Source organism: Pezoporus occidentalis, unplaced genomic scaffold (genome assembly GCF_034315485.1).
Source record: "Pezoporus occidentalis ecotype Australia unplaced genomic scaffold, CSIRO_AGI_Poc_V1 ctg108, whole genome shotgun sequence".
In the NCBI taxonomy this organism is placed as follows: Eukaryota; Metazoa; Chordata; class Aves; order Psittaciformes; family Psittacidae; genus Pezoporus; species Pezoporus occidentalis.
Window position 1 is genome coordinate 2,413,809 of NW_026912865.1, and position 72,089 is coordinate 2,485,897.

The window sequence follows — 72,089 nt, forward strand, 5'->3', positions numbered from 1 at the left end:
ATGCATGATGGCCATATACAGATATATAGACAGATATACCTACATACATTTTCTCTCTGACACTTGCATATACCATATACAAATGAATATCACATGCTCATGGTGTGTAGGTAAATAGTAGAGGGATAAAGAGCATCAGGACCATACTTTGATCCAAATTTTTAAAAATATAAGTAGAACGTGTAGTTAAATCTATGCATAGTCTTCATAAATCTTAATAACACGTGTGCATACAGATAAGTAATTGATTTTTAGATGCAGTTAATCTACTCATGTAAATGTGTGTGTGTGTACTTATGCAGGTGGGGGGGGGGGGAGGAATGTACACAAGCATATGAGCTTTGTACCGCTAAATTAGTCTTCAGAGAGAACACAATTTATTTTCACAAGTTAGCCAGTTTGGATTAATTCCACAGCATAACTGGCAAGGAAAAAATAACCCCAAACCCTAAACTTTCTGAACCTTGTGCCTGTGAATCTGACAATACAAAGTACTGAGAACTTGTGCCCACGGGAAGCTTTTCACATCTGAGACTTTTTGTAAGGTGGGAACTGTCATTACCCTGTTGGGGTCCCAATGTAAGAGAGGGGTTCTGAAGTGGTATGTTCATGCTCATTGGTGGTAACAGAAGGAGCAAGTTTATTGACAGCTTGTCAAAAAGTAGAATGTAATTGGAATGGGGGCTATGCTCCTTTTTAATAAACAAGTTGCATGGATAGTGTTCTTGACTTTAAAAATATATTCAGCTTTGGTTACAGGTCAGAAAGGTAATAAACCAAAGAGATTAGGGTTGTATAATCATGACCTGTGGTGTCTCAGAGTCTAACACTACACCCTTGCAGACAACAGCTTTGGGGGGGTTCCTGTATGCAGCTGTTTTTTTGGCATAGTTTGGGGGACATTTAAATCATAAAATTTACACAGGCAAACTCTGTTTGCATTCAGTTAATTCTTGATGGAATGAGCATGTGGGTTTTCTTCATTTCCACTGTGTTATTTAAGCATTCCAGTAAAAGTGCACCAAAATGTTTCCAAAATATTATTTGCAGCTGCTGTTGCTACTGTGCATCGTCCTGCATGCTCTGTGCCTGCGTAAAGAGGCTACCGCTGTAAGGTATGGTCTTGCTACACAGAAAGATCAGTGTTAAAGTGAAGGCGGAGAAGAGAGAGGTTGTTATTTGCAGACCAAAATCATCAGTGCATAGGATTTTGAAACCCTTAAAAAATAATTCTCTTTCCCCAACTCAAGCAAAATTTGCACTGCCTTGGAAATATCCTTAATATCTTCATTACAGAAAACAAATCTGTGCAGATTAAACACTCTAAGTCTGACCATTTGAGAGGTAAGACAATCATTATAATTATAAATGCTTCTGTTGTCATGTGTGATCAAGTGGATTCGTTGTTGTAGCTTAAATATATTAACTTTAACCCTTTTTAATTACGGATTTAGCACAAAGCTGACGGAGTCCCTCCTAGAATCCCACATTCACCCTGGGCCTCTCTTTATGCTCAAAATATGTAGACAAATAGAGAGGAATTCCAAGGAGGATAGAAAACATGACTGGAAGGATTTGTTTATGAGGAAAGATTAGAAGAATGAAATGGGGAGCTTTAGTTAAATGGGATTAAAAGCAACTAATCCAACAGCATTTGTGGTTTCAGCGGATGAAAACTCATCTTTACTATTAAACTATGCTTCATTCTCCAAACTTGCATGTCAGACCTCTGATTACTCCTTTACTTATTTAAAAATAACTTATACTACCAACAATTCTGATTTTTCATCATTTTAAGAAAAGAACCTGCTTTTGTTCAGCAGAGCAAAGTGATAACAAAAGGATGGGTTGTAACTGGCTACAAACATACAGATTGTTCAGACAAGGAATGGCATTTCTTAACTTGGTAAATATTGATTCTGATTATCAGCAGAGAGAAATTTAAAGGGAACGATAACTGGCCAAAACCCCAGATTTTCTTTCACGGCACCTACAGGTAATAGAAGAGTTTTCTAAAAGGAGGGCTAAGGCACAGGCTACCAGTCTGGATTAAGATCTGGGGCAAGGTTTAACATTGAAAACAACCTGACAAGCCTGAGTTGCTGGGCTCTCAAATTAAATAATTCTTGCACTTGGTATTTCTTCTTTTTGCTCGTTTGTTCTTTTTTTCTTTTCTTTTTTCTTTTTTTTTTGTTTGTTTAAATATCCATTGCCTTCACAGATGTGATTTTTTTATGATCATTACATACAGATGTGATTTGTTATGATCATTACATACAGATGTGATTTGTTATGATCATTACATACAGATGTGATTCGTTATGATCATTAGAAACTATCTTGAGAAAAATTTCTTTGTGAGTTTTTCCAGGGACTTTCTAGACATTCAGGAAGAGGCAGCATGTGTCCTGAAAAGTTTTTATACTAATTTAAATTAACTCAAAGTGAACAGCTTTATGCAAGCACAAACCAAAATCAATGCATTGATGAATTGGGCCCTACGTCTTGGACCTTTCTGAGACCTAAATAGCAAACCACAGAATCTCAAATACAAGGAAGATGCAGCCTGGTGTGAACTGGCTGATTTGTTTACTTCGCAGGACAAATGTATCTCCACAAGAAAAGTTTTCTTAAGAAATGGAGGATAAACAATTCTTTCAGATTGCAGTTTCTGCTTACAGCTCATGACAAGAAAAATGTTCTTTTCTCCTCAAAGATTTGTGTGGCATTGGGATTCCTTAGCATAAAAGAAATACTCCCTAATAGTAAGATATAAAGGAGAGTAAAACAAAACAAAAACAATAAAACACAAAACAGAATCAAAGCCTAAGATTCAGCATACATCAATTATAAAAATTACTTTTATAGTCTGTGTTGTGTATAAACAAATGTCTAGATTTTGTTTATCTGTATTGTTTAGAACTCCTATCAAGCCCTGTCGGTGCCAGCTGGGATCAACCAATTCAGTACATTTGGATGTCGCTTCTAATTCCAACCTGGTATTCTTGAGTTTGTAAATGTTAATGCAGCATTTCTTGACAAATGATCAAAGAAATCCTACCAGATCCAAGCTGGGCTGCAAATTTGTCCTTCCCTCCTTCCTGAAACCCTCCAGTCCTACAACACACATGGTATTATCTCAGATTTTAATTTTCTCTGCCCAAGCAGTATTCCCAGGAGAGTGGAAGAAACTATTCTATGGGCTAGATATGCTCACCAGGTTGCCATCCTTGAAACAAAATAAATTTTCAGAGATACTGATTTTGTCCAAGCAGGCATACCAATGGCTGAATAAGGTGTTAATTGCCATTAATGGGGGATTTAATGTTAGGTAGGAAGAATGACACCAGATGAAAATATGATTGTCTAATAGTAATGTTAGAAGTCATTCAGTTCTTGCAAGTTGAAGAGGATATTTGTCTCATAAAGAAATCTTTCTTTCTTTAACAAGCTGTCAATTTAGAATTACAGTTAGAATTAAATTCTTAGTTACTCTGAATTGTATCTTTTGCACAGTATGTGTGAAGGTGGCAAGGAAGTAACTTTGTCCATGCTGCACCTTAGGACGCTGTGCAGTTTTATTCCTGCTCTGGGATGACTCTCCTAAAGGCAACACATGGGAGGATAATTTGTGACCCATCTCCTCCAAAGGAGTTTCAAGCTCTCCCCTTTACCAGACCTTTTTTTTCTCTTCAGAACATAAACTTGCTGCACACCTGAATCTGACTCCTTGCCAGCAGCACGTAAGGCATCTCTCACAGCACCAGCAGGACTGGGTGGGCTCTTATCCCTTGTTCACTTCTGTATAAGGGATGCCCAAACCTTATGTCCTTTTTACATCCACTGGCAACATCCAGCTCTCTCTTGGAGTGCTGTTGGTATGGTCCCCAGGTAGGGGGACGGTGCCTGGCCAGGCCCCCCTTGCTCAGAGGAGGGAGCACTGCTCAGGCTGTGCCATTGTGTGCAACACAGGTTAGAGCAGCTGCACTTTGGGTGAACTTTTCTCTTGCTAAATGATGGCTAGGGAAGGGATTCTTCTTGCCTCACCGTGGCAAATGTTCTGCCATCACCCTGAACATGACCCGGATATTTCCATGTTCTCAAGATACCTTCAATGATAAGGGTTTTTTTAACGTTGCCAATTTGTGGCATTTGTTCTACGCAACGTATAACTGCCGAATATTTATGTGATTAACATCTGAATACAAGCATACTTTAGCAGTGCAAGGATGTGATTAGTCTCACCAGAATATGATTTTTTTAATGGATGTGGCTCCTACTTTCCAACAAAGATTTAATAGCTGAGTCCTGCCGGGAAGTCTCCATTTACTGAACTTTTATAGCTTTAAAATTATCCTAGGGTACATTTCCTAGCACACAGCGTGGCACAACACAGAATTTAAATGAAATGCCGTGTTCAGAATGAATGAACAAAGTGTGTAGTGTCAATCACTACCCTCATCCTTCCCTTTTATTTATTTTTTTTTAGACAAAATCATGTTAATGGCTGGTACTGATAATGGGCATGGATCTCATGCTTGGGAACAGCATTTGTCGTCTTCAGCTTGAAGACCTGGAACAGGAGGCTGAGTCTTCAAGCACACCTTAGTGTAGGTCCTCAGCCTTCTCCACCTCTCTGGACTCTGCTGGCATCTCCAGCATGCAGGGGAAAGGCATGGAAGCAGACCAGCTCCCACAGCTGTTTTTCATCTCCTCAGTCTCAGCACATGCAGGGGAACAGGAGCAGTGGCAATGGCACAGGCCTTTCCCTTTCTTTTCACCACGTGTATCCGCAGTGCCTGCTGAGGTCCAGCTCAGTATGGGCAGCTCTGACCCCTACCAGGTGTCCCAAAGGACCCAGGCTCGCAGTGAACGAGCTCTGCTAAAAGCTCCTGGGCTGCAGGAGCTAGCCATTGGGACTTCCCATGAACTTCTCCCAGGCTGTTTTTTAGCCAAATGTACTTTTTCCCTCTTTGCATCGTTGCCTTCAAGAGCAGAAAGTGGCTCCTGAAGCATCGACCAGCAGGCAGATGCCAATTTGCATGTCAGTGCATTTGCAGGTAAAGAAATATAAATAAAACAAAGAACAATCTCAAATTCCAAGACCCTGCCACCTTCTGCGATTTCTTCACACAGTTAAGTAAACTACAAAGAATAAAAAAGTTGGTTGTTTTTGTGGGGAGAAAACCCAAACAAACCAGAACATACCTAATGTTTCATCACTAACGACGCTGAGGCTGGTCAATGGTCAGCTGAATTGCCTTCCATGCACAACTGAGGGCTCAGACAATGAATCTGATATAAGTAGCTGGGTGTGCAATAACTGCAGAATCAGCATCTTGTTTTGAAAGGACTCCTGCAAATCCTGCAGGAACATTTCAGTACTAGATGGTGTTGCTATGGGCACCAGAAGGAAGCTTAATATAAGAGAAACTGTCTTAGGAATTCAGGGGGGATGGGTGTAAACAGAATACATACATAGGAACCAGAATGTCCCTGGCAGTAAAAAGCAAAAGGCATTTTGGGGTTTTTAATGTTCTGCTAATAACATCTTAGGGTAGGTGTCTCCAGAAGGAAAATACAAGCTGGTACTTTTTTTTCAAGTTGCCTAAAGTGAAAGATCAGAAAATAAGTGATCAAGTTCTATAAGGTATATCTGCATCCTGCGTAGCAAAAGCATAATGAAACCTGAATGCTCCAGAGAGATATTTTTCTGTAAAAAACAGATGTCAATAAAAGGAATTAAAAATGAGGGAAATAGAAGAACTGCAGTTCCCTTTAGTATTCAGGAAAAAAAAGGGTCTCACTTTGCCTTTGAGTAAGTTCAAAATGTAGGTAAAAATCAGATTGGCAAGGGAGAGCTGGATGATTTAATTCATGGCTAGATTTCTCCCATTCTGGCTGTCCCTCTGCCAGTATAGACTACCTAAGTGGATGAAAGGAAAGAAAAAGTAACCAGTGTAGAATAACTGCATATTGTATATCTCAAGACTGACAAAGAGAATGCAAAATTAAATTCTTGATGTGAAAAGGATGGGACAATGAGCCCCTCTCCCCAAGATACCTTCAGAGAGGATTCCATTTCAGTGCTTTCTTTCGTACTTGCTTGCATTATTTTTCATTGACATGTCCCAAAGAAAACCTGAAAGCCTTTTATTATCTCTTATTTTCTTTTTCTTTTTAGTAGGTGATATAAGTTCTTTTTTTATATATATTATTTTCCTGTCAATGTTGAATCAGTTCCCATTTTTCTAGTTTGTTTCTGACACCTAGCTGTGATCAACAATGCTTCCCACTGAATCACTTCTTTCATCTATTCAGTTTCTGTTATTTCCCTTATCTCCTCTCCCCCCTTCACCAGCTTACCTCTCATTAACCCTCAGGGTTCCAAACATATTGTATGTCTCCCAAAGATATATATTTTTATTCAGACACAAGTAATTTTTGCTTGCGAGCCTCAGTTTCCATAATTCCCTAATAGAATAGCTGTGTGTAGTACATACTCTTTACAGCATTTTGAACAATAAACCCAGACATTAATTTATACTTGTGCATTGTATGCTCCTCCACTTCACCTTTTCCCCCTCTGAACTGATAGTCACACAAAACTCATTCTTCTCTAATGTAGGAAATGAAATATAGTTCAATCCACATGTAAAAATCTGCCTGGCTAGCAATTTTGTTTGACCAACAAAACTATAATTTTCTAAAAGTCACTTTAACCTATATATTTAAAATCATGTTTTAACTTTTAAAGGTAGTGGTACTGATACATTAAGGGTCATTTCTACTAGTATATAATATACAGAGGTTTCCAGGAAATAAGCTCTCCCTTATGTATATTAAACTAATGTATTTATAGATCATTTTCAGATGTACAACTGCCTTCACTATTCTGAGGAAGAAAAATATGCAAAACCCAAGAGATTTATCTCCTGGGTTTTAGCTATAACTTTCGTGATTGAAACTGGTGAAAGCAGCTGGAAATATATCCAGCTATTCATGTAGACTTCTCTCTCTGCTATCCCTCCAATTAACTGCATAACCCAGCTCCAATTCTAAAGTTCTTTCCCAGCTAAAATTCATAAAAAGATATTAAAGATGCTAAACTGTGTGAAAGGATTCATCTGTCTCACCTTAAAAACTAACAGCTGTATGACTTGATGTTTATAAAACAAAAATTATTATTTTTTTTAATTTGGGCAACATTTCCCCTGGTTTTATTATGTAAATAATCATTATCCCTTGACTGTATAAAGTATCTTTTACCAAAAAAAACAGCCCATTAGAAAAATGAATATGTATTTTATATTTTTTAAATTAAATGTTTATACTGATTTATGGTAAACCTTCTCAAAAGTTCACTAAGATTCTAATGCAATTCAGTGCAGTCTTTTGAGCAAAAGCAAATTACACCCAAGAACATTCTTATAGACATTAAAAATAATTGGCGACACTAAAAGTTTCAAGTTTGTGCCAAGAGCAAAATAAATATTTAAGTTACATTTTGTGAAGTGTCCTTGCTAATTTAATCCTCAGAGATATTCAGCCCTGTATAACTTCGTCTCTCCTTCTTCTTATATTTATTACTGCAAAAGATTTGTTTTCTGTTACAGGGAAACTCACTGCTGCATCAAAGGTTTAATTGAGCTTTTAAAGTATCATGATTGTCACTATAAAATCATGCATCCACAGTAAGCACGTTTATAGAGAACTTACAGCTTTAGATTTCACTTAGAGAAAAAGCCTTATACTTTCCTGCAGGTTCTGAATGCAGATTTACTATAAAATAAGTGAATAATAATACCAGGTTATTTTGGAAAGTGTTCTTTCATGCAATCACTGCATTTAACACAATCCCAAAATGGCAGCCCAACAGGTGGTCCTTTCACAGCCTTCAGCCCAAACAATCGGAACAAAAAGGACACCAAGAATCGAATGTTCTTCAGGATTTAAAAAGCTGTTCACTTCCCTTTGTTCATTTTCAGATTTAGCCATGTTCATTATTGTTGAGCCACAAATGCAGGACATTCTTTTTTGACATTTTGCCATAAATAGACACTGACTGAGGCTGACTAGCCAGCTAGCTGCTTTGTCACATGCAAGCGGAAACTACTTCACAAAGCGAATGCATTCCTGGTGCCTCAATGGCCCCGGCAAGCACCGGTTGTGACATGCTGCAAATCTGGCAAAGTCTAGGTTAACAAAAGTATGGGTGACAAAGGCTGAAGTTTCTCTTCCTATATTTTCCTCCACAGTAAGTATTTAATTCTGGCCTAATGAATTTGCCTGGAAGAGTGGGTGTCACATTGACAGGCTCTTGAATGTCTGAAAATATACTTCTGCATTGTGGGCTCTCTTTGGAGGGAACTGTTAGTTACCCGGTAATGATGGACTTCAGGGGCGAAATCTAAGATGAAATACTTGTTTCTCAGTATTTTAAAAGTTGTGAAAGTCCCTCGTTACAGTGAGCTCAGCCTCAACATACGTAACAAAAGATGGGCCCCATCCTATGAGTCTTTAATGATGCAAGGAGTCTTTACAGCTGCCTTCACTGCGCCACGAGGAATTACTTGCACAAGTAATAGGCACAGAGGCACAGATCAAGATTTTTTCCCTTGTGCATATGAATAAACATGAAAAACACATGTTTTTAGAAAAGGCAAGGCTATAATGGTATCTATCCGCTCAAATATAGTAAGTGAATTTATCTTCAAAATTTCTAATTTACCAAGTCAAATCCTCTCCTACTGCTGTGTAATCTAAATGTCCTACACTCAGCTTGGCTTGTTTTGCTTCTTTTCTTTTTTCTTTGGTTTGGTTTTGGTTTTGTGTTGGTTTTGTTTGTTTGTTTTGGGTTTGTTTGGGTTGGTTTTTTTTGTTGTTGTTGTTTTTCTGTTTTTGACATATGCAGCCGAATTTAAAACTTCCAGGCCCTCCCATTGCTATTACCTTGGGGATTTTCCAAAGCCCATGTGAGTCCAGGGCTTCTGACACCTGCTGGATTGTGGATGAAGCCCTGGTGTACGGGTTCAGGGTTTGAAACTAGACCCTTATTAACCTGTTAGATTGAAATTAGACCCTGTTAACCTCTTACTTTCATCATTCAGTCTTTGGTGGAAACCGTGAGTTGCTTCAAACTGTCTTTTGAAAAGATATGTTGCACATATAAATGAAAGACAAATATGTATTAATCTTCAAACATCTACATTCAGAATCACTTATAACAGTGACAAAGATATTTGGACACTGCTGGCTACAATTCCAGCACACACACAAGGAAACACATGTCCCTCAGGTCCTACCACTGCAAAAGGCAACAGTGCAATCTACAAGAAAATAACCTTTAAGTACAGCACAGTCTTGCCTATGTCAGTAAGGCAGCAGCTATGCTGATCAGTGAATTTTTTCCTCTTCAGTTCAAAAACTTAAAATCAGTAATGAAAAAACTCAGTGTTGAATAGCTTATTGAATGAAGCCGGTGTTCAGTGTTGTCATCCAGATGTTTGTTTTGTGGTTTACATGAGCCTGTTGTATGTGGAGGAACCAGTTTACAAACGAAAAGGCAAAAGCCACGACCCGCTTTTGAGACCCTGAAGATACTTGGGCAAATTCCTTCACTGCGGGTCTCCCCTTCCAGGATCCTAAACCCACTGGGGGATTTTCCTTGTAAACCTTCACAGGGGGCTGTGAGTCCTCACAGGGGGCTGTGGGTCCTCACAGAGGGCTGTGAGGAGGCTCCTGCAGGTTTTTTTAGTAGCAGAAGTAAAATTGTTTAATACATGAATGTAAAATCCATACCCTCAGGGTTTTCAGTAAAACGGTTAGGCAACAACCAGCCAAAATAAATGATATGGGATGAATATGTGTGTAACAGGATTTTAGCTTATTTCAAACAGAATGTACACATAGGCCAGAAAAGTCAGCTTGTAAAAAAAAAGAGTACAATGATACAAAAGTGGGATTTGAAACTCTTTCTAATTTTATCATTATTTTCAGTTTTATTCTGGCCTTACTATCATTTTAAAATTCCCTAACAAGTGTTTTATATCAAAAAAATCCTTCATAAAGGAAAATACTTACACAAAAACATCTGCATATATTTTTGCAAACCCAAGTACAAGTTTCAAGTTAAAACTCTGGGGAAAAAAAGCAGTTCTGTTTGTGTGGCAGTGCTGATTTGAGGGAAGAAAAGTAGGAGTTACAGGACATAGAGAAACTTCACTAGAATAAATCAAACAGCACTGAAAGTCAATTAAGGTGGAGGTAGAAGCAGGGAAGCATCCAGCTTTACCTCTCTCCAGACAGCAATAAGTCTCTTGCAAATTTAGCTGTCAGAAATGATTGCTTTGTTTTCGACAAGTGGCATTACTTCCTCTTATACTGGAATTAAAATTGATTGAAATTGATTCATGACTTTTCAATATTTCCCACACCCCTCCATTCCTTTCAATTTGAAGACATTATTTCAGTGAAATAAACACAGATAGAAACAGCATATGTATGGTTTTGGGGGTTGCTTTTTGTTTTTTCTTTGAGAGCTCTAAGTATTAAGATGACAGAATGGTATAACTAGTGGGTTTTGACTTGGTAGTAATTCATTTTCCATTAAAGAAATGCTTCCAGAAATGCCTTCCACAAGGAACAAGGCTTTTAAAAATAATTTTTTACTGGGGAAAAATAAAAGGAACAAAACGACTACAGGTTCAGATCAGAACAGAAGCTCTGCTGTGATGCTGGGAAGGGTTTCCCATGTGAAGTCTTGCTCCTGCTGTCAGACCCACCTGGATGAAGGGCAGGAAGCAGGCGGTGACACCCAGCGGTGGAGCTGGCCTGGGAGCAGGGCCAAGGGGCGCGAGGAACTGAGCCAAACAGGGACCCATGGGGTAAAACAGCCCAGCAAAAGAGCATTGATGGTTCAAATTGCTTGTGACGACATTTCATAGAATCGTAGAATCATAGAATAGTTACAGTTGGAAAGGACCTTAAGATCATCTAGTTCCAATCCCCCTGCCATGGGCAGGGACACCTTACGCTAAATCATATCGCCCAAGGCCTCGTCCAACCTGGTCTTGAACACTGCCAGGGATGGAGCATTCACAACTTCCCTGGGCAACCCATTCCAGTGCCTCACCACCCTAACAGGAAAGAATTTCCTCCTTATATCCAACCTAAACTTCCCCTGTTTAAGTTTGAACCCGTTACCCCTTGTCCTATCACTACAGTCCCTAATGAAGAGTCCCTCTCCAGCATCCTTATAGGCCCCCTTCAGATACTGGAAGGCTGCTATGGTGAAAATGCCTGCAGCGTAGCTCTGCCTGAACTTCTTTGGCTTCAGCAGGTGTGAAACTGTCTTTGGATTTAGCTGCAGGACCAGTTTACCGAAAGTCTTGCAGCAGAAGAATACAATATAGTTCCGTAGCATTACTGAAACAATATCATATTAGAAAGTCCGCTTATTCTTGTCCCAGATACAGTATGCCATAGCACCATTTAAAGTGCAGGACCCAAACAATTCTTGGTGTATCAGGACAGCAACCTTGTGAGACAGCCAGTCTTTATGAACCCCATTTACCTACAGGGAACTGTGGGATAAAGCATGGAAAGCCCAAACAATTTGCAAAGAGCTGCACCAGTAACTTGTGGGTGTGCCAGGCACTGTTCCAGTCCCTGCTAAATCTCAGCAAAGAACTGTAACCATGTAAACATCCTTTCTCCCAGAACACTGAAGTTTGTATTTAGTCTAATTGAATTTGGTTTTCAGTGTCTCTACCCCTTCGTATTTCATGCCTTGGCTGACTTTTGTTCAACTGCAGAAGCCCACATGAAGATACAGTGTGGGGCCTTGCTTTAAAACAGACACCTGCATTTTTGGAGAGCAAGTCTTATGAGGAATGGCTGAGGGAACTGGGGTTGCTTGGTCTGGAGAAGGCTCCTGGAAGACCTTATTGCTCAGTACAACTACTTGAAAGGAGGTTATTGTGAGGGTCTGTCTCTTCTCCCAGTAGGTGATAGAACAAGGGGTAACTGCCTCAAGCTGTGTCAGGGGAGGTTTACACTGAATATTAGGAAGAACTTTCTTCACCAGGAGGGTGATCAGGCACTGGAGCAGGCTGCACAAGGGAAATGATGGAATTAACATCCCTAAAACTGTTCAAAAAACATACAGATGCCCTTTGTGACATGGTTTAGTGGTGGACTTGGCAGTCCTGTGGTAAACTTTGGACTTGATGATCTTAAAGGTCTTTTCCAAACTAGCTGATTCTGTGATTCTATGTCACCCTTATATAGACCCATTTGGAGAAGTCCAGGGACTTCCCTTATCCCAGGGGGCTTTTTCACGCATTCCAAGCACTGAATAATGAAAAGATCACCAAAAGCACAGCAGAAAAAGAAAGGACAAGGGCAATAATCTGTGGAAGGGAGAGCAGCTAAGAAAGTTAGCAGTGATTGCATAGCTAAATTGTCAAGAGTGGGAGTGACTAAAATAAATACAAAGCATCTGGAGTCCTAGGGAATCTGCTAGGATACAGTGAGGAACATTGGATTGTGGAAGGATGGCAGGGCTTCCTTCTTGCCATGAAGGTATGCTATATTCTTGGTAATTAGTACGTGGTAAACCTGTTTTTCTGACTCTTGCTCTCATAAATCTACTACCTCAGAAGGAAGCAACAGGCAGAATTTATGATTGTCACACAGCAGTCTCTGGATGGCTGACGAACTGAAAGGATATACAAATATTTTGTAATAAATAAAATGTCTGGATTTACAAAAATGACCATAACAATCTCTCTAAAAACTAGATTGCAAAGCCAATTCCTTCCTTAGTGAATCTTCCAAGAGCCCCAAACCTCGGTTATAAGCTACAACATTGATATTAACTGAGAGAAAACCAGTTCCTGAAGCCTGCAGCCATTGCAGGCAGAATTGTGGGGCTTTGTGTCATTAGGAGTCAGAAACACCTTTTGAACTGATGTGAGATGTTCTGAGGGACTAATAGTCTGGTTTTCTTCTGCACAGACAGTTCTCCTCTATGCAGTTGGTGACCTGATACCTTTTAGACTTCTTGGTGTCTGTGTAACCTGCAACAGCAGGAGCCTGTCAGAGTCGCATAACCAGAATTGGTTCCTTCTTCTCCTGTCAAACTGCTTTTTCTTTGTTTTCATCTCCTCTGTGCTAACAACCCTTCTGTGTAGCATCCTACAAGGTCGATCTCCGACACTCTCCTTTGGCCCATCTTGTATCACACTGGTCTCTTTTCTACCTTCACAACTATCTGTGCTGGGTAAGCATCTTCTCTTCTGCAGCTCCAGCACCTAGAACAACCTTATTTTGTCTCTTGTTGACTCTCTGTCTTGTTTCAAATTGCATTTGAAATAGCTTTTCACCTTTGCTATACCTATTTTTCTCATTCCCTGCCGCTTGCTTGCCTTGTAATTGCACCACAGGCACTCAGTGAAACACTTTGGCACAGCTGAAAGAAAAGTCTTTATACACAAATGTTATTGTACTTAAGCGGAATTCACAGGCCAGAACAGTTTGTTGTTTGATACGTGTTATTGTTGTAAAACCAAAGCAGAGAAGAAACACTCTCTGTAAGTTTGGAACTGATGCTTTCCTTAACCTGTGCTGGAGGATGTATCAGTATTGTTTCTCTGTGGGTAAGAAGAAATTAGCACCAGCAACTTGTACAATACTGATTTTTAAATACTCCAAAGCATATTCATTTTGCAGTGTTCTTCCTCCTTTGCTCTTTGGGACATGTAATAATGAAGAATTGTGAGTGTTCAGTGTAAAGGAGAATCTCCTTCATCTCCACAATGTAAGAAATGTTTTTGTACATAGTTTTTACAATGTGTCAGTGAAGATTTTCTACTGCACTGAGAAATTCCTGTATTTGGCTATCTCATGTTAAGCTGTGGTAGATGATTCAAGCGTGATGTTTCTTGCTGTACCCTGTAACTAAAGTTACAGGCAGTAGAATCTCCTTAGCTGTGCTGTCTGAAGTGGCTGCCTTCCTACCACAGTAGTTTAGACTGTATTAAACAGAAGGCGCTTTCTGCCCTTCTCTCCCATTTTATGATGCTATCACTGGCTGACAACAAATTCTGAAAAATTAATGTACACATGAAAGACACAACCCATACATTTTCTTTCCTTCGCAAGTTTTGTGCAAAGTCTGTAGTTTAGGACTTGAGTTTGCTTGATACTACATCTGTTAGCCAGAGGAGCATCTGATTAGTAAAACTCCTTGCTGGTTTTCTTCAGACTTCTTAGTAGTAGCTGTTAGTTCCCTGTGTGGTGGTCAAGCAAAGTAGCTGGCATACTTAAGCAAACACCTACAGTATGATGTCTACAAAATTACTGGCGTGAAAGTGTACCTCTTGTTACTGCAATAACTCTGCATGCATCTTGCTTTCTTGCCATTATGCACGCAGGTTACATGCACAAAGCTGTAACTACATAGAGCGCAGGTGGGACTATTGGGTAATTAGGGGCACTTTCTTCACTCTGAACGATTTGGATGATTCAGGGTCTGGGGTTGATAACAATTCTTCTGTACGAAGACAACTACTGTGCAGGTTATTCAAACTACTCCCCATGTACTCAGAAGACTCAGAGATTAAATAGAGCAAGAGCTAGGTTTACAGGCCAGCATTTCACAAGGACTTGGTAATTAATCACATTTGTGGCATTACAAAAATGACCATAACAAACGCCTTAAAACTTAGGTTGTGGAGACAATTCCTTCCTTGCAGGAATTCCAAATGAGACTCTCTGGTGTAAAACACCTAGCCAGTTTCTGTTCATTTTGACAACTCAAAGGGTGGTGGGCACGTCTTCACCAAATGCAAAATTCTGTATGTATGAACTGTGTATAAAATAATGTAGTGTATGCATGTAAAGCTGTTTGAGAGGCCACATACAGAGTTACTAGAATTACTATAGAGCAGGCTACAGAGGAATAGCTTTTATTCTCTCACAAGTGTTAGTAGGGGTATGATTCTAGTTTTGAGCCAAATGAGTTTGTGACAATTGATTTAGCCTGGCTGTTGCTACAAAACTCCGTAACAGGGCACATTGTAGAACCAGTAAAATAGGTCATAATTAAGTAAGAAACTTCATTATATTTATGTATAAACAACTTATTTGTATTCATAGTGGATTGTCTCCACAAATCCATTCTTCTCTCAGAGCCAAATAGAAATTTAATGTCATTGTTATGTTTAGGTGAACATCACGCTCTTATATTCTCCTCTGTTTGGCCTTGAATAAAAATCAGAGCAACAATAATAGAAATGGTATGAAAGTAGTCATGAACAGTAGCCCATCTGTACTGGACAGAATTCTACAAATCAATTAGACGATCATAAAAAGCTAAACAGATGTGGATGAATCAACTGTGGAAATAAAATGGATTGAACTCTTAAGTTTAGTATTCATGTATAACCCTTTTTAATAACCAAGATGGGTAAATTACACTAATTAACCTTTAAAAATTTAGATGATTCCTAAATAATAGCTTCAAACAATGCCTATTATTTTCATTGTTACTTTTAAGTGTTTTGCCCATGATAAGGCAGTTTTGCTGGAAGATCTACAGAGGTAGTTGTTTGAATGTACTTTTTCCTTATTTCTCAATCATTAGATTTTCTACAACATACTCCCACCTCTCCCCCATCAGGCAGTGCTTAGAGTCAGAGGAAATCAAATCCGTATATCCTAGGAAGCAATGACAAGGAAACTTATCTCCCAAAGACCACTTGAGTTGGGTCTCACTGCTCTTGGGTGGGATAGATTATCCAATAGGACAGAAAATCCTTTTCCTAGCCATAGAAGCATGTTATCTGGACTAGGGCAATGCTTTCAACAAAGGCAATGTGCAGTCCAGCACTTTTGGACATGTTGCCTGGATCCTCAGTAACCTGCAGGTCTGTGCATAGTTTTCATCCACTTCCTGCCATGCTTTGATGTAGCAAGCAATTATGAGGAGATTATACAGGTTCATGCTATAGCACAGCTGAAATCAGGGTAGGGAGATTCCTACGGCTACAGAAGCCTGAAGTACTCAGCAAGCCTTCAGCAAGAAGGGTTAGGGGAAGCACTTGCTTTAATGGGGGAAGGCAAAAGCCATCTGTAAGGGAATCTTTCTGGAGACATTTTTTTTTCCCTTTTCAAAGCCCTTCTACCATATCTTCATTCAGGAACAGACGATTTGGCTCCATTACCCTGTAAAATGTTTTGTTTGTTCTTATTGGTGCAAATGATTTGTAAACTCATCAATCAAAAAACAATTTATTCAGTGTTTTAACTACTTCTCCTTCAAATGCATCTTTGGCATTCTGCAGTTAAAATTCCTCAGTGGTATTTTAAAGTCTTAATTAAAACAAAAGAGATAACTTACGATGTATTTTAAAAAATAAATAAATAATGCAGCACTGATCGCAATACACTGGATGGAATGGTGAACGGTTTGAGTTTCCTAAATTACTGATATTACCTGCTGGTACGAGGGCTGTTCAAAAGGGCACTTCACTTTTGGGTTTATTTATTAAAATCCAGCACTCAACTGTAAGAAATTAGCCTCCTAGAGATGAATCGCTCCCTACTCAGAGGAGCCTGAAGCAAAGAAATCGAGCATGCACACATTGCAGAACTGCACAGTAACACCAGCTCCAATGTTTTACTACATCTCTCATGCAAGGTGCAGCAATGTGAAGCATTCCTAAGAGTGGCAAATGTTCTTGGTTGAAAGTGATGCTTAGACATCTTCCTCAAACAGTTAATGCTAAATTTACAGTGCTGTACAATTATCATTTATCTTGTAACTGGAACCCCATAACTCAGATGAAGTGTGAAACACAGCCTATTGGATGCTGGCAAAACCTGGAAAGATCTCTACATTAACTTTCAGGTAAGCATAAATGAGGAGACAGAATTTCTCCCTCATTTTATCTGGGAAATTTTCTGTATTGCAGCTGGGACCCAAGTCTGTATTGACATCTTGCAGTGGAAACCAAGCTATCCTTTCAGGTCTTGGATGGCTCCAGAGACTTTAAGCATTTCTTCAAAGCATGCACCTTGAAAACATCAGGGCAGAAAAGATGCAGCTCAGGTAGGAGCCTTGGCAGCCTGGAATGCTTTGCAATTTCTTTAGCAGGACACACCATGGTCATTCTCTCTTTTCCTGCCAGGCTACAGCTCAGTAAGCTTGTTGGTGTTGGTAAGGTAGAGCAGTCATACCTGGAACAGTGGTAAACGTGTTCTGGGTTAATTAAGCAATGCCATTCCTAATCACCTGCAGCTTTAATATATGCAGATTAGACACATGTGGGGTTCACTGAATTTCATCTGAACCCTGTGATATATCATCCTGCAATGGGTTGCAGTTATGTTCAGTGCAAGAGATCCTCAACAGGGAAACCTATACAAAATTACCATTGTGTAACACAAATCCAGGTGCTCTTTATCTACTACCACACTAGGGGTTCACACTATCCTAAGAGAATTGCTTTTCTTACTCTTGTGTGACTCCAGTAACAAATCCCAGGATCCAGCTATGGCATTCGTGCATGACTGATGTTAGTAGGATTTCCACTACTGACTGGGTGAAGGAGCAGGGGTGGTGGTGCTGAGACCTCTCAAAGGTGAGATTTTTACTAAACAGCACGCTTGCTGGTTAGCCTGAACTAATGAAGAACACACTCTATCATTTTTATGGCAGTGTGTTTGCTCATGGTCAGAGATGCCCTCTTAGAAGAAAAAGAGAAGCAGATTTTCTCAAATTGCTCACAAATTAAAGAGCTCTGTATTGACAGCCAGGCAGATTGCTTTTTCCCATACAATAGTTTTTCTTGCTATGCCACATGTAAGCTGCCAGCAGTAAAGGTATTTCCACAAAAGCACTAATGTCCTTTCACAGGGAAACCTTTAATATCACTGGGATTATATATGCTGGAGGATGGTGAACTGGATCACATAAATGTCCTTCAAAAATGCTTCTGTATAGTTCTATCTATTCAGTAAATTCTTCTCTGCAGTGAACTTGCACATCTAAACCATTCCTTTGCCCAGTTCAGATGCAAAACTGGCCTTTTGCTAAGCAAGAAATGTTGCTGTAGTAAGCAGCAGCCACAGTAGTGCTTCTCATTACACAGGATTCTAGATGCCAGAAGCAGTCCAAGAGGAAAACATTTTATGAGGGAAGGTATCCTCAGTGTTATATTGTAATACTAGCTCTAGCTGAAAGTGGAGAAGAAAGATACGTTTAACAAAGACAAAGTCATCTTCTTAAGAACACTTCTGTATGTCCTTTTGGAGGAAAGGGAGTGTAGATCAGCCCAGCATCCGTAAAAACATCTTGGTCAAGGTGTTGAGACATGCCAACAAGACAGTAAAGACTTCCCCTGCTTTTGCTTCACTTGTGGTTACCTTTCAGACTTCTTCAGCTACTGCAGCCCTCATCAGCAAGCACTTGTAGTGTTTCAGGTGCAGAGGAAAACCAGCATAATAGGTAGTTCTGGAAACTGATATTGTAAGGATTATCCTACATCCCCTTTATTACGGGGGTGTGGTGCATTGGGGAGTTCACCTCTTTCTGCAGAACTAGTCCTTACAGTGAAAGTAAGTTGTAGAAGGTAAAGTGGCAGAGACAAAACGGAAGTAAGGATAAACTGGTAAGACAAGTAGCTCTGAATACCAGAACAATGTCCTGCTCCTCCTTCCCTCTATTGATAAAAGCCATATAGCAGAAGGGAAACTTCCAACAGCTTGGCAGCCCTCTGGAATCTGCAACTACTTTTAACATGCAACTCACAGCAGAGAATACATTTCCAATGAATTCTTACAGTATGGATGCATTAGCATTAAGCATACAAGAAATGAACAACCTGAAACCAAAGAATGGCAAAGGTCTAACAAGGCAAGATGAACACCTTGACATTTTTCAAGTGTATCTGTAGCATTTATTTGGGCTAATAAACTGCAATCTAGAGTACTTCTCATGTTGTCCCTTAGCTATTGTCTTGCTACAATGCATCTTCATTATGCTTTCAACACTTAGCTATTGTCTTGCTACAATGCATCTTCATTATGCTTTCAACCCTTAACTGCTATGTTGCTGTCATCTTGAGAAAAAGGAGGAGAATCCCATGGCAAGAGATCTTTCAATTCACTACAGAAAAAGCCACTTTGAAATTGCTAATGCAGTCTTTCTGTAACCATTCCCCACTGGGAATTCAGCTTGTTTGCAATTTATTCTAAGTGACTCCAGATGGGGAGCAAAGTTTTGGTTTGTTTGGTTTGGTTTTTTTTGTCTGTATGTATATACATATGCATTTGTTATAATGTAAACTAACAACAAATAATTTAACACTAGCCAATATTACCCAAGGTATCTGCCACGTTTATTATCTCTTCTAGGGCTTCACTCCAGAATTTTCCAGAGAAAATTGCACAGTGAAAATGCAGTATCTCAGCCAGCATGTCCCACCAATACTTGAATTAGTACACACAAGTAGAGGCTCCTTTACACAAGCTAAATCCCGGTGACTGTTCTTCCTGTCCCCAGCTGTAACAAGCACCTCCCACTTTCAAGTACTACTGTTTGATGTGTATGCTGCTAGGCACAATTATATCCACGTTATATTCTTTTGAGTATGGCTCAAAAAAAAAATATTTTGTAGACAGCAATTAAACTTATCTACCTGTGGTAAAAGTTGCAGCTCACTGTGTTGCTTCACCCGTCACATCAGCTGTTCAGATTTGCAACAGCTGCAATACTTTGCACAACAGAAGTAGTCTCTGTAGGATGCTGGATTGTAGCATACAGTCTGAGTAACAGTCCTACACATAAGCAGGTCACTGTCTTCAAATGCAGAAGTACCTCTTTGTATCCAGTGCTGTATTTGAGGCACTCATAACTGCTTGGGTTAACCTCTCCATGGGTGGACACTAGGAACCTGAACAGGTAACATATACTATGTTCTTTCCTGGAGTTGCAGCTTTTGTCAGGCACCTCTGATGGCTCACCTTCAGAGAAACATTACATGCTACAACAAATATTAGTTTAGATAAGAACACAGAATTACAGAAAATGTCTACTATTCTTCCAAGTACAGCTGTGTCCAGTCAGTACTGTTCTTAACACCTGTCACAGAGACTGATACAGGGACACTGATATACTGCTATAAGCAGAAGAGTTAACATAAAGGACTCCCTCTGTAACAGCTACTTCTAATCCAGAACAAACACAGAGACAGCAAATAAACTAAAGAACTGATATAAAGTGTTTTATTAAAACAAACAAAATCACACTTCAGTCTGTGGCCAAAGGTCTGACCAATTTAAACTACGTACCCAATATCCATGTTTCAGAAGTCATATAAGCATGCACATGGAAGGAAGGGAAGCTGGTGCCTGGTGGCATGCTCCTCAAAACCTTCCCTGGAGTGATCTTTAGAATATATTAAGTTTGTTAGTAGGGTACAAAGTTTGAATTCCTACAGGGCATGGAGGAAGTGAAGAACAGGTGTCTCTATTTACATATGTAAGATTCCCATAACCATATTTCAAACAGAAATCTGTTGCCGTTCTAACAGTAGTGGAAACAGTGACAAATATGGACAAAATGCAGGCAAGCATGCATACTGCAAGGGATTTTTTTCAATTTTCCTAAGTTTGTTTATGAGTATTTAGTTGTATTTCACAAGTCTATGCAAACTACTTACACGGAAAGTATTCAAAAGATAGCCCTTTTGAATACCCAATCATCAAGAATTACATGTGAAATGTAGCTTTTTTATGTGGATTACAACTTTCCACATATGAACAATGCTGCAATCCTCCTTTATAACAGAAGGGAATGGATTAGAATGCTATTCCTAAAACATTCTTCATTTTACAGTAACTATTTAATTGATAAGACAGTTTTTAAATGAGCTATTCCGGAACAAAGCTTTCAAGATCATCCAAAAGGAGGTTATAAGCATGCTTTGCTTTCATTGCTAAAGTCATCGCCGATCAACACTACTCAGGTCTATGGTTTAGGCATGTGTAAAGCATGATGAGGATTCTGAAAATACTTTTTTTTTTATCGAAGAAGCCGCTCAACCTCCTTGGACTTGCTCTCTTTTGTCTTCCTCAGTAATGCCTGTTTTATGGCATTGATCTTTTCATCAAGTTCAGCCAATGAATAGTTCTGCTAAAGGAACAAAATAAAAAACACAATCATTTACATTTTGTAATTGCTGGAGAAGTGGCCTAGCACTTTAAACCTGAGGTCACTGCACACTGCACTAAGTGATACAAATACATTTGCAGAATTGTCTGAATCTAGACTATGATTATTAAAGTTGAAAGAAAAAGACTTAGGAGAAACTGACAGTCCTAATCATGGATCAATATATCCATACTATTTCCATTAGATGTTTATTTAACCTGTTCATGAAAAAAAACCCTACAAATATCCTTTGATGTTAAAACACTGGAGAAGCCTACCTAGATCTTACACAACCCAGCTTTACAAATGAAGGGGTTTTTTTTTCCTATTGCCCAACACCAATGTCCTCTGTGCCCACTTAACCTGACATTTTGTTTTATCTCTTCTTACACGAAGAATTGGTCATCATCCTTCTTATAAACATATTTCACTCTATGGAGGATTTTTTTGTTTTTTCCTCATGTAAACAAGCCTAATTCCTCAAGTCTCTGATGGCCCACATTCCATTCTAAGCATTCTCCCCAGGCATCTGCCCCCAAGTGTGACGGCTAGTAGCAGTGTCCCAGCTACTAGTTAATGCATTCCCATATGTGAGGGTGTTGTGAAAATGGCAAGTCTTACTGACTCAGGTTAGTATCTCCTATAATGTCAGGTCTTTCTGCAACACTTTTGCTGAGCCAGACCCTTCTACTTTTATTATCTTTTCATAAATATGAATAACAATAATAAATTTACCAATAAAGAAAATTAAAAAATAATTCAAAACATCCAACAGTAACCACCAAGCCACAAACCAAAACAAAACCAGAACACATTACTAAGAGGCTAGTAAGAATTTGCAAATTGTTTGTTACCCCCATGTTGATTAACAACATTACAGATTTGTTTTATTCTTTCATCTTTCTAACTGGTGAAAACACTAAATAACCTACTCCAGTATAAACTCTTAGAAGACTCATTTCACTGTGACATCCATTAACTTTCTGTCTTCTTTCTCTTTCTTTGCCAGCAAGATATCCAATACTGATGCAGCTACTTCTGAGAAGTTAGATATTTGCTTTATAGAACTTCTGATTACTTTTCACTCAGAACATCCTAAACTTAGGGTAAACAAAAGTTAACAGCACTTACGTGAGGAGGGTGAATCTTTCTCCTCTTGCCAGAACAACTCTACAAAAAAGACATAATCAAGAGACTTAAGGTTGCACTGACAAAGGACCACAAGTAATTCTGTAACAATGTTGACAAGAGTCTTTAAAGTGCAGAAAGAACACTGACTGCCATTCCATGGATTAAAGAAATCTTTTTTTATAATTAAGTACTTTGGATCACGAGGAACACTGCTGGAGAACATTCAGAAGTTGTTGAAGCTTCTCCATGCTTGGCAGCCAAAAACTATCAACTTAACTGAAGCTTCCTTCAGACAAAACCAAGATCAATATCCAGCTTTCAAAACTGTCAATATTTCTCTCCCCCAAAATTTCCAGTATCCACACCAATATTTTTGCAAAAGTCTGGACAAAAGAATTCTAATTACTGTACAATACTACTATTGCGACGACCACAAATTTTTCACAGACCCCCATTCTAGAGAAGATCCTAAAGCCCTTTCTGTGGAAATCTCATCTTATAAAAATGTATGTTTTAAATTCTGGTTTCCAACAACTTGAAGGAAGAGCCTCACAAATAAAGGGTTTTATTGGTCTCCAACATAAACAAACAAACAAACAAAAAGGCAATACTGCCATTGATTTTTGCAGACTCTTCTTTGGCTGGTCACATGGGAGAACATATGAATTAAAATATTATCAATACTAAAAGAGACAGTGTTACATGGGGAAAAAACAAAATAACAGACAAGAAATTTCTACAGCCAACCAGAGCTTGGTGTAGTAATAACTAATGTTCTCTTTGTCCTCAACTTCTTTTGTCAATGGCAGATAAGGTTTACTATTTGGAAAGAAACAGAACTCTGCCTGGAAACTAGCAACATAGAAACAAAAGTCATAGAATCACATGAAACAATTTTTAAAGGGTTTACTCTCCCATTGGAAGTTATTTCATATACCTGATCTTTTGTAATCAAATAATGTACAGAAGCCCAAAAGACTTAAGCCATTAATGATTTGTACCGAGATCAAAACTTTAGTCAATTTTCTTGGCATAAGAAACAGATAAGTGTGGGATTTTTTGCGAAAAGTACTTATCTGAGCAGGTAACATGCTTCAGCCACCTGCTCACCAACCTGGGTGGGGTGGGGTAGGGAGGTGGACAGAGCAGGGAGAAGGAGGCGCAGAAATCCAACCTCCATAATAAATTCCTTATAAATTGTGAATCTTGGGTGGCTGCAGTTTTTTTCCCTCAAATGTATACTATTTTCTTTCAAATGAGAAATTAGGTAGAAATATGAACTTACACAGATGGTCCAAATAAAACAACTATTACACCAAGTCAGCGTTCTCTATCAAGAGTGTATGCCCTTAGGTTTTGTCTGTACATCAAAGACGTAATAACAAAAGTCCCGAATGCATTTAGGTATGCTAAAAGAAGATGAGAGAATTTCTCACCACAGATTGAAAATATTCAGGAGACAGTCCTTCTAGCTCAAGGATTTTATCTTCAAGCTTCTTAATTCTCTGATAAATGTCTCTTGGTACAGGACCACCTAAATACACAAAGAAATCACAAAAAGTGCTTGAGTAACTTTTTAAACCAAAGACTGCAAGTTTTACACATGAATTGTTTTGAGTCCAGCTATCAACTAGTAGCTGAAACAAAACAAGTGGACAGGGTGGTAAAATGGAAGGGTAATTAATATGATTCAAGGTAAAAGCTGATTGATACCCCAATGCAGTCAGTAAAGGCAACAGACAACTTTATGCAGGTGGCTGAAATATGTCTGACAAAGTCCCTGAACAGCTAACGATCACTCTAATGATATCTTAATCACACAAGCAGATGGGATGGCCAACCACACATGAATTCAGCACTAATATCCAAGATTGTTCTGAAGGAAGCCTATCTCCACTGAGCATCAGAAGTTATGAGGACAGGTATGAGCTGCACTAGACAAAGACTAACATTTGCTTAGGCACAGAGGGGAGAAGCAGGGGTATGCAATGTGGTGTGGAATGGAATAGCAGAGATCTGGAAAAACTAAAAACCAAACAAAAAAATGCACAAGCCCTTCCACCTCTCCCCCCACCGAAAAACCAACCAAACAAAAAAACCAACAAACCTGCATACATCACAAAACTAACAGCAACAAAAAAACCCACCTCAACCCATTTGCTGTTTGCAGCTGTACTACAGCAGGCTGGGCTTGTTTCCCCATTTAAGAACAGAACTGATCAAAAGATCAGCCTCAGAAAGCACCTATGTACCATGTTACACAGTATTCTATAAACTAAAATCACTGTTTATCACAACTACTGGCTATCCCAACTAAAATGACAGTCTGGTTCTGAACACCAATGACAACCAGAGCCTTAGCAAGCTTTTACTGATTCTTTTGCCACCCGTTTCCATTTATTTCTAGGTCTGTTAGGTAAGATAATTGTATTGTACAAACTACTGAAATAAGCACTAATGGGGTTTTTTGCCATTCATCTATTTCCTCACTTCAGACAGACCATTTTGCAGGTAGCTTACCTCCTTTCAGTTCTGCTCTCTCCTCATCACTCAGCAGCTACTAACTGAATGGGCTGACCTCTCACTCTTCTTAATATTGCTAACTCTTAATGTAAAGGGAAAAGAGCAGTACTAGCACTAGAAGAAGCTGCTCAGATAAACAGCAGATGAGTTGAGAACAACTCTTTCCATCATCAGAAACCAAAACCAGTGAGCAGGTAGCTGAGGCAGGTTACCTGCTCGGATAACCACCTTTTGCACAGCTGCTGGGGTAAGTAAAAAAATGACCTTGAGACCTTCAGCACTGAATGCCGATTTGGACAGGAGCTGAGCTGGAATTGCACACTTTCCTCTTCCCCTGTACCGTAGTTTACAAACCTGTTCCTTCAAATAAAATTATGTCACCTATTATAGGCAGAACCAGGAAGCAAGCACCCCTCCTTAGCTACTCCCAGTCATCCCTGATATGCATAAACTCCAAAGCTGCATTGTAACCTTAGTGCTGGCCAGCCACTTGCAAATTCTATTTCCATGCACAAAATCCACCTTATTTTTGAGATGGCTATACAGCTAGTATCTGGGAGTATTCTACTTTCTGCCACAGAAGGTGTCCATGAAGCAGGACTGAATCCTAACCTCAGCTTTTCCTGTTCAGTGGGTCAACGCAGAAGGACTCCACTGGCTATTGAGAACCCCTACCTCCAAATATTCCAGACTGGTTTAATCCCATTCTGAAGTGCCTCTCTTTCATTTGCCACCAAAAGCATACATTTACTAACTCAGCATCCTAACTCAGGTGTGAATCTGGGTTCCATTTTGGGTATAAGAACCTAAATATATGACTGTAGTATTTGGGGTGACTAAACATTTCTGTGGATCTATCCATTGTTTTTACAGTCACAGTTTTGAAAGACTTGTCCAGTTTTACTACAGTAATGATAACTAACACAAACTGACATACCGATGTCAAAATTAAAGCATGATACAAACCTGTTTGTAACCGTAAGTGTGCTTCAATGTTTTGCAATCTCTCCTCAACAGCTTGGTTTCCACAATCATGAATGGGGACACTGGCTTTGTGACTGGACCCATGCGCTCCTTCAGATCTAGTCTGAGGACCATATGTATTTACTACTCTAGAAACTAGGTAAAGAGAACACAAATTTAATACACATACACAAGAAACACAAAGTACATCTAACTAAACCAATCAAAATGGTAAAATGTAAAAAAGCTGTGTTAGATGAATTTTCACACAAGTCTCTCATGTGAAGGGTCCCACACATATCAAGATCAAAGGTTCAAGTAAAAGTATTTTCCTATTTTTGCACAAGTAACCAAACCAAACAAAAAAAAAAAACAGGACTTTACATATGCAAAGTAAAAGAATTACTCATACATTCATGTAGAACGGCAGTATCAAGAGTTTGTCATCAGCTGCTGATAAACAGCAGAAAGCCCAGTATCTATGTCAGCAGTTGCACATGCGAGCTGTTGTGAATGCAAAGAAAAGGCCAGACCTAGTATTACAGGAAGCATCATAAATACATGAAGATGAGGGGAGGTAAACAACCAGAAGAACCACTACCAATCTCAGCAAGGAAGTTCTCTTCTAATTTTTGTTATTCAGGTTAACAGCTTTAATAACTCTTCAGCTGCTTCCTGGTCTATCTTTCCTCCTCTCCTGAACCATGTCTGTATCAGAACATTTTTGTCCCTTCTCAAGTCCCTCCTGACAGGACTATTGCAGTGTACTGCAGGTTTAAAGACTATGTTGGAATTCCAGACACTGAAGCACATACTTTCTTGCCCAATACTTCATGAAGGTCACGTCACATTTTTGCTTCAGTTTATGCTGGTTTTACTTCCAGTTCCTTTCTGGGTGTTATTCACATTTCAGTTCATGAACTGTTCAGTTTTTAGTTACTTGAAGTGCAAGTTTTTCTTTTTTTCCTGTAATATGCTACCATCCAAGTTACAAATTAGCACTCAGTTTAAAAAATGTGACTACTGAAAGCAGTTCTTAGATAATAAACTCAAACTCACTTCCCTATCTCCCTCTTAACTCACCAGACCTTACACTCCTTATACCTATCATGCTTCACGCTATTATTCTCAATTCACAATAATGAATTGATTTCTAGAACCAGTATCATGTGGATAACTGAATACTACCATTCTTGAAAAAGGACATTACTTTCATTCTCATTTTGGAGGTTTCATTTATTTTTTTTTAAACACAGAGTAACTTTTGTACACCTAGAGCACAGTAGATAGACAAGCAATCTTTTATATGTAACTTCTGCTGGACAATCATTTCTGCACTATTTACTCTTTTCCAAAAGGTAGTGCCCAGCTCAACACTTCCCATAAACCTGTACCTCAGAACTTCCATTGTGTCCCAAAACTGTTTCTAAACCAACCTGGCTACACCAACTAACAAAAAATGTATGATAATTTTATTGAATCTCAATTCCTCAACTGGACTGCTGGCATTGCCTTAAATGAAAAGCTAAGAACTGTTCTGTTTCTCTGCCCCACTTTACCTTCTGTATCTTTCCTTCCAGACAATGAAAATAAGCTACTTTGTTTTGCTCTTTAGAGCATAACCAGCAACTTAATGAAGGAGTTACAGGATCGAAAACCTTGGAGATGTGAGGATGTAAAAGTACGAGACTCAAAAATCAGTATGTTAAGTTTGCATTTTTTGAGCATTCTATAAGAAGTTTTAAAGTCAAAAATTTATCCATATTTTTCTATCTGGACACTTAATAAAGGGGTATTAAAGTAGGTGCTTACCCTTTATATGGCTTTTAAATCCAGGATAGGGTGTGAAAATTGCATCTGTTCTGGCACAGCTATTTTCTAAATAAATAATAATGACAGAAAAAGTGAGGTCCTAATTATGTCTTTATAATTTAAAATATTCTAACCATCATCAGCTTTGAGGCTTTTAACAAATCTAATGAAAAATTTTCATACAATTAAAACATCAAAAATGCTTCTTTCATTCTACAAACACACTAATATAGTTTCACACACCTGCATGGACCTACTGGTTTTAACTGGATAAGTCACTTATATAAATGTATGCACACGTGTATATGAAAGTTGATTGGATCAACCCAAATTTCTTCCAATTTACATTTTATTTGGTTCTTATTTGTCATTGCATTTCTCTGTAACGTATGTCTGCCTTCCTGTAGAGAAGTCTCTTCCCTGCTTACCACTATTATTCTGGTTTTCTGTCCTTTTTTGAAACTCTCCTCCCATTTTACACTGGTCTAATTACTCATCAGCATTCTTTTATCACCTTCCTGCATTTATTCTGAAGCCTGTGACTTCTTTAATTTGTTTAACCATAAAGGCCTACAGTCCAGACAATCTTAGTTTATTCTAATGTTTCTATTTTAATCTCTGTTAATATACACCAAAGCTTTACACATCTTTTATTATGCCTCAACGTACAAAGGAAGGTCTTTTTATAATTTCTTCTGAACATTATTAATTTTAGGAATCAGTCTTTTACTGTCTAGCATATTCAACTAGATTTGAGCTGTCATTTTCATTCCAACAAACATTCAAGCAGTTAAACTCTCCTCCTATGAAGCTTAAGCAATAATAAGCTTTGATCTCTAAAAGCATATCACAGAGACACTGGCACTTAGAAAATGTCCCCATATACTTCACTTTTAAGATGCATTTGGTTACACAGTCACTGATCGTGCTAATGGGATCCAGCCTGCCAGATGAATATAAGACTGGTTATAGATACAGCAAATTGTGCCAGTTGGTGCATTAAAAACACCAACACTATGACTAACATTGAAAGGAAAAAGTTATTCTAAGTAGCTAGTAATTCAGACTGATTGCAAAAAGTACTTCTTTGTAATTCAACTAGCACTAGGTAACAGTCAATTTAAAACTTTAATTTGAATATGTAATTCACAAGATATTTCTGAATTGCAATTCAGTTAACTTTGGAAGGAAAATCTAGCTAAACCACTAAGCAACAGTTACAAAATCATCTGATTTAAGATTATAGTTCTTAAAATGAACACAGTAATAGCTACAATCTTTCTGTATGGGATGTATTAAAAGGACTACTTCCTTTTTTTGTCTATCTGACAACATCTTCAGTGCACATGAAAATTCTTAACTTTAAAACAAACTTACTCTTAAAATGAAGTTCTGTTTTAAATATAGAATAATGCTTTTGAACAAATGGAAAAGAAAAAAACACCACCAAAAAACAAAACCCAAACAAAAAAAAAAAAAAAAACAAAAAAACCCAAACAAACAAAAAAATCAAAACCAGCCAACTTAAACTGCTATGAAGATTAAAGTCTGGGTATCCAGTTACCTTGATTACAATCAATAACATTGCAAAATTCCCTGACATTATTTTCATTGATCTCAGCTTGTTTCCTCTCGATGAAGGCTGATATCCGCCTGTCAATCTGCAGATAGTAAACATGATGGCATATATCTATTTCATTCTTTAAATTTAAAATTCAGAAAGATATTTTTATTTTTTATTTAGGTAAATCACTTACTTCTGCTTTTCCAGCTTTTATTTGGACCACCTCTGGATCATAATTAATATGAGCTTCCTTCAGATCTCCCAAATCATAACTTGCATACTTTTCTTCAGTCTGACAGTTACCATCATAAACACCTAAACTTGTTTCACAAGTTTGATTGCCTGTTTTACATGTAGGTTCAACATGGCCTATATTTTCCTCTTTAATCAATGACTGGAGTTTTTCTAAAAGAGGCTAGACAAAGAAAACAGTATGTTAGGGTTATCAAAAAAAAAAAACAACAAACAAACCCCACAAAAAAACCCAAAAGAAAAAGCAAAAAAGCCAAATACTGTTACAATTTCTAAAACAGACCAACTGAGATAATTTAGGAATTACAACATCTGCCTCTGATGGAACACAGTAATAAAATTTTAAAAAAGGGAAAAAAGGGCTATTGTTCCAAATACTGTGCACACCATGATTCTGGCCTTTTTGACCTGTGCCTTTTAGATGTTTATATAGGAAAACTCCCAAATTTCTGCAAAAATCTGCCTGCTGCTCATCTGTTACTAGGGAAATCAAAGTGCCAATCATTGGCATCAATGCCACTTAATTAGCATTTCATTCAAATGCCTACTCAGAACAGTAAGGCTTAGTATTTTTCTTCCTTAACATGAAAGCCAATGCTTTCACACTGTAAAGCCTTTACTTTATCACCACAGCACTACATTCTCCACTTGAACCTGCAGTTGCCCAAGCAAATGAGAGAACACAGACATGATTTATATTAGTGTTATCCTGAACACATGCTTTTCTTGACACGGTTTATTATCTACTTAGGTCATGAAATTAAATGAAAGAATGCACTGACATTTATAGCAGCAAAAAGAAATGCTTATTCTACTGCAATAACTCTTACACAGATGTAATATCAAAACCCCAGTACATATGTATGTGTCACCCCCTTTTTTAAGATTTTTACGAGTTTCACCTAGTCTGAATTTCACTGCTTATTTTCCCTCTAGAAATTATTTTTTAAATACAACATGATTTTTACCAGTTACATTTCCTGAAATGATTCAGATTCCTACTTGCAGTGTTCTTACAGTGGGATGTGATTTTTACTTGCTTTTATCTTGCATATTTTCTCTTTTTGGTCATCACACCAAAGATTTGGTGGATGTCTGGAAAACATAAAGGGTCTTTCTTTTACCTACAGACAAGCAAATACAGGAACTTCCTTTTTAACCCTCTCAGTACTACACACTTGAAATAATACATTGACTAGCTGAAACAAAACACTAGTATTCAAATCCCCACCTTTTACAGATGAACTATCAAGTCAAAACACTGTTCTGTTACTAGCTGACAAATTGCTCACCCTCCCTGCCATGCAACTAAATTACACATACTTTTGGCAGGGTTGGAAAGTTTCAAATAGTTAAAAGAAATGACAGTAATGGTGACTGGCTACTTGGCAAGATGAGACATTAATGTCAAAGAAATTACTCTTTAAAAAAAAAAAAAAAAGCTGAAAATATATTTAATTGCAGTAAGACACTCCAGGATGTGTCATGCTGGGATAATGCCACTTCTTGAACCACTGAAAGCACTCCATGAGCCTCAAAACTCACCCAACGCATGGAATCATTATCATAGCATGACACACACCTGCCGTGTCTTATTGCTTAATTACAACCCACCATAGATGGAAATGTATCACATTTACAATGCAAGTCTAGAAATCAATGAGGCTGCGTTTATTCAACCTGCTCACCTACAGTGGCTATTCCCACCACTAATCGGAAAAATCCATAAGCATGAGTACCGATGAGGCACAGTGGAATCCCAAGCATATAACACTTTCGCACTATTTTTTGTTAGACATAGCAACGCAAGAACAAAGCCAACTTAAATTTTACAGTTTAGATAACATAACTACATTCAGCTGTTGATCACTTCTATCAAGTCAAATACGTCCAATGAAATACTTACCTGCAAACATAAAATATGCTGCTGAAGCGCACTGAAGAGCAACACTGGCTGAAGCGCTGATGTGCTTTGAAGCTTGCTCCAATCGATTACAACTTTCACAATATCATCCTCAAGGTTAAGCTTCAAAAGGACAAAGCAAACACAACAAAAAATTATGTTGTTATGCTGTATTAATGTCACAAAAGTATACAAGACTCCTACAGGACAACAATTATGCTCAATCTCATACAGATCCCATTTTTTTTATGAGGACACTGGAGAGGTTTGACATTAATTATAATTCAAGCAGCTGTCATTTTCAAAGAAAGCTAGCGTATGTAGAGTATATTCAGAAATTAAAATTTCCTTACTACTTCATCACACTTTCATTGTATTAATTTGATCTTTAACTTCAGTCGATTCTCAATTCAATTAACTATCATACAAAAACATACTGGTCAGGTTAATCACTCAAATCTTTTCTTTTAATAGATGACAGAACCACCAGTAGGAAGAAACATGCACCCAGGATGGCAGTCTCCTGTAAATTCATGTATTTTGTTGAGATCTGCAAGGCTATCTATTCGTGCATAACCAAGGTCATGATACTGCACCATGCCACATTCTTGAAATTATTACTTGCTGTAATCCAAAGGAGGCTTTGTTTTAAAAATAAGCATTAAAAAACCCAAACAAACAAACAAAAACTTGAGGTTAAACAAGCTCTAGACTATACAGCACCACTATCAAACCCATTTCCAAATCACACTATTTTCCTTTACATGCATTCAGATCAAAATAACAATTGCCATAGTCTATTCTCTTTTCCAAGGAATTGCAATATTTAACTGCCAAAGCAACAGAGACATGTATGGTGAATCTGAAGGTTTATTTAAAGCAACTATGGATCTTCTGAAGATTAAAAATAAACTTTCACTTTCTAATACAAAACAGCTTGTTAATAATCATTAATGAACTACACACTTTCACACCCACTTTTGCTATTTTCGTTGCACTAAAGCTTTTCGCAAGATCTTGAAGCAACAAGCACTTTCATTTCCCAAAGCCAAGTACGCTGCTCTCCAACCAATCTGTAAGTGATCCCCAAATTCTAAAAACAGATAAAACTCTAGCTGAGAATCAAGAGGACTTTCAGGTACTCTATTTGAGACACAGAATTTCCAAGTCAAATAAATATTTGTATGTCTACATCTCATTCCTTCCATTTTCTTAAAAACAAAAAAACAAACAAACAAACAAACAAATACAAACAAAAACCCCAAACCAAACAAAACCCCAGAGACACCTCAATCAGATGACAGAAGTGACCTTTAACATATGGTCTAAAGATATTTAACTTTTAACAGCACCAAATATTATGGACAGGAACACAGACTGCAAATGTACTTGTTTCCTAAATCCATCACACAGTGTATAAGGAAACAATGAGAACTAAACACAAGAATGCCTCCATCACTCTGAGAGCAAAGCAGTGGACAGTGAGTTGTTCTGGGTTAGTTTTAAGCACCAGCATTATCACATTTTTGTATGTAAAGAACTATAAGCCTGAGCCTTCCTTCTTTAGTCAAAGAACAACTTTGTTAAATCCAGTATTAGATTCCAGGTTACATAGCAAAGGCCTTGGTCTGACTAGATATATAACGTATTTTAGGTAGTTTTCACACAAATGGTTATTCGTGTGTAGTACTTAAACTACACAGGATGTAGAAAAAAAATAAGGTAATACTAGTTCTGACCACCTTACAAAAATCAAGAATTTTAAGAATTTAGTAAGAAGAAAACTTTAGGAATTTAGCCACTGTGCATGGGATCATCTGAAGCATGTCTTTCTTCCCAAAGAGAAGAGTAACATCTGCTACACTCCACATCACAGTGCACAGACAGTGGAAAAAAGGCATAAATGTAAGTCATCGTAATGAAACAAAACAGGAGCCCTACTGCAATTTCCTAATAAGCCTATTTTTTCCCAAAGAATCAGATGACGTGTGCCTTCATATCACAGCGTGCGACTCCTGTGCATATGGTTCAATGTACAAAACCAACAGAACTTCTGACTCGGAATAATTTAGATCAGTGATATTTTAAACTCATAGACACTGTTTTCAAATATAAAAATAAGCCTCTCCTGCATCCAAACATGTTTCTAGTACAACATAATTAGTTTTCTCATCCTTCTGCTTCTAAGAACTGTGACAGGTTTATAAATCCTGTGATTTGCTAACATCAAAGCCTTTGTATATTTACAAGTCCATAGCCTATTCTGTAGCAATTTACAGGATCATAAGTCATTTCAGCCCTTTGAAATTGTTTTATGAAAGACATTGTTACTTGGGGTTTAAAAGAACTTTTCATGATCAGTCATATTGGTTTTAAGAGTTGTTATCCCTAGATGTCTTCTGTGCTTCAAGTGAATGCTGTAGTAAAAAAAAATCCTGTGCCAGAAATATTCCTGTTTACAGTCCAAACTGCTAGCATAAATCCAACTTAAACTACTACAATGGATCATAAACTGTGACAGCTAATCTGGCACATGTTCACTCATCTGTATAAAAGGGAAATGAGGAATCAGTTCGTGGTTTCAGTCAAAAATGCAAGATGGATTGTTGGAGTCAGTAACCTGGTAGAACACCAGTTAAATCTACCAGAACTCAGGTGCTGGCAGACAAGAGTTTAACTCAACTACTGGAAACAATCATGACTGAGCAATTAAATGGGCCTCAGCCAAGATGGAGCAAGCAGACCCCTACTCATACTTCAGTGCAGTGCACTGTAAAATTGGTTTGTTGTCATGGAAATACACTCCAAATGCCAATGAAGACAATTTTACACTACAACTAATGTAAGTCTACTGAGGCAGATGTAGTAACTCTAAACCGATTTCTTGCAATTGGCTGTGCATGCCAAAACAATGTTAAAAATTACTAAACTCTCTCCTGTTACATGCTAGACACAGAGCAAACACGGCAAACGAGAGAAAGTAGTAATTAATGTAGGTTTGAAAACAATTAATTAAACTCGTGACAAGTACCCTAGTTAGAGTTCAGGAAACTTTTCCTTTATTATTCTTTGTGTTTTTCATAAATACAAGAGCTCAACTTTTCCCTCATGTTAACGCTGTAAGAACTGCAGTATGAATGACAATATCTGCCATCTAGATAAACTGACAGTCAATAGTTCTTTACTGACTACATTTAGAATTTCCACAAGAAAGAATTATAGGGTATTCTGTCTTCCATACATAGTTTTCCTGTCTCAGTAAGCCCATGAATCAACAGCGTACGATCATCAAGTTGTTTAGCACTGCACTCGTGTTCAAAAGCTAGGGTAGTTCTTAATCACTTTAGTGATAAGCAAACTGACACTTACTACTCAGCACCTAACTTTTCAGGCTCTTAATTCTGGATGACTTTTGTTTGAAAATTAAGAAAATTACTAGCAGACTTTGAGACTAGAAGCAAAGATAATACAAAATTATTCAGATGTGAGGTGAAATATTTTAAAAAATAATTTCACATCAGCCAGCAGCTACTACTAAACTGCATCTAACAGAGGACATTTCTGAGCATTTCTGTAACATAAGCATATACTAAATTATCTCCTGCAAATATCACTCATCATCTGGCCCCAAACCTTCAAGCTGCTAATTTCAGAAGTGTGCTTCTACCACCTTCAAAGAACTACATATATGCTTCCACAGTGGAAAAGGAATTAATCTGTAAATTATTTATGGTAATAATCAAATTGTTACTAAAACCATCTCCTGGTAAGGGCCTCCCACCACTACCATAACATCTGTTAAATAATTCATAACCATTACTAAAACTAAAGTAAGTGTTCAACTTAAGTACCACAGCAAAGCTGCTTTAAAAATTGTGACCCACTGAGACTCACTGTGTGTTTCATAGCATGCTATTACCAAGCAAGCCTAAATTCAAGCTCCTAATCATTTATTTTGATTCAATGCACAGCCAGGTTTTAGCAGCTTTTCAATTCATAATCGTTAATTGTTAAGACACAGCAATTAGGCAGACTGCAGTTTATCATGGAAGATATCAACCATTAAACTGCAAAGTGACATGAGCCGTCCCGTTACTCGAAGGCAGAGGAACGGTGAGGGCACACAGCAGCAGCCCGGGGCTGCCCACGCCAGGAGGCATGCAGCCGGTCCCGCCATCCCAGCCCTGTCAGGGGCTGCACCGCTCCTGCGGCCAGGTGCTAACAGCCTCCAGAAGCGATGACGCTGCCTGCTTGTGCCAGGCTTCTTTTCTCCCCCACGTCGCACCCTACCCCTGGAGCCTAGAAGAGCCCCGCAACCCGGGAACAAGCAGGTGCACGCCCCGCTGGGGCCCCCAAGGCGAGGTGAAGGCGGGGTGTGGGGCCCGCGGCGCTCCGGGCCAGCCCTGCCCCAGGCCTCCCCCTCCGCCCGCCCGGCACTCACCTGCCCCGCCAGCCCGGCCAGGCAGCGCAGAGCGCTGCTCGCCACCTCCGAGGCCGCAGGGTCGGCGCCGATCTCCGGAGCGTGTCCGCCGGGCTGGGGCGGGCTGGGAGCTGCCGCTGCCGCCGCCGCCATGACACCAGGCCGAGCCTCAGCCGCCAACAGCGTCCCAGGCGTCGCTCCGCTATGACGAACACGTCGGATGGCCGAGCCCGCTGGCCCCGCCCCCGAGGGCTGATGGACAGGAGCTGCAGCCAACCGCGGGCTGCGTTCTAGAGGCCCGCGCTGCGCAAGGGGGTGACCGTCCTCGCTGCGCTGGCAGTGGGGAGTTTCGCCTCTGGGCGGTTCAGGCGGCTGGCAAGCTCGAGGAGGGGCGGCTCTGCTCCTCCGCCTGGGAGGGGAGTCTTGGGGAGCGGCTCGGCTGGGGTAGTAGGGCGCGGGCTGGGGAGGCAGCCTCAGGCCTGGTAGGCTCTGTCACCTTCTCCTGCCCCCCCGGGTTTCCATGCTGCCGTGTGGGGAGGACTCTCTCCTACAGTACGATTCTTCCAGGGTGGCGAGCAGCCCCTTTTCCCAAGCCTGAGGGAGCATCATAACTTTTGCTCTTTCCGTGGACGTCTCTGGGACCCTGCAGCGTTTCTCAGCTTTGGTCCATTGCATCCAGTTGTGGGTTGACCCTGGCTGCAGGCCAGTTGCCCACCAGGCCTCTATCACTGGCCTCCTCAGCAGCACGGGGAAAGGAGAAAATAAGATGGGGAAGAATCCTCATGAGTCAAGATAAAGGCAGTTTAATAAAGCAAAAGGAAGGGTTGTGAGCACAGAAGCAAAAGGAAACAGGAGATTTTATTCTCTACTTCCCGTCAGCAGATGATGTCCAGACACTTCCCGGGAAGCAGGGCTTAAGTACACATAGCGGTTGTTCCAGAAATAACAAATGGCTCCCTTTCATCCTCCTTTGTCTTACGTTCATAGCTCAGCATACACTGTGTGATACAGAATATCCCTTTGGTCGGTCTGGGTCAGCTGTACTGGTTATGTCCCCTCCAAGATCTTGCCTACCCCCAGCCCACTGGTTAGAGGAATATTCGGGGGGGGGGGGGGGTTGATAGAGAGGCAGCTACCACCTTTCTAACTACCAGTACAAAGCACAACACTATGAGGGCTGCTATGGGGAAGATTAACTCTGTCTGAGCCAGCTGCAGTACACCACCAGGTAAAAGACCACTTCAGTGGCTGCAGAGTCAGTGTGTTGGCCCACCTTGCTGTGTTGCTTTGGCACCTTCAGTACCACCAGGCTTTGAACCCCTAGATTGCAGCAGCAACTTGTGGGGCATCCCTTCTATATGAGATGACCTTAATCCCTCACCCTTTTCCTTGCCTTCCGTCTCCTTTCTGTCCTTCAGCAACCTCCATGGAGCTATCAGCATGGGCACAGGGCAGGCATGCTTATAGGAATACCTCCACTGAGTGCTTGTTCAAGTATATAGATTACTGTGCTTTTTTCAGTGATGCTTTTCTGGTTATACCTTCACTTTGTTACATTCATATGTGCTTCTCTTCAAAGCCTTGACTCTTCTGGTTACAGCAAGGTTTTTTCATCAGTCTGAAACGAGCAGGTTTGTCAGAGTACTCTTGATTATGGGGCTTGCAAGACTGTTTTCCCTCTTAAGACAGTCTACTTGATTTCTTTCCTAAGACAGTATGAATACTGACAAAGATTCTTCTGCTTAATGTTTCCTTTGATACCCTAATTTTCATCCTTTGACCTTCATATCTCTTCCTATTCCTCCTTCCCCTCTATATTTTTTATTCCATTGGGAAATGGTGGGTGCTGTTGTTTATACAAAGCTTAAAGCATTCTTAAATAAAAATGTTAGAAAGGCAGATTAATTTATTTGACTTACATTTTGGGGGGTAGTTTGAAGGCATTCCTCTCTAAAATATCCAGATAAAACTTAGCTTAATTTAGTGAAAATAAATCTCACTAAACTGAAGACATAGTATTCTGTCTCTCCAGCAGACAGAGATTTGAAAAGACTCAAGTAGAGAAAGCTCTCCTCATTTCCAGAGGAAAATTAATTCCAAAGAGGACTTAAGTGCTAATGATTACCAATATATTTCATGGAGAGCTGTGCTTTGCACGGATATCTTATTTAAGGTGAGCTAGATTGCGTTTGGATGGATTCGGATGATGAGAATCACTCTGGATTCAGAAATGCTTAAGTTATTGTAGAATGTGTTCCTGATTTGGAAGCCCTGAAATGTAGAGAAATTTGCTTAATTCCTTCAGATTTACTGGTTTTGTCAAGTGACAATATCTTGAACTCACCCACAGAGCATGGTAGTCAGTTAAAAAAGATTGTGAAATTTTATTTTGCAGTTCTGTTCAGCAGTGCTTCCAGCTCACTGTCAAGGACTGGCTGCTTCACCCTTGCCTACTTCTTGCAGTTTTATCTCTGGACAGATAGTTGAAATAAGCAAAACATAATAATCTCATTTGGATCAAACTATGAAGCTTTCAAAAATAAAGGAAAATACAGTCTCCTTTCCCCTTCCCCCACCATCACTATAACACTGAATAAACATATAAGTAATCTGCTGGCCAGAGCAGAATATGGGGCAACACACTGGCATTGGTTGTTGCTTCTCAGAGTTGGAGGAGGCAATTCGTTCTGACTGAACATCCAATGACTTTCAAAGATAGATCAAGTCCATACATTTGAACCAAGTTTTAACTTCAAGTGATGAATGCTCAGCTACCTGATAAATCCCACTTCTGAAGCTTTCCTGGAGCAGTGGAGCAGGTGGTACTTACTTTAGCAGTGGCTAAATGTAGCTTTATAAGTTGAGGGACCTAAGATCTTTCATTAGCTTCAGAGTAGGTTATCTTTACCTCTAGTGAGAGGTTGTTTTAGGGTACAAAATGTTTCAAAAGAAAAATAGATAACCACATAAATGTCAGAATGATACAGGAGGTTATGCTGCCATATTATAAGTATAAGGGAGGATGGATGAATGTGTGGGATGTAAAGAGATGGTGGAGGTGGTGTACTGTTATTTATCCAGTGATCATTAAAAAAAAAAGTAAGCCAAAGACCATGTCTGTAGAGTTTTTGGTGTCCACTTATTATTTATTAATCAGAAACTTTGCCTTCTTTTGGTCCTCTCTTAGAGAAACAGTAATGATTCCTATGGGTCAAGATGGCACAGATTTTCTACGTACTTTCACTGTCCCAGAAGGCCTTGATCCATGTTGCATCTGCTAGCTGAATAAATTTGGTATCATCTGAAATTTCATAGATTAAATTATGTAATGCATTATGCAAGCATGAACAGAACAGAGATATTCCAAAATGGTTTAAGAGATTAGAAAAATGAGAGCATGTGAGAAAATGAAAATAGGGGGAAAAAAACAAATGCAAATACAGCTAAGACAAAGTATGTTAAAAATTCATATCTAATGAAAGAGACAGACCAGAGCAGAATGGTTCCAAAAGATGATTATATGCTCACTGCATGTAGTGCACAGGAACACTTACAAATGCCTCTGGCAGTAAAGCTGGCCACAGTAAATCCAGGCCTCCTATAAAGACAGAGGAAATTACATGGCATCCTCACTAAAGATGGTGAAACAATAAAATATTGGAAGCTCTCGTTGCTGGAAAGATACTGGTAATTTGGAGGGAATTTGTCAAAAACTGGCAAGAAGTGGATTGCTGGAGATAGAGATACTAGTTTATAAAGAGGGTTCAGAAGATTTAAATAAGTGTAAGTTGGCAGTAATGTCCACTTTCAGATGTTTCAATAATGTGACTACTGAGGGAGGGAATAATATGGAACTGCTTTCAACATTCAAGGCTATAGTTATCATTATAATACTAAGTCTTCTGCAGGTTTGATCCCCGAAATAGATCTCTGAGCCATATAAAAGCTGGTCCCACCAAAACCACCTTAAAAAATATACGCATAAACCATAAAGTTCTTCAATAGCAAATATCGAGTGAAAATAATTTTGAAATGGAAAAGAATTTTTTTTTTTGTTTTGGACTATTTCTCCTTTTTATTTGGTTCATAAAATGATAAAGATGTACACTTCTTTCTGACCCCAGAAGTCAGAAATGCCTTTAAGAACCTTAAAATCACAGCAAAGTTTAATAAATTGACACAAGTTCTGTTTGCTGGTCACCACTGTCATAATTACTAGCACTATTTCTTCTGCTGATTATTAGATTAACATAATTTCTGAACTTGCCTTTTAATTTTGTCCCTAACACCCAAAGAAAGGTGGGTGTTTTGCGGAACACCAGTGGTTGAGGTTCGTTATACTAAAGAGTAAAGTGCTAAGCTAAGGAGCCTGTGTAATGTATAAACAGATTTTTCTCCTGAATCAAAAAGCTCATGCTGTGTACTTCTACTTATATCAGCTGTAGCACATAGAAACACAAAAGAGGCAACAACACTTCAGAAAAAAATTAAACTGAAACCATTAGGAGCTTCAAAGATAAAAACAATATCCTGAATTCTGCCCAGAGCCCCAGGCAAGTGCTGCAACTTAGCAATGACTACTGTAAATGTAGTTTTCCTTAATATTCTGATTATCAGTGCTGCTCTAAATTATCTCAGTTTCTAAATAGAAAATTGGTGGTATCCTACCCACTGGAGTAAAATAGAATACGACAAAACAAATTCCCCTCCAGAATAAAAGTTGCTATTTATTTTTCCAGTTTCAGAAGAGCACTTCACTTCTGTTGCTACTGTTACCCAGGAAAAGGCATTGCTCCAAACAAGGTTATGGCTCCTGGTTCAACAAGATGTTTAAGCTGGTGCCTAATTTTAGTCACTACCCCAGCCAAGACAACCTCAGCCTGTGCCCATAAAATGTAGCCATGTTCTTATTAACTTCATCAAATAAAGGCTCTGAATTACAAATGTAATTCTCCAGTAGGAGCTGCATTCCTTCAAAGTAAATGTCTTTGCTGACCTTGTGGTGTTTCACTCTATCAAAATTTAGAAAGCCCTCTTCATACAGGATTGGAATGGGATTCGTACGAAATGACCTGTGGGAAATACAGCTGTGATATATCTGCATTTCAAGAAAATAACAACAACAAAACAAAATAAATTTCCTATATTTATGACTTTCAGTAATTTCTAAGAAAATGCAAACTCTTCATGAGGCTGTTGCCAGCTCTATTTTAGTGTCCTTATTCTGACACACATATAGACCCACATGGACCCTCTTTTCTGAATATTTTTACCCTTAAGACTTTCTGATGCTGCTCCATGGTCATTATTTTACATATGTCTTCACTGACTAATTTTACGCCATATTTAAGTTTTCTATACCTGTCTACCCCCTCTTTCTTGCTGCTGTCTGCAAATAAGATTAGCACCCTCTGCACAAAATTCTTCAGTTCAGTTATATAATTTGGGATCAAGAACTGACCTCCAAGGCCCAGCCCAACAGCTCTTCTTAGAAGTCAGTGAACTATTATTCCAGTTATTCTGTGTTCACAAAATTTAGACTTTTATAGCTACTTTGAAAGGCTTGATTATAAACTTCCTTCCTATAATTTCCTTTCAAGACTATCACATGAAAATGTAGAAGGTGTCTTGCGGAGTAGGTGTCTATGCTCACAGTGTTTCCCCTGTCTGTAAACTGTCAGTAAATTGATACAAGTATTGTGAAATTAAGCACTCATACCTGAAGATAGTCTAAAAATTAATAATTTTCCACTGCATTAATATGTACCTGCTGCACATATTATATATTTATCTCGGATTTAATGGGATACTTGAAAATCTATATTTAACAGGGAAACAGGAATATAGCACATATACTTCAGAGAAACTTTAACTTTTGGGATTCCTTGATTGCTGAGTGCCTGATTTTAAAAGCTGTAGCTTGCATCTTTATTAGTATAATTTGACTATTATTTCAAAAGTAATAATAGTGATGGATGCTTAGGAATATTTAAAATATGGTTCTTCAGCTGTGCTATGTACAAGCTTTTCACAGAGCCTAGCTGGGAGCAGACTCCTTTTCTAAATGTACAGTTTTCCTAGCTGTCATGGTTTAAACCCAGTCAGCCATAAATCAGGCACCCTCTCTCTCTCTCACTCCTCCCCTTCTTTCCCTCCCCCAGCTCCTGAAGGGATGGGGAGGAGAATCAAAAAGAATGTAACTCCCACGGGTTGAGATAAGAACAGTTTAGTAACTAAGGTATAACACAAATCGCTACTGCTACCACCAGTAATAATAATGATAAGGGAAATAACAAGGGGTGGGAATACAATACCACCCGCCAATACCCAGCCTGACTGAGCAGTGAACTCCCCTTCCGGGTAACTCTCAGTTACATCCTGGGCATGACGAGCTGTGGTATGGAATACCTCTTTGGTTAGTTTGGGTCAGGTGTCCTGTCTCTGCTTCCTCCCGGCTCCCCCTCCTCCCTGGCAGAGCATGAGACTCAGAAAGTCCTTGGTCAGACTAAACATTTGAGCAGTAACTAAAAACATCTGTGTTATCAGCACTGTTCCCAGGCCAAAAGTCAAAAACACAGCACTGCACCAGCTACTGAGAAGGAGAAAAAATGACTGCTACTGCTGAACCCAGGACAGTAGCCTTCTCTGTGGAACTGTTAAGTTGTTTAAATTTAAATTTACCTCCTGCTTCAGCAGTTTAGCTTGTAAATTTCTGTACTCCAGTAGCTAGACAGTTATCTAATAGACCACATATGTCATTACTGCTCTGATCAGTCATTCAGTATTCTAGCAGGCTTCTCCATTGACTTTGGGAACTAGGTCCAGATCTGCTTTAGACATGAGATTCATGGACTGATAGTTGAAATTAGGGACCTATATTATGTAATTGAGTTGAGCCTCTCAAAATAGCCTTAAGGAGTTAACATATTCATATTACAGAGTAAGATAGGCACCTAAATCCTCTGGATATATCACTCTGTGTTCATGCCACCTGCAGTATTCTTCAACTTCTACATCTGTACAAATAAATACATAATGCCCTTTTTGGATATAAATTATAAAGTTATTTGAGTGATTTCCATTGTATTATAGTAAACGGACAAAACAAAAGATCACACTCATCTTTACACTGTCAGTATTTTTCTAATGTAGAAGAGGCATTTGCTAATAGGGAATATGGAGTCTTTGACATTTTGGGTCCCAATCCTTCAGTGAAGCTAGTCATGCACCTGCTTACTTTGTACACACATCATTCTAATGAATTCTAAAGGACTATTCATGTGCATAAAGCTAAGCCTGTGTGTAAAAGCCTTTGCAAGACTGGGCCTAAGTTGTAAGTTTGATAATGACCTGAGACTGATTCAACAGAGAACAAGCAGTCCTTTTTAAATGTTGAGAAGTGTAACTCCAGCTCAGCTGCACAGGTATGAGCAGTGCTAAGAAACCTTGTTATACATGGCACTGTCAAAAGTGACCAAGAAAAAAACGAAAAAGGATACAACATAGATTTTTTTAATTATTATTATTTATATCTTATAATGCAGCATTCTTAATCTTTTTCATTCTTGTCTTCAGCTTGATTTTGTTATGTCTATGGATTCCATTTGAATAACTTTATTGCAGGAACTCAGAAATGTTACTGGTTTATATTCATATAAATATATCACCTGTATGAAAGAGTAGAACTGCTTAGAGAATGGTAATTGTGAGCAATCATAACTGTGCTCTTTGGAACATTTTTGCTTGAGGAGAAGGTAAGACCAGCTCTGTTTCACAAAGAAGTGCATGGAAGAGCTTTCCATATTTACTTGTTCATACCATGCCATATTCTGACTTCTGCTGCAAGTGCTTTGTCCTGCACTGCAGCAGTTTGTGTTTTCAGAGACAGCACATCACCTGCAGGAGCCTTCTAACAACATCAGGGCAATTCCAGAGGTTGTGATACACCTCTTGAAACATTTTTCTTGATAATGCTTCCATGAGTTGTTTCCACCAGGAACTTCCATAGATTTTGGTAACAGAGTTGGGTTTTTTCTTGTGTTTAACATTAAACATGCAGGCAGCCTGACAAAAATCACCATGAAAAATCAGTGAGATTACTTAAATGGAAACTGAGTTCTCACTTGGGGCTATAGATTGCGGCATTTAATATGCTAAGTGTATGAAATAGGCATGCTTATGCACAATCACAAAAGATAAATGTTTTATTTTGCATAAAGCTGTTGTTTTATCATGATCTATTCACTGCTAAAATAATCACTCTACTTTGTGGCCTTTAGGTAACATTGACTATGAAACATCACTTGTTTGTTAGGCTTACTAAGATAAAGTTGGTAAAAAAGAGTGAAAGAGTCTTAATCAAGTTTTAGTTACGCTAGACTGGTCCATCAGAAAATTCCAGTTTCCTCAGTTAAAGAATTAATTTAATAATCTCAGATGGGTGAAGCAGTGAGCAGATTAGGCATGGAAAAAAACATGCCAAAGCTGCCACGGGTGAAGGTGGCAGTCCTGGGACCACCACTGCTGGCTTTATTCTGGTTGTTGGCCTTGGGGACATGTTTTGCTAAGTTTGATGCAGGAAAAAGAATGAAGAAGGTACTTCTTATAAAGCATGGTCCTCCTTTCCTAACCTTTTTAATTATTATTTAAGTGAAGATTAAAGTTATGGAGTTGGAGAGTATTTTGCTATTCTATAATTTAGCAGTCAGGCTGAAGTTTCCTTTATGTTCTTGCTGTTTTTACGCAGGCAGGCTAGAAGATGGACATTTGACAGGCCACAATAGACTGCTCCTTTCCCAGGTATCTCCTGCTTGTTTCCTTTATCTCTGAATAGGAAATGGCTTAAAGGCACCTGTGTTATGAAGGTCCCAGGGGCAGCTGCCTGACTACTGAATGCCTGATTATGTGTTAACATGCTTTGTCAGATATTGGCAGAATCTGTTCTCTTCTTTTGCCTTTTCAGCAAGGGTACCATTGACAGACTGGCTACCCATTTATAGAAATGTTGTCCATCAAACTGTGAGGAAGGACAATGGTGTTTTTCTGTGGCCAGTGACTGTGGGAAACTTTTCTTTGGCTATTCAGGCAATTTTTGTAGCTTGCTCTGAAGAGGAGAGACTGATGAGTGCAAAAAGTACAATTAAGCAAAGCCAGACTTCAATTGAAGGCTGTAGTGTAGTCTGCTGTTCTCATTTTTTTATTTGGAAAAAATCTATGGGTTTTCACGTTGCTGTGTGGCATTCAGCGGGGGGCTATTACAATCCTAAATTTTTTTTCTAGACCACCTAATTCTAAGTAAAAATTAAATGTAATGAGAGCCACTTGGAGTTCTGAATATTTTAAAGCATAATTCCCACAGAAGGGATTCGACCTAAACTGCGGAGAGCATCAGTTGGCTAATTATAGCTGCATTTTATATTACAGCAGGTGTCAGATGCAGTCATCTCAATAAAGTCCACATAATACTCTGGAAAATAACAAAAGCTTTTCTTTGAATGTGGGTACTAATTTCTGCTAGGTGTCATATGAGCTCTGATACTTCTTATTGGCATTAACAAGAGCACTGCAGCGCTCAAACATGCTTTTTGCTTAGGATGAATTGATACTGTAAAGCACTTACTAGTCAGCCTTGGCAGATGTCGGTAGTTAATACTAGTGTTGCAGAGGTTGGTGTATAATGCAAAGAGTCTTATGTAAATACTTTTAGATGATGGGCTGGTTTTGAGAATGAGTGCAAGCCATGCACCAACTTACTTAATGAAAGCTAAATAGACAACAGCAGGATAACTGCATTTCCTTTAGCTTCTATCTTAAGTCCTCTGCAAGTAAAGGGCAGATGGGAAAGCAGTAAACTAGGTAGATTAAAACATTACACTTAATAAGCATGTTATGCTTTCATACCATTTTCCCAATTCAATGGAAGTAGCAAGTTTGTTACTGAAGTGATGGGTGAGAAAGGTTTTTCCTAAGCCTTGAAACTGAGATTCCCTGAATTGTATCCGACATATCTTTAGAATTGTATCTAAATTGTATTTTCAGAACTGCCCATAAGCGGTGAAAATACAATCTACAGGCATTTGATTGTCACCTGACTTTTAATTTAAAGATGGGATTTTACAATTCCAAAAGGAATATATTGTAAAATATTAATGAATCAGTAAAGTAAATACTGAAGCGGGTAGCTCGCACAGAAACCCTTGAATACAAGGAATTGTAATGACATTATGTGGAATTTCAGGTATAATGGGCATGGTGAAAAGCACAGGCAGCAAAGCCTGCCCAGCTGATTGTGCTTGGCCTAACATGAAACAGAGGCACTTCCGAAGCTTGCAAGGTACCCCAAGAAGCAGTGAGATGGCAAAAGCTTCAGTACAGAATGGCAGGGTCAGGTCAAAGGAGGCTTGTTGCTTCTCCTGAAGGGGATAAGATGTGCCTGGTCCAAGCACGGTTAAGGATAAGGGCTTCAGCAAAGAGTAATGCTAAACGTTAGGGTAATTATGCACCAGGAACAAACATCTACCATGTACTAGCAAAACAAAGGAAATTTGGCAGATCATGAAAATCCCTTGACATGGGAGTCTTTTGTAAGAGAAACAAGCCACTTAATGATCTACTGTCTAGTGCTATAGATCTCTCCCTTCTATCATCTCCCCAGATAAAAGTACTCCCCAAAATCAGGCTGTCATTGTCTTTGGCGTAGAAGCCCATGGAGAATTGCAGAGTTTATAGAAATAATAAATACAACATAACATAATGAATCTTTTATTTTTTAAATGTAATAAACAGTCAGCTCAACAAAACTGAACCACAAGTTCCAGCATGTTACCTTAGCAACTCTATGAGAAAAATACAATCACAAGTTATGACATATCATTTAATATTTTGTAGAACTGCAAGATAGTTTAAATTACAATTTTAACACATTACATGCTGAATATAGAAACATATAGGAAGAGATTGATTTTGGCCTGAAGACTAAATGCAGCAAGTAATTTGTAAAAAACAAGTGAAAGTAAATTAGAGAAATATATTCATATTAACAATACATGCATTTCTGGACTAACATACACATATTGTTCAAAAAAAAGTTTTTAGATACACTAATGAACATATGTAATCCATCTAGCCTCAGCCTGTCCAAAACCAAATACAGAAACCAAACACAGAGGTACAGAGGAGAAACCAAAGAGAAAAATAATTCCTTGGCTAATCTGTGCATGGCATCTGGGAGCAAAGGCCTGTTTATGAGAGCTTTAGCTCTCACACGTGATGTTACCTCTAAGGAAAGACATATGAAAAGGCCTGAGAACAAAAGCCCAATTATAAAAGCTGAAGGCATGATTGCCATTGTTACAAGTGAATTTACTAATTTACCCTATTTATTCTGCATAGCCGCCTTCTGAAACCTTTTAATATTGAGAGCAGCCTGGCTTAACTTGGAAACCTCAGAGGAGTTCTGTGAAATGCTGGGAAAGTAAACAAGAGGTAGAATTAACTGCCAAAACTGTGACCCTTGTTGTCCTTTGGTTGTCTCCTTTTTAGCCCAAAAGGAATGAGGGGGCCACCACTGTACTACATTGCTTATGCACTATTGCTTTCCCCTGTCTTAAATGCCTGGTGTTGCAGTGTGTTCCTCTGTATGTGATACAGAGCTGGGTATTAAAGAATAAAACCTCCTGCTGCTGGTAGACATCCTATTGTTTACATCCTAGAGAAAGGTAAGGGTAGTTATCGGCAAGTAGAGGTGCTGTTGTAAAAAGTAACTTCCAATAGTGTCATTCAGAATTTATTACCTTCCACAGATTACAGAAGCCTAATGGCTTCTTCTTGTGATGTCTCTGAGGATTCTTTGGAAGCAGGCATGTGACATACAGTTCCTATGGTAATGACTCTTACTGCCCTATACATGACATTAGTTTTATGTGTGTGTAATTCCCCTCGATTATTCTAAAAACCTGAAGGAGTCTAGGATAATTTTGTATATCACCTGCTGTGAAAATTGCTTTGGTGTCAAGCAAAATCAACTACTCCATGACCTATACTTCTTGATATTAGCGGTTATATGAAACTTACTGCACTCTCCTTTCTCCACAGTTATTGCTACTTCTTCCCTTCCATTTTTACTGAAAGATTACAGGGATGCAGTTGCACAATATAGGCAGAACAGATGGCAGCTGAAGGTCCGTGTCTGCCAGGTGTCTGCGTAACAGCAGAGTCAGCGTATGCAGCTGAGCATAGCTCACTTTCTGACATAGATGCTCAGTGCCATTTCTCTGTGTCATGGCAAATGAAGTACCTCTAGCAAATTTTAGACTATACTCAACTACCCAGTACTTTGGCAGGCAGAAGTCAGAGGAAGTCTTGCTCTGAATTAATTATAAATGCTTAGAAGACAGAAATAATTCCTGAATTCACAACTGTGGATGCAAAGGATGGACTTAAAACAGGATGTAAAACACTGGGAAAGTGTAGGATCTATATAAATAGAACACCTATAAATATAAACAGTATATAAATTATCACCTATACTCAAAGAAAGCTTGCAGGAGATGAGCTCAAATTTGCTGGCAGACTCCAGTAGAGAGAGGAAGACAAATCTTTAGAGACAGAAAGGAAGTCATGTAGTCCTATGATAACTAGGAGAAAAGAGCTGCTTCTTGTACTCTGGGAGAGCAGGATGATATTCTGAGCTATGTGGAATTGCCTTCCTCTTGATAGGGCTCAGATCCATCCAACAGCTCATTTCTGATTAGTCGAGGTTTACAAATCAGGTGTCATGGGGAGAGAAGTGGTGTGATGCAATATATGCATCTTCCTATGACAGTACCATAATGATATGCCCTTTCCTATAGGTACTGCAGTCACATGCCAGTAGACAGTGCAGATATAAGCTCTTCCAGGCTAATGCTGTCAATCCTCATGTGTAAACAGATGGAGTAGGTGGGAGACTGGGAACCTTGACTGAACGGGAGGGGGGAGAAACCTAAGGAAGAAACCAGGTGATGCCTTACATGAGAAGCAGTTTGGGAAAGAGGAGATTTTCACCATAGAGGTTGAAGGACTTAAAATAGCTAGGGAACAAAGGAAGATAGGAAATGCAAGAGGGAGTTCTGGTCATGGTGCCTACTGTGATTGACACATTAAGGGACCAGAAGGTAAGGACACAGGCTAAAGCCCTATGTCTGAGAAGGCTTTGTGCTTCTCCGACAGTTTTATAGGCAACTTTATTTCATTGTCTTTATTCTGATTACAATGCTGTGGAACCAAACAAACTGGGGAGACAGGGGAGGAATATTGTTCCTGTAGCTTCAGATTACAGAAAGGGTTGGGGAGTGGAAAGAAAACAAAAACCACATGAGAAGGAAGAACTGAAAATTCCCAGGTGGTCCCACTGACCACCATAGCTGTCAGGAAGGTGGTTTGTGCATAAGAGAATGGCAAGGTCCCAAGGGTGCCAGCAGTGCTGTACTATTTGTAGTGATTTCGTAGTGAGATACAGGGATGACTTTATCTATTACCAGTGTTGTGAAGAACTGAGCTGTGGAGTCTAATGGTGAAGAATTTCATTCCAAGCCTATGAGAATGAAAACATGGTGCTTGCTGCACTGTGTGAAAGATGTATCTTCTTTGAGAGCTCACTTCTTTCATTAAAGGAAAAAGTTAAAATATTTTAATAAAAATTAAGATTAACACTTGATATGTCTGTGAACAAAGATTTATTTTTCAGCTGTGTGACAAAAGACCATGAAATATCTTCATCTGGCCTTTCATTAAGCCACACTATTTTTAAGCATATTTCAAGGAAAGTAAGGAGTTTGGAGTATTAGAAACATATACAAAGATTTTGCAGGTAATATGTATGTGAAGGTTCAAGTAATCAGCCAAGGCCAGAGTACTTGAAAAAGTGAGGGGCTGTTAAATTAAGATAATCTTAAAAATAATTACTGTGATACTTTGGAGAATACTTTTACTATAACAAATTTAGAACATATTTTCTAATTTCTATTATAGTTAGCAAGGTCATTCAGTGACAGAATGCAAAATCTTTTATTTTTCTTATTCAGATACTGTTGGGTGCATAAATTCTACAGCTAATGTAGAAAGGCATTTTAAAATTGGAATTCACTAATGAAGAAATTATGTCTTTGCCCAATATCACACAATAATTTTTATCTTGTGAACAGAGTTTAACAATACGCAGGCTCAGGCTGGCTTTATTCCACTAATACATGCCATTTCCAAAAGTGTTACCTATATATTAAACACAGTGCACACACAAGTGTCCTAGCATTCCTTGAAAATGAATTTCAAATCCACATTTATTGTAAGTGCTTTGGGGCAAGAACCATCTTTTGTTACTAAACAATGCAAATGGGATCTTGGCTCATAATTGGGGCTCCTAAGCACAGTGAATTCTTTCACCAATGTCTCACATTCTCTTTCTCCCATTCTTTGTCCCTCTGCAGATTATGCCAGTGTTTACAAAGGTTGGGATCCATTGCATCCTCATCAGTTTTTACATTTGCCCAAGAATCAGATTCAGTTTAGCCTAGCATTCTTCACAAAGATAAAAGGGTGACAGATCCTAACACATTTGTGCTTTTGAAAAGTAGAAAAGCTGATTTCATGCATAAACCCTATCCTAAAGCTGTCTCCAGGGTGAAATTATACCAGTATTGGTATAGGAAGGGGTTTAAACTGCATGCGGTGACGTGCTTGAGCACACTTTCTTATACTATAATCAGAAAATGATGCAATAGCCTTATTGTCCAGTTTTTAACTACTGAAACTTTGCTTTAAATCTGATTTCTTCATGATCAAAAGATACCTAAGACACCTCATTTGTGTCTTAAGTGATAGCCAATCTTCTTTGCATGTATGAGCTTCTATCAGTATTTTTTAAAACTGTAATACGGGGCAAGAAGATGTATTATTGAATGCTTATTTTACAGCTGCATTACCTGGACAAACATATACAAGAGTCATGCATTAATCAAACGTGACAAATAAGTATGTTCTAACATAAATACATGAGTGAATTTATTGAAGTATTGATAATTCTTTGTGATTTTACTCAGTGACAGTGAATAAAAGTGTGATTTAGTAAGACTAGAAAGAAATGTGAAATTATTAAAGGCATACAAAGAGCCAGAAGGGGCAATACTGCCAAATTAGTCTTTTTCTAAGGTCTGATACTTTAGCCTGTAGTTAAAATGAGCTTTGCCACTGAAAGACCATTGTGACCATAATGCTTGTTCCCTAAACAGGAGTGGTGTAGCAACAACTATTCAGTCGCAGGTTCTTAGGTTGTTTGTATAGTATAAAGCCAGTAGAAACCATTGCAATTCTCTAGCTGGACCTCCCACATAACATAGATCTAAGAATTTCATGGAATGAATTCCTTCTGGAATTAGAGTGCATGTTTGAGAAAACCATTGCAATTCTTGATTATAACATTTTCAGAGACAAAAAATATACAAAAATTCTGAGTATGATGTTTCAGTAATTATCATAACAATGAAAGAAATGGGACCTTTAGTCTAAATTTCTGTAGCCTTTAATTTCAGCCACTGAGTCTTGTTGTACATTGCCAAAGGTATAACAAGATTTGCCCAAACTGAAGACATTGATCAATCTTCATGTTTCTTTATTAAAAACCTTATACAACTTGGACAAATTACTCTTTAGTTTTCTCTCTGGGCTTCTCTACAGGCAGAACTTAGTGTGCAGAAAGCATATGAATTCACAAGGCTTCAGCTACTCAGCTCTGGTTTGCCAGGCACACCCATCTGATGAATGCTAAGTAGCTAAGACACAAAATACCTTACCTTAAAGAAAATTTTAATGTAATTTACAGAAGTTTGTTTCTATTTCAGTTTGAAATGAAACAAACTGTGTCTAAAAAAGTTTGAACGAGCAGCAAGGAAAAAAAAGTGGTGTACATTCTCTCCCTTTAGGCAATACTTTTGTGCATGCAGATCACATGAGGCACTGTTATCATTGTCATATAAGCATCGGGCCAGGCTAAACCTTATATTCTCAGAAGTATTTTGTATGCTTATACTTCCATTTGGTCTTGTCAGGGAGCAGAACGATATCATTTCAGTTATGGTCTGAGCAGCACATAGGCATAGCTGTAGTTAGAATTGTGATTACATTAGATTAGATTAGGATATCTAACTCATTTAAAGATCATATATTGGCTTTAAATTAATTAGGGGGGATAAAAAATTGTCAGGGAAGGAAAAGAGTTAATGTCAAAATCTTTTCCAACAAGAAGATCATTATTAATAGCAAGACATCAGTGGAACCCTTACCTTCATGGAAATCATGATTAGAGGTTGTAAAGAAGTTAAAGAGATACAGGTACAGAAGAATGTTGCTATTATTTTATCTCGTGGGATATGTTGCACAGTATTAGGAGCCTGGATATGGATTTGGATGGTAGAACCACTGACAGGCATGTGACTGCATGGAATTGCAAGATGGTAAGTGCAGCTCATAGTCCCACATTGAAACCCAGTATTCTGCTGCTAAAGGGCAAACAGAGATGATAAGGACCTCCTATGAAGTAGTAGACCTCTGGAAAGATCCAGAAGTCAGTATTTTAAATACTGATTTGGACAGCTGGTGTTACCAGCATGATCATAGTATTCCAGAAACCTACCCAAAGCAACACTGATATGGACCAGATGTAGGTGATGTGTCATTGAATCCCTACTGAGATAGATGTGCAGTTCCTGAGGAAGTCATTCTTCAGGTAGAAAATACATGGCCATGATTTTGAAGCATGTAGCTACAAATATCAATTATGACAGCAGCTTGATGTAACTGCTTGATCCAAATCCAAGGCATCCTTCTTAGACAAGACCTGAAATTGAGAGCCAAAAAAGCTGTTAGCACTACGGGTTGAGATTGAGTACAGTGTTGCAGGGAGAAATCTCATCTGAATTTCTGCCACATCCTCTAACATCATATTAGCAACATCAGAGATTCCTGTTTAAGGGCCTCCCATTGAGAGAACTCCTGTCAGCTTCCTTGTTCCTATGACAAAACCAGGCCATGTAAAACCATGTGTTGTTTACTTGAATCCCATTACCAAACAATGCACATGATTTAGCATCTGGTTTTTCCTCAGGCACTTCTACCTGAGACACCTTTAGGATGGCCAGCTGCAGGACTATCCCCACAACTCTAGGACAGTTCTGAGCAGGAATGTCCTCCCCCCCATAGAAGTGGGGTCAATGTGCATACCGATGTGCAAGTAGTGGGGGTCAGAGACATAAATGTGCATACACATATGGCAGAGCAGGATCAAGAAACCCAAGCTCATGCTCTCATTAGGATACTCTTATCACATTAGCCAAAGTCTGACTTGGTTGTGCTTTGTCTGTACCTGTGCCTGTGACTTTTATATCTCATGCTGTTTTAACAAGAGATGGAAGAGATCCAGTCAGAAAAGCCAAAGCCTTGTGATGAGATCTGGTCGTATTGGGCCTTTGTAGTTATGCTGCTTGTTTGGGAGTCAGGATCTTTGAGTGAGGAGGCCTAAACCAAAATTTTTGTAATTACTTGCGGAATTAATATCACCTTCAGATATTAATATGAATACATCATCTTACTCTTCCTACTTGGCTGTAGGCTACATTTGTTTCATAATTAGTCTGCCCTTCTTTCCTTGTTTTGGGAGATATCTATTAAAATTGTCATAAGCAGTTCACAATTTCTAGTCACATTTTTTCGTTCATGTTCTTCTCACATTTGATTTGATTGATTTGTTGTCACATTTGATTGATTTGTTTTATTCTGTTCAGCCATCAAATTTCTTTACCATCCCTTGCTCCCAGGCAACCACTAATGCTTAGTTCTGCAAATAATTCCCCTTTACCTCCTCACCATAAGGTCCGATGGAAGACTACATGGCAGAAGCAACAATCTGAATAAAGATATCATCATCTAGGATTTCTAGGCAATTCACTAATGTTTTGACATTAGAAACATGAGAAACACAAGAAGCACCAGAGCTCTTGTAGACGACTCCTTTGAGGGAAAGCAGAGGTTGGCCAGTTCCAGCTCTATGCCAGGCTATCACTTCTCCTCCTTCAGTCTTTAAATAAGTAATAACTGTTGGTTTTAACATCCCAGACATGTGAGTTTCCTCTCAGGTCTCAGAAATACCAATGAGATTGATTTTAGACTCATATTAGAGCCCTTTTTTTTTTTTTTCAACTGGGCTTCTAGCAATGGTGCCTTGGCATTTTCATAATTCCTTTTCTTTGTGCTCTTTGATGTCTGTTCTCAACATCTCTAATTTTTGTACTATGTAAGCGCTCATTTGTTTCCTCTTTTACTCTGTCCTATAAGTGCAACACCTCCTCTGACTCCTGTTGATCCTTCTGTTATAAGCCTGCTTCCTCCTCCACCCAGAAGCCACACAAACTGTGTAGCCTCCATTCACCCCTGAGATAAACTGGTACTCCATCAACCTTGCATCATTTATGTAATAATGCATCATTTAGGTAATAAATCACTTTTTGTTCTGTATTTTGTATTGTCTTAGAGTAGGCTTGCAGTATTCTGTGATAAAGCATAATACTGCATCAAGCTGATTACCATCTTGTGAGCACCACGTTGTACTGGTAGCCACAGAATGCATTTCCATTAACATCATCATTTTGGGATATATTTAAAATGTGGATATAAATAAGCAGGGCTTAGAAAAGTGATTTATCCTGCACATTGCTTTTAGCTTCACTTTTCTCTATTTAAGCATCCTCTGACAGACTTCCCTGCCTTCAGCTGGAAATAGTAATGCTGTTGTAGCAGTGGTGATCTAAGAATAGGCAGAGACACAGGGCATGGAGAAAGAGGTACATCAGATGAGCTGGTGTGGTTGCAAACGAGAGGCAAGATTTAAGGAGCAGCCTCCTCACCAAACTGTTACTGCAGAGCTGTGATCATGGAGTGCCAGAAAGCTTGTCCCCCTTTCCCACCTCCACTAACTTGTCTTATAGAAGATATTCTCTCTCTGTACAAACTGTGTGTATCCTAAGTCACAAGGAGATTATGTTATTTCAATTAATTGTTGAGTTTTGTCTTGATGTCTTTATTCAGAACCTTGAGTGAGCAATTTTGGATGTACAAGTTGTCTTCTTCAAGATGAGAGGTCTACCTTCTATTCTTCTTGTGCTTTGAAAGCACTGTCTTTAGTGAACAATCTGGGGAATGTTTGAATTCCCAGATTAGGGCTATATCAAAAGTAACTGTTAAAAATCTTCCTACATATTGTCATTCTTTTAATCCTGTTAGTCTCCTCCATGTTTATTCTGGTTAGGATTTCTCTTATCAGACACTCAAAAAAAGTAAGAGGTTGAAGGGTAATGTGATGTTAACACATTTATGATAGATTAACTATAGCATTGGTGTCTCAAACAGATGTCTGCATAGGTCTTGGAAGAAATGAAAAGCAAAATGCTGCTGTGCGAGCTAATCCACTGTTTTGTCATAATATTTCCAGAATTGCAGTCAGCTATAAATTAGTTTGAAGGATTTTTTCTGTAATAACAATTTTCAGCATGAAGCTTGATGTTCAAGTTGAAATCTCAAACTGCTACTGATATCAGAGAAGAAACAAAACGATTGGAGGAAGAAATAGCAGTGAATTTTTTAGCTAAATCTGTTCTGGTTCATATGATGTATTATGTAATTATGTATTTGGGTCTTGTGGTAATGATACGTTATTTTGTATGTAAATTGATGCAATAATGAACTTTACTGAAGAGATTTTATAGTACTCTAAATTTGCTTGATATCTATATATCTCTATCTAAAATTGATAATTCCACAAAATAAAAATATGTTTCTATTCAATGTGCTGCACAATTAATCTTAGATTCTTTAATTAGAGTTTATCTTCGTTAAGAATTTCAAGAAAGGATGTCTCCTTCTTTCATGTTAAATTTGGGACTTCTGTAAAATGGTATTGATTTTCAGACATGGATGTTCTCACCTGTTTTCTGTAAGAAACGTACTTCAAAGGTTTCTTGCTCCAGTGTCCAAGCATAGGGGCACACAAAATTTTCAGGATTTTTTGGAAAATATTGATGGCATAACATTTTCATATTTTAAAGCACACTAAATTTTCTGAGCTACAGAGTGTGGGATAATGAAATTAGGTAGGTCAGAAACTCGTATGTGAAATTTCAGTATTTTGGAAGTGTTCAGAGGAGAGAGGTTAAAAAACTGTGTCCTTTAATTGTCAGATTAGCTTCCTGGTGAATATGTTGCAGAAATTGCTTCTTTTTTCATATAAATGATTTTTATATTTTCTTTAATCAGGATTAAGTGATCTTATATTAGAAGGGGCTGAATATGGCATTCGCTGCAAATCATTTAGGCAGCTGAGCAATACCACTTACATTAACAATAATGTTTCAGCATCTGCTTAGAGTTATATACATTCTTAAGTACTCTACTGCAACTTAAATGATATGGTTTTGGATAGCCTGATCTTGTTATTACTATTGTCACTAAATATATATAAAGTGAAAGTAAAAACCCTATCATTAATACCCATGTTGCTGTGCTCCCATTTGTTTCAGAATAATAAAGTTTTCCTCTTAGAGAAATTATTTACTTTATTCCCTTACCAATATCACAGTACACTATATTAGTCCTTGATTTAAAATTTTCCTGAATACTCTCTAAAAATGAAAACCAAATGCATGCTATCTATTTGTTCTTCTAATTACATATAGCCTGAATGAAATTCAGAAGGTAGTGAAGCATGATCATTCCTTCCTGAGGCAATATTGGCTGTCCTTCATCAAGCTGTGCTTTTCTTAACAGTACCCCACTTAATGTCCAAAAACAATTTTTAAGATTCTCTCCTTCCCAAAGGTACCCAAACTAAATGGTCTACAATTTCCTGAAGCGTTTACAGTGTCCGTCTTCAATAATGGCATTATGTTGGCCATTTTCCAGCCATCGGGTCTTTTTTGAATAGAATGACTTTGTAAAATGTTTGCATAACTTGCAGTAACAACATCCCTACTTTTTTAAAGAAATATCGAATATTGGTAACTATTTACTAGTGGGATGCTGTTATTAAATGCCAATATATTATTATACCATTGGATAGGTTAGTTATTAGTTTCCCTTTCCCAAAACCAAATCCACTGTCTATGACTCATCTACAAAATACTCGGGGTATTTACTATAAATCATATTTGCATTCTGTTGCTGGTTGCTTATAGTAAGCATCCTTAAAATAAGACGTTGTTTTACTAATAGGAAACAAGCTAAATCACTTTGTTTAATACATTGTCTTTAAACTGAAAGACAATGTTCATGCAACAGATTTTAAAAGTAGCAGAAAGTTAAAGAGATAGTCTTGGTATTTAATATGTAATTAATTTCCTTTAAAGTGCTTCAAGACTAAGATAAAAACTAACAAAAAATAGATACAGGACATGTACAACAATATGCATAAAAAGATGGGTATTAGAAAAACTTCTAGTGCACTTGTAGGTGTCAAGGCCTGCATGGTCTATCTACTTATGGCAAAAGCCATAGCTTACTAACACAGACTCTCAAGTGTCATACTCCTCTTGAAATATGTTAAGTTTAGTAGTAGCAGTAGTACAGTATCACATTTATCTGCACTGGATAAAATGCCGGTACAGGAGTTTAAGGCTAACTGTTCTGTGTCCATATAATAAAAGAGGGGTTACTGCCCCACAGAACCTACATGCGAAATACTGGAAGAGAAAAACAGTCTGGATATTGCAAAAAGGAGGACACAGTTTAATAGTTAGATGTCAGTCACTAGCAGTCACTATGAAACTGCTGTTGAGGGTTCCTCATTAAGTCAGTGTTAACTGATTGACCATATGCATACTCCTGTCTTCACCAAACGCAAGGTAAAATATGTTATGTGAAACTGCTTTCCATAAAAATATGGCTGTGTGCACATATGGTCAATTACTACAGCTCAGTTTATACTCAGTAGTTTTCTAAGAGTTGGTACTGCAAGATGTCTAAACCTTGTGTTTTGGTTAGCAGTTTTTGTGAGGTTTTTGGTGGTTTGTTCAATATATTGCTCCAGCACTTCATTTGCAATACAAATTTTTCATTTTAAATAATTCATACTTAATTACAGTAGTTTTCAGTTTATGTGGTCCTTTTCATTCTTGAAATGCTTTAGAAGCATTAATTCCCACAAAGTTTTGAGAAGCAATTAAGTATTAATGTTCCATTTTTACAAACAAAAACCAGAAAATACAGAGGTTGGGCAAATATTTCTGAACATCAACTGTAAAATTAGGCACTGACTAGATAGAGGCATGATCTAATTTTCAGAGGCACTGAAGACATTTGCATATTCAGAATGGAAACGTTTGTTCTAGTAGTTAAATTCATAAAGAATCTTGGATACCATAATACTGAATATTACAAGTTTTTAACTACCACGATCAAGACATGGGAGGAGTTCATTAACTCAGAATAATGTTTACAGCAGGTGAGCATGAAGCTGCCTAAGCTAACACAAAGCAAAGACTGATTTCCAGATTCTTACAATTCCAGCTGTATAAATAACCCTTTACAAACTTCCCTCCATGTGGGCTGAAGAACTCTGCATCCTTTCCTGGCATGAACTGCCTAATCATTTTTTAGAGAAAAAGGGAAATGGGAGAATTGTGAGTGTGATCATAAAATCTGTTGCCTCGAGCACTTACAAGACCGGGCAAATTCTAGGCCTGCTATTTAACAGCTCCAACATTAATGAAGAATGTATCCCAAGAAGAGATTTCAGCCAAACAGTGAAGTTGTTGGGAGTGGTGTATTTGACCTTGCTTTTTCTTTCAGCCTGAGAAGACAACTGAACCTCATCACGAGAACATGGTACAAAAAGCAGGTCAGTACATGCCTTTATTTTTAATAAAATAAAATGCTAACACTCAGGTTCACACAAAATTGATCTCCTACATACACACTTCACATGCTCTGAGCACAGTTACTATTTCAGGCTTCTCAAAAGTCATAGGTGGTTGGCCTATGTGGCCAGTTTCTTTATATGAGCAAGGGAAAGTGGGTATGAGGTGAGTGTTCTGCTGCCTAGCACTTGCGAGCATGTATAGAAAGATACGTCTAAGTAGTGAAAATTATAACTGGTAGTATCTCTGGCCTGTGGGACTAAGTTGCGGCTTTAAAGATTTTGACAAGAGTGGTGTTGAGGCTGTCATAAATATATGCCGTAAGGGTATGACTATAATGATAGGCATTGAAGTGTTCACCTTGAAGTTATTCTCAAGTATTTTGAGCCCATGAGCCAGTATTTTGTGTTTGCATCATATATCTATACATTGTTTGGCATGAACCAAAGCTGTTTGCATTGCATTTCTATTTCATGAGCATAAAGGGTAAAATTTATCCCAAGTTTACTCTTGTCACACTGCTGTGAGTCATTTCGCAGGCTTGCCTCTTCTAGGCAAGCTTCCATTTACAAATATTGAAGAAAGGAAGAAGGTACAGAAAGAGTCAGAAGCAAACAGTAGCAAAATGCCGCATTCCTGGGTGAGAGTATACAAGTGTCTTCTAATGTGAATTGCTGAGAAAGTGTAGAAAGACATGGCATAGTGAGCAATGTCAGTGAACTTCACACCCTGAAGCGTGGCAGAGTTTTCAGTGTGAGGTAGATGTCTGGTGATCATAGAATCGTAGAATCATAGAATAGTTAGGGTTGGAAAGGACCTTAAGATCATCAAGTTCCAACCCCCCTGCCATGAGCAGGGACACCTCACACTAAACCATATCACCCAAGGCCTCGTCCAGCCTGGTCTTGAACACTGCCGGGGATGGAGCATTCACAACCTCCCTGGGCAACCTATTCCAGTGCCTCACCACCCTAACAGGAAAGAATTTCCTCCTTATATCCAATCTAAACTTCCCCTGTTTAACTTTTAACCCATTACCCCTTGTCCTATCACTACAGTCCCTAATGAAGAGTCCCTCTCCAGCATCCCTATAGGCCCCCTTCAGATACTGGAAGGCTGCTACGCAGCCTTCTCTTCTCACGGCTGAACAGCCCCAACTTTCTCAGCCTATCATGTTTAACTATTCACAGTTCCTAAAAATTTGTGGGTCCAGGATTGTGACTGTAAAATTGACCCCAGTGCAGGCGTGACTGGAGTGAATTATCCAAAGCTACAAAGGGAATTTGGGACCAGAGCTAAAATCAGATGTCAGCTAATATCTATCTTCCTCCAGCTGCGCCTTACCTCTCCAAAAAGCTAGATCAAAACATAGAAGTTCAGTGTTGCACTCAGTGTTTAAGGAAAACCAAATAACAATGAAAAATGAGGAATAACTGATGTGCAAATTGTTAAGTGCCATTTCTATACATACTATTAGCAAAGGGTTACATGCATAGATGAATCAGCGGTTTTAATCAGATGAAAATACTTTTGAGCACAGTTCCAATGTGATGAATATGCTAGAGTTGTAGATCACCAGGAAGAAAATTAATATTCTATGTATAATTATACACATTTCTTCTCAATTCTTTTTTTGAAGACAGCAAATAGGATTTAAAGCAACAGTCATTCACTTCACATGAGCACAAAGAAAATGTACAAGGAAGCATGCGACTGCCTTCCCCCACCTGCCAGCTTGCCGCATCTTTCTAGAAGACATTTTCTACTTAGTTTGCTGGCTACTCTCATCTTGCATCCCCTGAGCCTGGTCCCACAGTCCCACTCAACATTCTCCTTCCATCCTTTTTCAGGCATGCAGAGGCTCTTGGCCTGCAGCAGGGCATACAGAAGTGCAGTTACCCCCTGCTGTCAGTGGTGTTCCATTCTGTCCCTTTGATGAATGGTGACCCTTGACAATGGAGGTTTTTGTGGGTCCACACTGGATGGATATATTGAATATTTCATTTGCAGTGTTTCTGAGAGTATATCTGTATTCAGTCTTTGACGCTTTCCACTTGCTTCAGTGGGCGACCCTCTACCTTTTTGTGCATAACTACAAACTGTCCATCTTTAGCTTTGCTTGAAGCATATCTCAGCATTTTCCCTGTCTCACCCACACACCAGCTTGCCAGAATAGGTGATGATGTAGCTGTTTTCAAATGGGTACTCTCTTCCATCCAATTTCTATTTAGAATGAAGCATATGAGCCTCCTACTGGGAAGAGGAGCCATGTTGTTTTAGCTCAGCTGTTTGACACCATTAAGATTAAACATTTGTGCTGTGTTTCTTTGGCATAGTAGCACAGGACATTTGAGGTAGAGTGTGAAGTGCAGTTTGGGCCAAGCTTGTGTTTCTGTAGGACAGGGTGAACTTGGGCTTCTGTAGACCATCCAGATATCCATAATGATTTGCAGGTTGGATGCTCTGAGGTTCCTCACTTGCTGTCAGTTGAAGAGCTCAAAGTGCACCCCAAGGGATGGTTAGTGGCTAGTCAGCATACACAGTGAGTGAGGACACTCCCTGGGATGCTGATGCAAGATAACATAGTATGTAATTGTTTCTACATCTGTGGGTCAATGGTCATTAATTTGCATTCATTGACTGCTTGATACTGTCAAAGGTCTACAACATAGCAATCTCAATAATGTAAGAACAGCAGCCAGTCCTATTTCAAAGAACTAATTGGATGACTCATCTTAAACATCAATTAGCACGATCAGGTCCTTAGTGATGATTTTTGAAGCATTATTGTTAATTTTCTTGTTGGATTTTTTATAGCTGTCATCTGTTGCTATCAGACAGTGTTAATGTGATACACAGTGTGCTCTCTTTGTAGGAGCAAAAAGGGAAAAGCATTTCTGTACTGCACACTGATAGCTACTAATTACCTTTGCTGGGGAGAGCTCCATTCTGTGTTGAAGTATTTAAATACATAAAGTGGCAGAAAATCACATTAGGTAAAACTGAAATAAACTCCACAATTTCTAATAAAAGACCTGGCTTTTTTTTTTCCTTTTTTTTTTTTTTTTTTTTTTGTTGCAGCTGTACAGGTCACTGGACTGTACTTGTTTGCTACAGTGCATCCTTCTGATGTTAGAGGTACAACAGGAGTGGGGTGGAACAATTCCGAGTTCAGGAGCACTCTTTCCTTGCTGTTTCCTGAAGAATATGAATAGGCTAGATCCCTGCTGCAACTGTAGTGGGAGATCAAGATAGCTCAGCCACAAAGCGTTCCTACTGATGGCAGCATTTTTTTGGAAAAGAAAATTGAGCCAAGCTGACAGCTGTGCTGGAATGGCTAGACTGCATCTAAGTCATTTAAGGCCAGTTCAGATATCTTGCCCTGCACTACAGCCCAGGCATGGCGTAGAGCAGTCCCTACAAAAGAAGGCATACTTTAACTGAACAGTTATTGTGGGATTTTGTTGGAAGGACATTAAGACAGTTTGGTTTAGAATTTAGAAAAAATAAGGATGAGTATAAATAAAGGAATATACTCTGACATGGATAGGGACTTTCTGCTTTTGTAGTACAACAGGACTGTAAAATGACCTTTAAAACAGCCGCTGAAATCACTTCAGATACCCCAAAACTTCTACGCAAGCCACCTTGAGACAAGGCAAGCTGCAGATCTTGCTGGCTCACTCTGAGAGCACAGCAGGACTGTGACCTGCACAGCAGCAGCCCCAACAAAGCAGCTCAGCCAGCTCTTTCCATGGCCAGCTCATCAGGTAGTAATGCAGGTAGTAAATCAGATAGTAAACCTGTAATGCAGGTCACCAACATCTACAGATATTTAAATGTAGCCATCAGTGCCCCAGAAGTGGCAGCCTCTGAATGCTCCTGGGTACTCAACATTAAGTGAATTGATAGTTTTGCTTTACTTTTTGCTGGTAATGGTCTACTTTATAGAAAATATACCTGCATGTGGCACTCTTGTAGTACTTCCAGCAGTGAGTCAAAGAAAGTAGTCTGGAGAGTGAGCTGTCCAAGATCATTACAGTAGGTCTGTGGTTCAGGAAGGTCTGCACAGCCTCTGCCCCTAGGTACCCATAGTTTGGACAAATTAGGGGATTGGTATCCTTTTCTATTATCACCAACTTAATTATCAGAATGAATAAAAATGGTTTAGGCTTTTTTTTTTTTCACTCTTTTCCTCCAGTACATTTATATCTGCTGCCTAAAGCAATGACTATGCCTGGCCTTTGCTTGACTCCTAGGCCTAGAGAAAGTTTTATGAAGAGAGATAGAAAAGTCTGGGATTCATTACCTCGGAAAGAAAATTAATAGTGGGACAGATTAAAAGGGGACAGATTAGAATATGTAAGATAGTGAGAGGCAGAGAAGACTGAGGAGGAACTTCTGTTCTCTGAGGCTATATTTAAACTGAAAGATCTGGGAGTACTTCTCCATCCTCTGATCCGCGTGTGGGATGTAAGCAGAAGCATACCTCCCAGATGGAGACATGACATCTGTGTCTGTCCTCTCTGCTCTATGTTGGTTTCCATGCAAAACAAAGTTCAATGTGAAGAGCAACACTGCTGGTAGCATACTGGTCAGGTTCCTACATAGACCACAAAGGAGCAGGGTCCTGATGCTCTGGGTTTTTTTTATGCATATGCATGCATGGAAGGAGAGAACCTACCAGCGGCATCTGTTTATCTGCTCACACTTTGTCTCTTGCGCGAGATTTTGCCTCAAACCCAAGCGTGTTAGCATGGAATAATTTTATTTAAGACTGTGGTCAACTGTTTCCTTCTGATCTAACAGATCAGAAATAGGTGCCAAAGCCCTGAAGAACGGGGTCGTTCTGTAATGGCTAGTTTAGGCATCTCCCTCTTACCATCTGTTACAAAGCCCATTTTGAGATGAGTTTAGTCCAAAAGGTGCTTAAAAACTTGGCATTGCAATAGCTACATATCTGTGGGTTAATCTAAGCCAAAATCCTCCTTTTTCATTGCCTAAATATGCTTAGCGCCTCTAAAAATCAAGTCACGTACTAACTTCTTATATATGAATATGGCATCTGCAGCCTTTACCAACAACAAGTTTCTATTTTCTTCCATCTCATTGATAAAGATATTGAATAGCTCTGAACTAAGAATAGATCTGTGTGGAACCCCGTTATATAATGATGCCCTCTGTGCAATTACTTTTTAGCTGTATCAGCCTTTTCATGCCAGTTAAAGTATGCCACATGAATTTTACGTTGTGTCACTTTTAACCAGAAGGTCAGAGTACAAGGTAAAATATGTCAGCTCAGTTATATTAAGCTACTTCCTTTAGCAACAGAACCTTTTCATTTCATCAAAAGATGTAATCAGTTCTATCACTAATTTTCTACGAAAACTCATTCACTGAAATGGATTATGCTACTGTCTTTATAAACTTACTGATTAGATCCCATTCTATCTGGTATTTTGTCTAGGATAAAGATAAAGTTACTAGATTTTATTCACTTTGGTAATGTTGTTTAGGCATTTAAAAAGATGCTAATATGTTAGATGTTTTCCAGACCACTGACACTTTAATAGCATTACAGTATTTTAAAAAGGTTGTTCCATGAGCAGTAGAAGGAATTAAACCTTATTTCCTTTGGAGTGATATCTTCAGCCCACTCCTTGCTGTCATTACAGCTCTCTCCATGTCTTCTAAATCTCTCCCAACACAGTTCTGCCATGTCATCCCCTCCATGTTTCTAGATCTCCTGCATCACATCACCTTGCTCACCACACTACTGCCATGTACTGTTTCTGGTGTCTTTGATCTCTGATACCATTGTCCCTGTCCCTGGCTCCCTTCCATCTCCTATATGCCCAGTAAAACAAAAACTCCATGTTCTCCATGCTCTCTATGTTCTACTTTCCATGTTCTCTACCTCTGTATTTTGCCCTGCCAGCTGGGGAAGAGCCAACACCTCTGGCATGGACATGCTGAGTAGTTTGCTAGTACATGTATGATCTCTGAATAAGGTGGCTGCTGCTAAGCGTAATGGACAATAAATTCTCCTCTGTGGCATAAATAATCTTTCTCTTCTAGCCAGACAGTATTTTTCCCCTCAATTAAATGTGGAGGATATTAATTCTGTTTGCTACTTCTATGCCTCTGTTATATGTGACTACAGCTAACCCAAATGGTGAAGATTATATGGGGATGGGTGAAAAAGATGGGGAAGGAAAGGAGTCCCGCTGAAGGGGCAGCCATGCAAACAGCATTATTTCATAAGGCATACACATAAATCAATCTTAGAATGCATCTTTAGCCAATTGCTTTAAGACTCTGGAACGCATATTATGCCATCCTTCAGGTATGAAAATTATTTAATGTCAGCGTTTACTGTAAACATTCCCTATCACTGGGAAAATAGGAGGCTCTTTTTTACCACTGAGTTATCACTCAATTTCTTTCCAGTTGCCAGAGAAGAACTTACATTATTGATACAAATTAATATGTTTTTACAATAATGTGTCCAATAGAAACTTCAAATACAACAGAGAAAACTGTAGCACACATATTTCATGACACAACCCTGATATTAAGAGGGTCAGTATTAGTTCAGAGGCTTTTGCTGGAGACGTGTAAAAAACGCAAGCTATAACTTGTACTGCCGAGGGATGCTCTTGTTAACTTAAGTCATGTGAAACCCCTTCAGTTTGCCAGTATTGTGCCCTGCATTGCCCCAGGCTAGGAAAGTGCACTTCACTTAATATACATATAAAAATACTAAACAACATAAATTCTTCAGCAAGAGCTTGAAGCAGTATCTGTGCTACAATCACATATCACATTAACATTTGATGTTATTACTGCTTCGCAGGTGCAACAATCCTTGGTCCTTGCCCCTGTGGGAGAGCAGTGGTTGACTTCTATTTCTTTTTTTAACTGTTTACATTTTTACTTCAATCATAGTTTGTCTTATCTCTCCCTCTGCAGGAGGGCAATCATCAGTGAGATTTGCCGCGAATACATTGTGGCTGATGTATCTAATGGAACCTGCACTTATAGCCAGACCTGTCAATAACCCTAGCACCATTACAGTAGATAGCTTTTCACAAGATTGGCTTCTTCTTTCAAAGATTATTCAGTACCATATGCGCAAACAACAGCAGCCATTATTGCCCTTTATTTTCCACCTCTCCTTTCCTTAGACTAGCACATCTCTTTATTATTATTTGACAGCAATGAAGAATAGGCCAATCTTTGCCATCATTTGGCAACAACAATTCTTAGCACTTTTCATGTTCAAAGGGCTTTGCAGTCATTATCTAATTAATCTTCACTACAGCTCTATAAGGCTGATAAGAAAGGTTTAGCCTCATTTTATAGATAGGGAAACTGAAGCTGTGAGTTTAGCTGCTTGATTTTCAAAGGTGATGTGCATTCTTGGCTCCCATTTACGTTAATGAGAGTGCAGAGGGAGCAACATCTCTGAAAGTAACGGAGTTTGTGCAAGCCTGCAGAGGAGGCTGCTATCAGCATGCAGTGGGCATTCCGTGGTCCCACACCAGTGCTCAGGCCATTTGGCCAGGCCTGCCCCAGATCTGGGCTGTGAGTGGCAAGCTGGCCATTACAACTCAGATAACTCCCAGGTACCTTTTCGTTTAAATGCTTCAGTGTCATGGGGGAATGTTTCAGAAACTCTGCACTTGAAGTTTCACCTCAGGGGGATTTTATCTGATCTGTCCTCACTCTAGAAAAATGCCTTTAACCTGTCAAAAGATGTCACTGTGCAATGTAAGCACTAAGTTTCACTTATGCTGATTCACTTGCAGTTTTATGGCTACATTTCACAGAAACTGCACTTATTTTGAAATACTCCCTAAGCACTAAGGACCATAGACAGTATGGATTCACTAATGCTTCCCTAATTCATGGAGGTGGCTGCTTTACCAGTCACTATCAGATCCTTAATCAGCAGAGTTGTAAAGCTTGTAGATATTCAGTAAAAGTGCTTAATAAAAATCATTTAATTCTAAATTACAAGAGTGCACTTAACCCTAAAGATATTAAAACTGATTGTTTGACGCACTGCACTGAGTGGTAGAAATTTAAAAATAAAAGCTTTCCTTACTTGCATCAAAGTGTGTAAATCTTCTAGCCTTCATATCCTAGTGTCATGATATTATGCTGTAATAAACTATTTCATTTGAGAGTTTTATGCTGTAAATACAAAGTACTTCAACCTGACTGGTGATAACAGGAGGATCTGAATTTTGAAGAAAAGAGCCAGTATTACAGCTGGCTTTCCTATTATCCTGTTCTTGAAGGTCATCTGTCTCTGACGGTGTCTTTTCAGGGGTGAATTTGTGAATCCGTCCTACAGCCTGGCTGATGTTGCAACGTACTGGAGCGCTGTAGTAGTTGTTAGATACTTTTGGTAATAAATTATAAATCATATGTGTCCCCCCTTTGTAAAATGCACCATAAAATATATTCATCCCTATCTGCATGGATCAGTCCCCCCCAGGCACGTATGCATGCACACACACGCACACCCCCTATTAAGGTGGTCGCCTTCTTTTCACATCTCTTCAACCAGTAAACATTTAAAAACTAGACCAGCAAAATCCAGCCTTTGGGTAGGCAGAGATGTTTGCTTTTACTTACCTCATATGAAAAGTAATAAATCAGCATATTTAGATATCATGTCAACTTTTTTCAATTGAAATGAATTTGCAGGGTTTTTTTTGTCAAAATATAGCCTTTTTGGACAACATCTGTAGTAGGAATTATTTTGAAGAAATAAAAACCTTAACATTTTTAGGTGGTTAGTAACAGAATGATTTCTTTTTAACTAAACTCAACAAATGTTAGTATCTTATTGCTAGAAAAAAAAAAAAAGAAGAGGAAAGAGAGGTGATGGATGTGTCTGGATTTTGATAAAATGCTATAACTTACAAATATGTATTCATTTTTAGAGCAACAAAAAACCCTTACAGTTCCAGCACTTTTTCGATGGGAACAAAAATAATCTTTCTTCCATATCCATTGTGCAAATAACCATCACAGAAATATTTTTAAATAGTCTTCCCCTACCTCTTTACATATTGTCTGTCTTCCTGGATATGATGCAGGACTTGCTTAAGTACTTGGGAGCAGGACTCATCTGGGCGTCACTCTATCACAGTTCTGTATTTCTCTCACTGCTGATTTTGTTTGTATTTGGCTTCCTTCATTTTCCAGCTTTGTAGCCAGATGTTTCCAGATGCATTTTCTGATATCTTTAATAGAGCATTCATGGGTTATGGAGCGTTTTACTTGCCTAATTTGGAGTATGCAGGAAGGTGCGGGTTTTATTTTCTCTGAAGTCCTCCAGAACTGTGGTATGAAATCTATCACTTTACCACACTGATAATTGCTCGTAATACGAGGTTTAATTCCATCTTACAGTGTTACAAATCTCCCACAATTATAAAATTATTTGCCTAAGAACTTTTATGTCTTCCAGTTATTTTGATTTCCCTTATTCCAAAACAGAATATAAAATCTTGGGAACAAAGTCAAGGAGTCATATGCCTTTTGATTAGGGTTTTTTTTTTCTTGTAATGTTTTCTGATGAATTTGTACAGTATGTTTGATTGCTTAATTGTTTAATTTTGCCCTCCATAAACAAGATTAATTGCATTTTGCTAGCCTGAATAAATATATACCCATTATAGTAAATAAGTACTGACATTCTGCGTCTGAGCTGTAATGAAAACTTAAGACAGATAGAAATGGGTGCACTGCAATCCTCAAACTGTTCCTGACACCTCATTACACATCATCGGAATAAAAATGGAAGATTTTTAAAAGATTATTGCTCAGGCTTACAGCCTCTGACAGCAAGGAGACGACAGGCAGGAGCTGATTTAGAGACCTGCCTCTCCTCTCCCATCACTCCTGAGTCCACTGGGGCAACCTCCTCTTTCTTCCAGGTTTGAAAGAGGAATAGGATTTCACCACCCTTTAAAGTACTCAAAAGAGAATTCTTACCACATTTAGAGGTCATTGAGCTTCAAAGAGGCCACGGTCAAGGTTCAGGAAGGCTGCCTGGCTTTGTGGATCTCCCATCATACACTTAAAGCCTCATTCTCATCACATCGTACTGTTATACTTCATGTAATGGAATTGACTCAGTCCACAGTGCACTACTCGACAGATAATGGATTAAATATTATATATCATGAGGGATGATGTAAGGAAAAATTACTAAAATCTCTATTGATAAGACCCATACTAACGAAAATTGCCATATAGTAGTAATCTAATTAAACAAAATATTATTTTAGCTTAATTTACTAGTTTAACCACTCACACTCATGCATAAAATATTTCCATCCCCCTGACTCCCAAGCACCAGACTAAATTACTTAATCAAGGTTTGCACACAGCTAGTTAATTCTGAACCAGTTTTTACCCCTTTCACACAAAACAAATTATAAACTTAGCTGTTCTACATTGGATAAGCACTGTCAATACGGAATACAATAGGATCTTTTAAAATGGCAGTGTCCTGGGTTCAGCAGTAGCAGTCATTTTTTCCCTTCTTGGTAGCTGGTGCAGTGCAATGTTTTGACTTTCAGCTCGGGAACAGAGCTGATAACAAGGATGTTTAGGTTTGGCCAAGGACTTTGTGAGCCTCATGCTCTGCCAGGGAGGAGGGGAAGCCAGGAGGAAGCAGAGACAGGACACCTGACCCAAACTGACCAAAGAGGTATTCCATACCACAGCACGTCATGCCCAGGATGTAACTGGGAGTTAGCCGGAAGGGCTGGGAGACTGCAGGGTTGGAGGAGGTATCGGTCAGAGCTTGGTCGGGCTGGGGGGGCGAGTTATCGGTTGGCTGGTGGTGAGATGATGTATTCTCTTCCCTTGTTATTTCCTTTATCATTATTATCATTGGTGGTAGCAGTAGTGATGTGTGTTATACCTTAGTTACTAAACTGTTCTTATCTCAACCCGTGGGAGTTGCATTCTTTTCGATTTTCCTCTCCGTCCCTCCGAGAGCAGGGGGAGGGCAAGAAAGGGGGGGAAGTGAGCGAACGAATTACCTGACTGGGTTTAAACCACGACAGGCAGTTGAAGCATTTTAAATGAATTTGACTGTCCTGACTCTGCTCCTTTTTATTCCCTTTATCAAAACCCCAGGTGCAGTGTATGTAATCAGAGTTTACAGTAGATATCTACAGAGTGACCAGCTAGCTTAAGATAATGTCACAACTACAATTGCACACATCTTAAGAGATTAACATTTGTGCATTTATTTGACAGGACAACTATAGTAAATTAATGAATATGTGTATTAATAGTTTAGAGAATTGTTGACTTAAAAAAGCACAATATTCTTGTTCTGCATCTTGCATAATTTTCCATATTTTTTCATGTGGAATTTAGTTTGCAAGAATTTGCCACCTTCAGCTCCTAATAATTTTGCAAAAAGATATGTGGCTATATAAAAGATACGTGGACATATAAAGGACAAAACAGTAGCAGGAATATTATTCATTCCTTGTTTATATTTATATAAATATACATTTATATCTAAATACTTTAGATTATTAGAAAGGAAAAAAATTTGCAATTCACTGCAATTGTTAGGATTTTTTTTCTGCTCATCTACATTTTGCATTTAGATTAGACATTTAGAAATTATAAAATTAATTTCACTGCAGCTTATTATGAGCTCCTCTATTTGCTTCTTAGATTCTAACAAATACCTTTGCTATATTAAATATTTCTACTGATTATTTTGTTTGGAAAATTTACTCTTACAAAAGCACAAGTTTGGATTACATTTTGGAATCTAGTCCACAGCTAGCAATTTAATGAGTCAAATCAAAATTATTTGTCAGGCAATGCCATTCATCACAGTCCTTTTTAAACCAATACATATATCCTTGATACTCATCATGAATGCTATGTAACACTAACTGCATAATACAGAAACTCATCTCTGTCTGCTTGAATTTAAAAATAATTTCTAAATACATGTGTTCGAAAATGTTCAGAGTAGCTTAGTGACCAGATCCTCAGTTTGTGTAAATTAGTATTAAAATCACTGATCCAGAATAGTTGTTGTTTCAGTGGCATGAGAAATAATGTATTGAGTTTTCCTTCCCAGTTTTTCTTTATTCAGCTCTATCAGATGTATAATACTAAACTCTTGAATAATTCCTTTTTAAATTAAACAGTGGATTCATATCTTACCAGATTTATGAGTCATTTATATTCCAGTAAGCCACACTACCCAAATGGTTATGTATACAATTTTGATGAGCTAGTAGTTTAAGTACAGAGATAATACAAAGAGCTTTTTCTGAAGTGGGTATGGGGATATTAGTACAGTTGGTGTTTAAATATATTTTCAGTGTGGAATAGAAAAGCTGGAATTAAATCAGTTTTCCATTAGAAATCATAAAAAGTTTTAGTCTGAAGTTTTTCAGAATGATGTTGATGTTATGATAAATCCACAAGCATGGTGATGCAAAAATTACTGTGAACTACATATTAAGTACTAAATTTATGTGTAGGTAGTGCATTTGAGTTCAGTGAAAACTAAATATGGGTTGTGGTGGCAGGATTACCCCCAAATACTGTAAAAATAGAAATCTGAGTTTCACAAGAAATTCCCTATTATGGCAGTTTTCTGGAAAGCCACTAGGTGGAAGTTATTTTCCTACTGAGCAATTTTATTCCACTGACAGAGGCCATTGCTTTCTAATATAAGGCTGTAAAGGAGTCATTTTCCTTCAATATTATCCATGCTAGAGTTTCAAGCAAATACATAGCACAAGAACTTGTCATTTGCAAAAGTTCTGGAATATAAAGCCAGAGCCTGTCTCTATTGGGACAAACACTTGGCAGCAGTTATTCTACTAATATTAGTGCAATTAAATTGATAAAGAAATTACCCAAGTAGAAATTATTAAGCCAAATACAGGTGGAAAATGGCTGTAAAACTAATGATAGATGGAGAAAGAAATTAAGCACAAGTAGTATAAAATCTGAGCAGAAATTAAAAAAAAAAATTAAAAAAAAAAAAACATGGTTAAAACTGCAGAAGGGAAAAACTCTTTCACCAAAAAAGATTCCAGTTTTTTGAGATCACTATTTTTATTTTATAAAATTAATCTTAAAACACAGGCTTCCCAGTAAATTATTCTAAATTTTACTTTCTGGCCTTTTCTGAACTTGTCAGTGCAAAACTCAAATAGCAGTGAACTTTGCATTTCAGCTTGAACTCTTCAACTGTATTTGCAGAAAAGTTGAAAGGCTTGTGATTTTGAATGGGTTACTGAACCACTTCTAAGGAATAGAGACTTCCTCACCATGCAGAAGATGGAGAC

At 38.5% G+C, this 72,089-nt stretch overlaps 1 protein-coding gene and 2 long non-coding RNA genes across 4 annotated transcripts in view; 2 read left to right on the forward strand and 1 right to left on the reverse strand.

Annotated features, from left to right (window-relative positions):
- The window catches only part of LOC134165654 (uncharacterized), a 9,854-nt gene extending 5,178 nt beyond the window's left edge, over positions 1-4,676 (forward strand). Inside the window, exons 2-3 of the long non-coding RNA XR_009965603.1 lie at positions 1,051-1,115; positions 4,490-4,676. This is a non-coding gene — a long non-coding RNA (uncharacterized LOC134165654). The remainder of the gene's footprint in view (positions 1-1,050; positions 1,116-4,489) is intronic.
- Positions 4,677-20,280: 15,604 nt separating this feature from the next.
- MBIP (MAP3K12 binding inhibitory protein 1) lies at positions 20,281-36,463 on the reverse strand. The gene is made up of 10 exons (XM_062622706.1): positions 36,345-36,463; positions 35,810-36,197; positions 31,372-31,491; positions 29,407-29,628; positions 29,214-29,310; positions 27,650-27,715; positions 25,841-25,993; positions 23,788-23,885; positions 22,352-22,390; positions 20,281-21,202 (listed from the first exon to the last, which is right to left on the reverse strand). The coding sequence occupies exons 1-10, from the start codon at positions 36,461-36,463 to the stop codon at positions 21,092-21,094; spliced, it is 1,413 nt and encodes a 470-aa protein (XP_062478690.1). The 3' UTR covers positions 20,281-21,091.
- Positions 36,464-36,943: 480 nt separating this feature from the next.
- LOC134166120 (uncharacterized) lies at positions 36,944-57,078 on the forward strand. Of its 2 annotated transcripts, XR_009965759.1 has the most exons (4): positions 36,944-37,016; positions 38,252-38,607; positions 44,535-44,587; positions 50,254-57,078. It is a non-coding gene; the product is annotated as an uncharacterized LOC134166120 (long non-coding RNA). The 2 variants fall into 2 exon arrangements; XR_009965757.1 differs by having other exon boundaries at positions 36,950-38,607.
- The last annotated feature ends 15,011 nt before the right edge of the window (positions 57,079-72,089 follow it).

Excerpts from the sequence above, each read along its gene's own strand:
- MBIP (XM_062622706.1), bottom strand. The coding sequence starts at position 36,463 with ATGCAATGGACCAAAGCTGAGAAACGCTGCAGGGTCCCAGAGACGTCC. Across the intron at positions 29,311-29,406 it reads TAAAAGCTGGAAAAGCAGAA|ATTGACAGGCGGATATCAGC; the intron begins GTAAGTGATTTA and ends TACTATCTGCAG. Across the intron at positions 23,886-25,840 it reads ACACTTACGGTTACAAACAG|GTGGTCCTGTACCAAGAGAC; the intron begins GTTTGTATCATG and ends TTGTGTATTTAG.